Here is a 72,089-nt window from a genome sequence, read left to right as displayed (position 1 = left end):
CAATTGTATGCTGAAAATGCTTGTTTTTTTCTTGATTCTTATTTATTTTTAGTTTTGGAATAGAATGTTCAGGAAAAGTCAAATAATTAATTTCCAATACCTGCGTATATATTTGTTAAAAAATAAGCAACTAAAAACAGGTTTGTTTTAATGCACATTTCTTGTGACACCATTTAATTTTTTAGTTCAGATACTTCATCATGAAAAAGATATATATTGAAAAATATATTTCTTCTCTTTTAATAAAACTGTTCTTCTAGACTTTTTCTTTACAAAATAAATTTATTCGGCTCTTTTTATTTATTTTACTCTTCAATCAAATCATCCAATAAAACAACTTTTTTGTTTTCATCGCAATAAGCTTTCAAATTCAAATAATTCATCCCTTATTTTGAAAAACAATAAAAATAAAATTTTCAATGAAAAAATAAATAAATAAATAAACGTTTCAACGATGCTCTTTTTCTTGAAAAACTCCCATCGATTGTAGAACAAATCTTCCCACAAACTAGATTAGGTAGCGCTTTTTCGGCACGAAAGGAATTCTGGGTAAACACAATCAAGAAGAAGATGTTTCCTAAATGTTAATAATAGGAGAGAAAACTTTGTTTTTTTTCCCCTTCTACTTTTTCTCTACATTTTAAGCCAACGACGGCTTAAAAAGAATAACGGCTGTGAGAGGCGTTCGGCTTTTTGAGGATCTCTTCACCAATTTATCAGTCGTTGTCATAGCAACAGGAACACCTATCAAAATATGGACGCCCACATTAGAAATTTGCCTCTTAAATGTAAAGTTGTATGAAGAGAAGAGTTTTGTTTACTTCTTCCCCCCTAAGTAGCGTTTCTTACCCCCAATCCATTTTTCGACACCCCTGCTCAAAAAAGAAAAAGAAAAAATGTTGAGGAAAGAAAATGCAACAGTTTTTTTTTCCTTCCTCGTCCGTGTAATGAAGACAGATTTAGGAGAATTTTAAGCATAATGAAAGTAAATCTTTTTACTGTCGTTTAAAACTATTGCTTCAGTTTATTTTATTGCTTAAATGCGTAAGACTATAGTTAGTGAAATATTTCAGTTTTCCGGGATTATTTGATAAAAGCTCTAAAGATCAGCATAAAGACTTGATAAAGAATAAAAATTGTTAAAACTGTATCACTTCATAAGATTGTAAGTTTTTTTAGAAATTGAAGTTTTAAGAGCTTCTTATATCTTAGACATTTGATTGTGATGAATTACGACAAATTTTTTCTTTGGAAAAAACATCAGATGAGTCAATAATCAGTATTTCTTTATTTAAAAATTCATTTTCACATGTAAGTAACGGGTTGATGTGTGAAGTAATGTCAAATATATGTTAATTACTTTGAAAGTATACCTTGATAACCCAGTAATTTTTAAGCTTTCTACAAATTTACTTGATTTTCAATACAACATTCACAATGCTTGCCCCTTATTTCCAAGTCCACAGCTTTTACCCAATTGGGAAATATACCATATTGATTTTTGGTTGCCTACAAGTGGCGTCAAGTGTGGGTATCAAACCTGACGGGCTGCTAAATTATTACATATGTTCATACCATGATTCGCTAACATTCAGGTTCGAAGCATACGCATGACGCCACTTGCAGGTACCCAATTAAATCTGATCCAAAAATTGGAGGTAATAAAACAACCCTAAAAGTTGTAACCTTAACATCTTGTTTAGACACAACCAGCTGATTTAAGCAATCTTCTTCTCGAGCTGCAAGTACCAAATTTATAACCTGTAGATGCTGCCAGGTTTGTCATCCCACATTTTTTTTTCTCTACCTCCTATTTATTACCTATTATTCATTTATCACGTTTGCCTCAGATTCTGTGTTAGTTTTGATTTAAAGTTGTAAATTAATTTCTTATTTGTGCCTCTATGCAAGCTGTAAGCTAATTTACTGATTCAGATATCTGGCGGTAGTAAGCTCTTAGTCCTTCTAGAACTTTCTAAATAATATTTTTTCTGTTATGAAACTCACCGCGAATCTCAAAGCTTCAGCATGTACTAGCTGAAAAAGATTGCTACCACTATGAAGTGGCGTCCATGATATTTAAAATTAAGTAATGTTTATTCTTAAGTAAATATATAATTTAATAGAATATATAGAACTTAAGTAATTAATTTATGGACGGAATAAATAGAACAACATTTAGTACGTTTTAACTTCAAAATAGTTAAGAAATTTTGAAACTGAAATAAGATGATGAGGTCCTTATTAACTTTCACGATGCTTTCCTGATTTCAAAGATGCTTTTCTTCTATCTATTAAAGAAACTCTTTAATTCCAATAGTAAACTATACATGATGCATGAATTTAATGCGATAAACTTAATCCTAATCGTTGACGGTCCATTGAGTTGTAATTTACAGATAAACATATTTTACAATAATTACGATTAATCGATAACTTAGAGATATTCTTGTGAAACTAACTTTTAGAGATGATAAGAGTAATTTGAATATATCACAGTCCTAAAATTGTACAACTATAAGAAAAGTTTTGATGTGTGTATAATTCGAAAATTAAGCTTAGGCAATGTTCTAAATTATTACTCATCCACAAAATTTCGCATTTTAAATTTTTTTTTCTGATTTAAACTAGTTTTGATGTAGAAACTTTACTGTGGATGCCCGATTAAATTTATATTCTATTCAGGATAATGAACAGAGTGTTTTAAAAGAACTTTTTTTTCATGTCTGTTATGCACTTTAATTTGTCTCAATTGCATGTGATTTCACAGGCTAAAGTAAAATAGAGAACAATATTTTTCTATAGAATAAGTATATATATATATGAGTCTTATTTATTAGTTTCCTAACTAATTAAGACTTAAATGTATTCTCTTTTTTCTAATGGTAATGTTGAACATGAATCACTTTTTGTCTTGTAATCACCATTATAAATTATTTGGTTATCGAAATATTTTTTTTCTTAATGGATTTTGTTAAAATCTCGTTTCTAATTTAGTCACTGGGTGCCTGCAGGCGACGTTACACGTGAGGATCGAATCTGATTGGTTCGCTTCCTTAATTATTTTTGATAATAATATTTGTTCAGTAAATAATAAAATTTAACATTTCTCTCCAGATCTGCAAGTTATATCACTCGGGAAACTAGTTGATTAGTTCACACCACAAAATTCCAATATCTCACCAAGCTGGGAAATATCGAGTAAAAGCAAACAATGATTAAGTCTAAATGAATGTTAAATAGTGTGATAAAAAAATGCAATATGAAACTTTTAACTTTTATAAGTGAAAAAAAACATTCCCGCAAAAGTCTACTGTGAGTCAAGAGGGTCATGGAGGTTAACGTTATACAATTTCGCGAATAACGGTATGACGTTAACACTGTGGTCAGCATTAGACACAGGCCGCCTTTACTTCCCAGACCAACTGGTACCCATAGTTCTAAAGCTGGGTAGACTTCAAGCTGTCACGGGGGATTGAATCCCAGTTCTTCACAATGCTAGTTCAGTGTCTCAGTACCACTGAACCCATTATTAATAATATTATAAATCTATAAAATGTTAATGAAACATAAATATATGTACTTCAAAGTATAAATGTAAAACTTTTTGCTCACTGTGTATTCAGCTGAATGGGTTTAATACAAATAAAAACCATTGTTGAGGTTGAATTTTAATAATAACAATATCCTGCGTCGAAGTGGGTGTTTGTTTTAATGATAGTCCAAACGGTTTTTTGATATTTTATTGGAGAAAAAACTGTATTGTCAGATTTTAGTTTGGAATGTTTCTATGTTTAGAAAACTAAAATTAAAAAATTTAGATTTAGATACCCTGATTGTAATTTTTAACTGCAACTTCTTTTCTGGAGAGTCGAAGTTCATACGCTTCTAATCCTGCTTATTTTTATCAGATCTGCTGGTTAAGAGTGCATCTTTTTGGAATCTAATAAAAGGTCTTTTCTTCTTATTATTATTACAGTAGATTTTGAAATTAGGTAAATTTATTCGATAGAAACCTCTAATGTAAGTAAAAATAAAGGAACAGATCGTTCTGTTAAATCACTATTTTCTGATAGATTATTAATTATATCAGCTGAAGACTTTTTATATTTTTCATTACTTTTCTGTTTCTATTTCAGAGATAAATTAAACGTCTTTGATTTTATAAAATAAATTTTGCTTTTTTTCCAATTAATTCATGTAAAAAATGAGATTTTTTTAGTGCAGTCTGAATCATTTAAAAAAAATAGATTAAGTTGCAACTGAATACGTAAAGTTCTGTTTAAAGATTGACATTGCTTGCATTTTCACTTAATTGTAGACGTAATATAATAATGCACTCCATTATGCAAACACCAAAGTAAAAATTTTGAGAAATCAAAATTTTTACACTACACGCTTCAGAAAAAAAAAAATTTGTTTCGAAATTGATCAACAGTTTTTTTTTCGAAATATTACAATCAAGATGGAGAAAAAAATTTGGTAAAATTACCGTACTGTGCGGTAATGAAATTTCTGATAAAAGAAACATATTTCTGATGATAAAACCCGAAATATATGGTATTAAAACCATTCATTTGGTAATTTTTCAGTTCATATGGATATGATTTACCAGAAATTATGGTTTTCAAAATTATAGCTTATTACCACACAGTTAGTAAAACATACAAAATTGAAAAGTAAATTTAACCGAATAAATGTTTTTTTTTTGCCATATAGCATGATAAAAATATCAAATTTACAAAATTTTAGTTTTTTTTTATTAATAGTTATCTGTTAAAACCTATCAGAATATTACTCAATTAACATAATTTTTTTCTTTTTTCTTTTAAAAAAAACCCTAGGAAAAAAGATTTTCTTTGATCAAAAACAGATATTTTTTTAACCTTTTTCATTGCAGAATCAATAGATTACGCGTAAGTGGCAAAATATTTTCAATTATAAAAAAAATTAGAAGCGTCAATATTTCAAAGTTTAATGTTTATTAAAATGTCTCAGAAACTTTCCCAGATTGTAGTGTAAGGTTGATTTCAATGTCAGCAACAACCTTTATTATAAAGCTCAACAAGGGCTATAAATGATTAGCAAATAAACCATTCAAGTTCGAAACAATGCTAAATTTAACTGTAATAGTTTACACACTATGAAGTTCCCATTAAGTTTGCATATACTACCCTTTTAAATCAGGATTGAATCTGCTTTTACAAAACGAGGCTAGAAAAACCTTCTGAAATCTAGAAAGAATCATCATTTGCAAATCTGGAATAGAAATCGTATTTCGAACAGAGGATAAATTCACCTTCTCGAGGATTGTTTTAAATTTTATGACCATTACTGAAATAAAATTTATTTGCTCAGGCTTTAATATACTTTCTTTAACCCTTTAAAAGTGAAGGTTGGCCTGATCATTAAGTTTTTAACAAAAACAAAACATTGCATTTGTGAGAATGGACAAAGCTATGTGAAAATGGGTTTATGAAAATGGAATTTATCTATAATGAAAATGGGTTTTTTTTTTGCATGTCTTTATTCAATCTATAAGGAAACAAGCTTGGCATACTAATATTTGTAATAAATTTTAAAAAAAGGAATAATTTTCAAACATTTCTATGTTAACCAAAGAAGAAAATAAATATACAACGTTTTCCTAAGTTTGCTGCTATCTGAGTTTTCCTATGAGAAATATTATTCGCGATCGCAACGAACTATAGGGGGCGTTGTTGTATGAGACAAATTCCTGCGATTTCCATAAGAACAGTCATTCAGTTGCTCTGGAAATGTCTTCAGTGTAGCATCCTTCAGTGTAGTTCCTTCTTTATTGTGGCTTATGAAATTCAAAAAAGAAAAATGTTTGATATTCCTTCTTATGCAAGCAAAAACAAAATGGTATCTCTTTTTTTTAAGAGAATTAACATCCAAAACACATCGGAAAAATATTTGTAAATAAGCAGAAAAAAATCTGTATCTTCTTATTAGAGTTAAAACCTAATGCCTGAGAAATAGTTATACTAAATTTAATGATATAGCATGAAAGACCTATTTAAACTTTACGTTCCATAGTTTTAAGAATCATATTACTTCAAACATTAAAATATGCAAAAAGTATACATAAGCTCATAATTTTATGTAATTTAATTTCGCTAAAGGTTTTTTGACCACAGTTTTTATCAAAAAATTTTAAGTTTCAGTAAAAATCATTATTTAGAAACTAAAAAACGTAAAATAAAGAATGCTTACGAAACAAAAAAAATGATTCTAAGAATTCCTCATATTAAAATAAAAAACTTTCCTGTTTCCTTATGTTTTTTTTATTCATAATCGGGCGTAGAAAACCATTCTATAGAAAATTATCATCAAATAAGAAAAAAAAATTTTTTACAAGTAAAATTTTTTATTTTAAAAATTAAAGCACTAACCTGCTTTATGAATTCGGAGAATTCCAAAATGATATGTCCTTCATTTGAAAACTTTATTCTCAAATAATATACGCATAGATTATCCCTTCATTACTTTAAGATGACATACCACACAATAAAATTTTATAATTGCAAGATCTCGATATGAATTTCAACATGTAACTTGAAAACGGAATAGCTGAATTCTAGTTGAAATTTATCATTCAAAATTAAAAAATACTTACCAAGAAAACGATAAAAATGCATTAATAATCAACATTAATGATATTAATTCAAGTAATTCGGATGATTCTTCATTGTTTTCCGAATTATATAGATTCAGAAATATATAATATCATTCTATAACTATTACAGTTCTGTACATTTTGAAATCATGTTTATCAATTGGAATAAGGTTAGAAATGCTGACTTCACTTTAATTTCTAATGAATTAAAGACAAAAGAAAAAATTGGATTTTACCGTAATACATACATCTGTAACAGTATGGAAGTTAGCGGTTGCAAGTTTGTTGATAATAGAATGGTGAAAATCATTGAGAAATTTCTTCAAATGTTGGGCGCGCTCTGTTTCTGAAAATTTTACCAATGCACTGGGTCGTTTTTTTCAAGTTATTCTGCCTTTTCCTTAGGGAAATTTTGCTTCTTACTTGCTACTAAGAAAATGGCGTCCGACTTTGCCAATGATTATGATAGAACTAAATGCCTGATATTTTCAGGCTCCGCTAGAGGGCGTACTCAAGCATTGCGATCGCGAATTGTATATTACAATGTCTTATTCTATGATATTAGAATATTAAAAAACGCAATAANATCAACATTAATGATATTAATTCAAGTAATTCGGATGATTCTTCATTGTTTTCCGAATTATATAGATTCAGAAATATATAATATCATTCTATAACTATTACAGTTCTGTACATTTTGAAATCATGTTTATCAATTGGAATAAGGTTAGAAATGCTGACTTCACTTTAATTTCTAATGAATTAAAGACAAAAGAAAAAATTGGATTTTACCGTAATACATACATCTGTAACAGTATGGAAGTTAACGGTTGCAAGTTTGTTGATAATAGAATGGTAAAAATCATTGAGAAATTTCTTCAAATGTTGGGCGCGTTCTGTTTCTGAAAGATTTACCAATGCATTGGGTCGTTTTTTTCAAGTTCTTCTGCCTTTTCCTTAGGGAAATTTTGCTTCTTATTTGCTACTAAGAAAATGGCGTCCGACTTTCCCAATGATTATGATAGAACTAAATGCCTGATATTTTTAGGCTCCGCTAGAGGGCGTACTCAAGCGTTGCGATCGCGAATTGTATATTACAATGCTTATTCTATGATATTACAATATTAAAAAACGCAATGATTTTTAAAATTTTCTTCCATATACTCTAAATGCTTTTAAAACTTGAAATATATTTTGAAAAATCTTAATTTTTGTTTGATTTTCTTCGGTAATTTTTCCCAAAACATCATAAATAAAATATTTTATACATAACCATTTATCAGATAAGAAGTGGCTTGTCTAGCTTGATTTAAAGTCTTTTATAATAAACGAGATTTTGAAAACTCTCTTTCAAGCGAATCGCGTTCTTTTAACAAAGAGTCATATTTTTCTGAGAGTTATGTCATGTTTAAAACAAACACAAAACTGTAATTTTGCAAAAATAAAGAACTCCATTCATGGCCCCATTCAAACCATTGCTTTGATTTAAGTAATTACACTGTTCATCACTGTAATGTACGACAGGGGTAAATGAAAGATAAGGATCGAAAGTTGCAGATTAATTACAGGTTTCAAAACTGTCTTCTGTTCATGAAAAGTTGGTGGTAATGCGCTTGGAACAATGAGAGAAACATCATTAGAATGCACGGAGAAAACCGAATTAATAATTTAAACTGTGTAAAGGTTCCAGAAAATGTTTTCCTTCCTGATAAATTGGAAAACTCCATTCACTAAATTTCGTCGAAAAGGCGAAACCCCTGATGCGATAACATCTTTCGAGACCCCGAAAATGGGGTACGCTGTTGCCACACGCTAGAAGATAAACACTTCCATTAACGGCAGAAGGCGGGAAAAACTTTTCTTTTCAAAGCTGGTCCTCTCTTCATTTCACTTCTGAAAGACGAAATGATAAACGGGAGAGCGCAGGGTGTTGATGCCAGAGCAGAAAAAGAAAAGAATAAAAGTAACAAAACTCTGCAAACATTTCGAACAAAACGTCGCTTCGAGATAGCGTAAATGTGTTCAGCAGCGGCATTTTCATGTCCTGTTGCTTTTAAAAGTTCAGAAGCTTTCTAAAAAGACGAGAAGAAAAGAGACAGAAAAAAAAAGAAAGCAAAAAATACACGTTAATGGACTAGAACGAACATTGGGAATGTACTTCCTATTTGCTGTTACAAATGAGTCGCATTTACGAAATATCAATCTCCATACACGTATATTTATTTTAATACTAAGAATAAGAAACGTTTTTTTTTTATCTCAGATTGCTCTGCATTTTCTTTTATTTCCTTTTTTTACTGTTTGTCGAGCATGTTGTCATTTATGTTGATTTTTGTATGTTTATTTTAAGACTCAAGAGAGCGTTATTTTAGGAACCTTTGAATTTATTTAGAGTGACTCGGGCATTAGAGGAAGAGTTGAGATTTGTGTAACTGTGTTCGCATATATTTAACTATAGTTTTCTGAATATGTAAACAGTATATCTAGATATATACATATCTACGTTTAAGCACGTTTAAAGCTCTTATTAACAATTTTAATAATATCATTAATGATAAATCACTTGATGAATAATAATTAGTTAGAAGTTTTCAAATCGTATTTTATTTTATGTTAAGCATTTTATTTTTTGCAAAAGCTCTTCTAAAATAATTTTACTGGAATTATTCAAAAATACTTTGAATTTTCTAAAAAAATTATAAAAATTAGATTTGTTTGTTTACGCGTTTAATTTTCAAAGATTAATAAGTTCATTTTTGTGTTCTGTCGGGTTTTAGAAATTCAAGAAAATTTTGTTTTAAAGAACAAGAATTGAGAAGAAAAAAAAATCACATCAATAAACTTAAATGAATATCAGGAATGTAAGTATTAAAAAATTTTATATTATAGAAAACAAAACTTTTTGTGATAGCAATAAGAATATAATTTTCTTCTAATTGTAGCATTAAATAATATGATTGCAATAGAAATGTAGCTAATATTTAATCACTAAAATATTTGTAAAATGCTTAGATTTCTTTATGAGGTATAAATCTTCCTAAACGTATATTTAATTTGTTTCTGAGTATAATGAACCCTTCTTTTTTACATTCCACATTCTAAATTTTTTTTTGTTATTGTTTGTTGGATATTCTAATGAAAAAAAATTCTTTCACAATTAGGAAGGTATTATTCTTTTCCGAGAAAAAAAATTTAGTTCACAAATGTTAAAATGAAATTCAGGCGTTAATTCCATAAACAAATGAAAAATCATAGCTTAATTTAGTGTGCGGCAACTTTTTTTTATTTCCTTTTTGCCCAGAAAATTTAAAAAAAAAAAATAATTATTGTCTAGCTTNATACTTTCGTTCGGTAATATTATTTAATGTTACTTTGAAATTTCAAACTTTACCAAGCATTGAGGGATTTTTATTTCAAATGCTCAGTGCAAAGTTCTCAAATTTTATGCTCATAAACATTAGACATTTAAATTTAAAAAAATTATTTGATTCAGAAAGTGTATTTAAAAAATGAATAAAATTACTATTTAAAACTGTGAAGCTACACTAAGAAAAAAGTATGGTCAAACAGGAATGTGGTAAAATTTACCGTGTTTCTGACTCTATGGAACAGCTAAGAAGTTCGGTAATTTTTGACGAAGTGCTTTGGTAATGGTTTTGGGAAAATGAAAGATGAAATATGGTTTTATATTATATGATAAAATTCAGCAAACGTTGTAAAAATTGGTATTTTTATCATGATACTTTAGAACATGGTATGAGAACCTTTTATTAGGTAACATTTACTTGTGAGTTTTATTAACTGTGGGGTAATAATATTTATAATTTTGAAAATCTGAATTTCTGGTATACCCTTACCATATAAATGGAAAAATTACAAAATAAATGGTTTGAATACCGTTTACTTTAATTTTTATTACCAAAATTAAGTTACCAAAACTATTACCGAAACTAACTTTCTTTTACCAAAAATGGCATCATTATGAAGTATATAAAAGACAATATATATATATTTAAAGACAAAATGAAAACATCCATCAAAAGAAATGCAACAATTCATATCATTTTGGGGGAAGTGGGGATTAAATGCACAATAAAAATTAAAATAATAAAAATCTCAAATTAAATTATCCTATGCTTGAATTCTTCCCACTCAAATCTATTTTTTATTCAACTCATAAACACAAATTCCGGTTTCTGACTAATTGACAGAAATTCCTCCACCATAAACCCACAATTTCCTGAGGAAAACGGGAGTAAAACTAACTCCCATCTTTCCTCCCCCCCCCCAGTCGACATCTTTTTAAATTTCCGGTCTTAAAAACTCCCCCGCAAGCATGACTGGATATGTTCCGGTTACTTTACCTCTGATCCGTCAAGAACTGAAAAGCAACAGAAAACAGTTCGTTAGGAATAACTTTGTGGTGCTTTGGGGGTCCCCCACGGGACTCGGGATCGTTAACAGGTGGTCCTCACATCTTTAACGAGTCTTCATCCTATTTTTAACTCCCCTCCCCCCCTGCAATACACCCACACCCCGGAAGCTTCATTAAGTAAGGAAGTGAGAAAGGACGCTAATTTCTCTTTACAAGCCGCAAAGAGACCCGGTCGGGGAATTCACGTCACCCTCCACCTCGTATCCAAGAAACAGGAAATTAATGAGATTGAAGGTGTCCTTACCAGTTTTGGTGTCCAATATGGCGGACATAATCAGCTGTGGATGATGAAGGGAAATACGAAAGTTAATAATTTCCTTTCAAAATAGTCCTTCGCTCAGGTAATAAAAGTATTTAAAAAAAAAACAAACTTATAGGTCAAATGTAGCTAAGGAAAAATTTTAATATTTTCTTGATGGAGATCGTTTTCATCAAATTTTGAGAAATTTTTGTTTTAAGTGCTCAAATTTTATATTCATAAGCATTTTGCCTAAGAAATTACAAATATCTCCTAAATTTTTATCAAAATTAAATTCTGATGAAAATGAAGACCAGTTTTAATGTCTGACGGATACATTAAACACCTATCGGTGCAATAAATAAAACAGCTGCTGATGTATAAAGCTGTTATTAGCAGAAAATTTATTAATATTGTTATAATTTTCTTGTATTCTTTTGACTGTATGGAACATTACTTTCAGTAATAATATTTTATGTTATTTTGAAATTTAAATCTTCATCAGGTATTGAGGGATTTTTATTTTAAATGCTCAGTGCAAAGTTCTCAAATTTCATGCTACTGAGCATTAGACATAAAAAATTATTTAAACAGCTCTCGGTACATTAGATATAACAGATGTTGATATGTAAAGCTGTTAGCATAAAACTTATTAATAATGTTATGATTTTCTTATATTCTTTTAACTGTATAGAATAATACTTTCGTTCGGTAATATTATTTAATGTTACTTTGAAATTTCAAACTTTACCAAGCATTGAGGGATTTTTATTTCAAATGCTCAGTGCAAAGTTCTCAAATTTTATGCTCATAAACATTAGACATTTAAATTTAAAAAAATTATTTGATTCAGAAAGTGTATTTAAAAAATGAATAAAATTACTATTTAAAACTGTGAAGCTACACTAAGAAAAAAGTATGGTCAAACAGGAATGTGGTAAAATTTACCGTGTTTCTGACTCTATGGAACAGCTAAGAAGTTCGGTAATTTTTGACGAAGTGCTTTGGTAATGGTTTTGGGAAAATGAAAGATGAAATATGGTTTTATATTATATGATAAAATTCAGCAAACGTTGTAAAAATTGGTATTTTTATCATGATACTTTAGAACATGGTATGAGAACCTTTTATTAGGTAACATTTACTTGTGAGTTTTATTAACTGTGGGGTAATAATATTTATAATTTTGAAAATCTGAATTTCTGGTATACCCTTACCATATAAATGGAAAAATTACAAAATAAATGGTTTGAATACCGTTTACTTTAATTTTTATTACCAAAATTAAGTTACCAAAACTATTACCGAAACTAACTTTCTTTTACCAAAAATGGCATCATTATGAAGTATATAAAAGACAAATTTGTTCATCAAATTGTAATGGAAATCGATAAAAGGATAAGCTCCCAATGAAATATATTTTATCCCGAATAAAATAGAGAACTAAAGTTTGAAAACAAATTTGTATTAATTTTATGTTAAATTTTAAAATCTTTTAATTGAACAAATTTTAATTTTGAAGCATAAATTAGTACATCTTCCAAAGCAAAAATGATTGCGTAGCAATCGGGGAGACTGATGAGTGAATCAAGCAATCTGGAGATCTTCCTGAACTTATCGTGATTAAAAAGAACCTATTTAAGGTATTCTTCGAAGACTTAGTCGTTTTATGAAAGAACTTCAATGTCTAGCAAGTGTGTTTCATGCCATAGTGAAAATAGTACTTAACGTCCTTATGAAAAAAGAGCAAATGTTTCTAAAATTGAAAAGCGCATTTTCAAACTAATTTTTCAATATATGGAATAAAGGCCGAGATAGCCTGGTTGGTAGGGGACTGGGCCCATGTCCAAGAGATCGTGGGTTTGATCCCCACCGGCTGAAGACTCCCCGTGTAGTACATGGTGACTGATGCGTCGGGTCACAAAGTCCTCCATGTTCCAATAACCCTTCATGTTCCTCTAGGGTAACTGATCCAGGAGTTTCCTTGTCTTCTGCGTTGGGTTCAAAATTACAAGGCTATGGAGTTGAACATTAGCAATCGGAAACCCAAAAATGTGTCAGTTGTTCAGCAAAGGTTATAAAAATAAAGATATGTGGAGTAGCTTCAATAGATGGTGTAGCTTTTTTCTTTCTTTTTTTTTTAAAAAAAAAGCTACTCCAACATTGCATACTTTCAGTTCATAAAAAAAGTCTAAAACGAAGGCTTAATTATTGATTTTAAGTACTTACCTCTAAGTTGAAAAATATCACCGAATTCTAGATATCTTTTTATTCATTTTTAAAACCAATTAATTCTAATCAATAAGATATAAATGGTAAATATTTTAAGCTTTTCTTCGGGTTCAAGGCATTCTTAAAGCGAAAGAATTTTGAAAAATTATAAGGTAATAAATGGCATTACCAAAATTTTAAAAAAGGAGTTTCAATAGTTTATAGAATTATCAGAAAAGGAACAAAAGCTCGATCTCCTTAATACAATATTTAATTAATGTAGAGAATAAAACCACTTTTTAAAAAAATTATAGCTCACTTACTCCTCGGCTCTACAGTCAATGAAAGACCTTGGCCTCCTCTACCGCACACCTCCACTTTTTCCGATCCATGATCTTTGTCTTCAAAATTTTAAATCAATCCAATCTTTTTAAATCTAACTCTACCTCATCTAACCACCTTTTTTCTGGTACTTCCGATCTTTTAGCTTTCGTTATAATTACATTGGTTATGGTTAATATAAGTCAAAATTAATTTTAAACAAATTTGCATAATTTTTCAATTGAATAATTCTTTAAATATTTAGGAAATAGGAATAAGAAAAAAAATAATTCATGTAAAATGACACAGTTACGTAGGTTAGATCATATAATGTAAACTAGCTTTATTTCGGTGGAAATAAAAAAAAATACTGTTTGTAATTTGAATTAATGCAAAATAGTTCTTTTTTATTTTTAACTTTAGGAACTATTAGGGACTATTTAGGAACTATTTAACAAATTAGTTGCAAGTTTCAAATTAGTTTGATCGAAATATCTCATTTTTTAAGTTGTATAATATAAATTTCTATAGAAGTAGTATAGTGTAAAGTTATATAATTCTATTACATAATCCATAGCTCTAAAAACTTAACATTTACGCTTCAGGAAAGATAAGAATTTCATACAGTCTCAGAAATATTTCTGAAATATAATCATGAAAGTTAAAAAGTTTCAGCCTTGTATTTAGTTGACGAAAAATGCTTATGGACTGTCATTTTTAAAACTGACTCTTATATGTTATCTTGATAATTGTTTCAGGGTTACATAAAAGGCTTTGAAACATTTCAGAAATATTTTAATAACAGTTGCTGCTGTCTGTTCTGAGTTTCGGGTAATAAAGAAAAATCATTTCTGGTCCTTCTAAAACATTTTTAGACTTAAAACTTGTAAAATTCGTTACTTGTCGGAAATATAACTTCAATAGTAAATCAAACGTTGTTTAAAGCAAAAAATAATTGGAAAAAAAATTATATTTTAAAGTTAAACCAAATATATTTGAATTATTAATATAAGAATAAATCATTTAAAAATATTAATAAGTTTAAAACTACTTCAGTAATGTACTTTTACTAAAAAAGAAAAAAATACTAAACTCAGAGGCGCGACAGTCCATCGAGGGCCAGGGCCTACTGTACCCATCTCAGTTTTCCTGACCTTGGGCCCTGGGGTGCAGGAGCAGATGCTCCGGTCAGGTGGTCAGCCGAACGTGGAACCCCCAGTGTTTAGTTCCCAAGCATGCCTGTTACTAATTTATCGATCCACTGAAGGGATGAAGGGCTGAGTCAATTTTGGACGGCCCGAGGATCGTACCCAGGACCTGGGGTAGGGAGCGCGAAGCGCTACCACTCAGCCACCGGGCTTAAATGTACTTTTACAGCATCTTTAAAATTTTGAGTATATCGGAAAAAGTAAAAAAACTAAATAAATAAATAAAACTTTGACTCCTTCGTCTAAAATATTTCATAAATATCTGAGATGGTGCCATTTATACTCAAAATAAAATTATAATGGTAAGTTTTTTTTATCAAATCATAAATTATTGAGACCTTACTGATAATAAGCATTTAGTAGAAGTAGCGAAATATTATTTCCATATTTCGAGCACAAGTTAGAATTGATATAAAGAGTCCTAAGAGAAACATCTACAGAAGTAAAATACAAACTAAGAACTAAGTAATCAAAATTATGCTTGTGAACGTTATAAAAGATCGGTACAATTAAATTTAGACGATAGAATTAATTTTCGTAACAATTAATTACATTTTACATTAAAACAAAAGGAAAAATTATAAAATGTTCAGTCTGAGTCGAACAAACCTCATTAAAGTATTCTAAAGGTTAATATAATATGATTCTCCCATTATTAATTCTCATAATGGAATCTCATTTTCCATTTCTCATTTTCGACTATTATTAAATAAAATAGTAAAAATTAATAAATATTTTCAAAAAGTTNATCTAAGACCTACGAAAAAATCTTATGCTACAGAAAATAATAATAGTCATAATAATAAAATATTACTCACCACTGTTGCTTAATTATTACAACCATTAATAATAAAAAAATATCAAAATTCTGTATTTTTGATTAAAAATATGTAAACTATGACACGTGTAACATGCAGCTTTTTGCAAGGAAAATAGTTACATTTGGAATAATTAATAGATTAAATAAGATAATATAAACAATGTTAAAACTTAAATTGTTGAGCTTATAGGAAAATTCATACCCTCAGAGTTCCATACAGTATTCAAAATATTTAAAAAAAATGGATGAGAAAGCAAGAATATCATTACGCAAAACAAGTTTCGAATAAATAATAAAATGGTTAAAAATATTTTGAATCAAACATATTAAGTAAAAACATATTGTTATTCCTCTATACTGAATTGAATTCAAGATACACTTCCTAATATTGAATTCAAGATAAATTCCAAATTTAATACCCTAGATTTTTTTTTAAAAGTTAAAATTAGGATTCCTGTTAAAAACTTAATAAAAGAAACCCAACTTTCGATTAAAAATTTTTTGTCATCTTGCTTATTTTACAATTTAATAATTTTTTATCAAAAATTTTTTGCTTAAGAATTAAGCAAAATTAAGTACACATTTAAATAATTTTATTCAAAAATTATGATTAAAAACAAAACTTATGCATTTGATATTAGTATTATTATTGTTTTAATTTATAACTGTCGTTAAACAGCCGAACCAATTTTCGTATTTACAATTATGTAGCTTTGTAATTTTAAACCCAATCCAGATTACAAGGTAACTCCTGGATCGAGTGTTGGGATAAATTTACCTTTGTAGAAGACCTTTTGATGGAACTAACCTGCATTACATGGAAAGGAAGACCACAAACCTCCCACGATTAGCCTGAAGGCAAGGGGACTTTAACCCATGATCCGTCTATCGCTAAGGATATTTCACGTCAGCACTGTGGTCGATGCAAACCGGATGCGGAATTCGTATCGACTGGGATTCGAACCCGGTTCGTTGCATTGGAAGGTGAACGCTTTATCCCCTGAGCCATCGCGTCTCCTAATGTTGGCTATATAGTTTAATGTTGAATATATAGTTGGATATATACCTCTTAATGAATATATAGTTGAATATTTTTATTTATTTATTTGAAAAATGCCACAGATATTTTGCAATCAAATAATGTACTTTACATGCACTAACAAGTGATCCGCGATAGAAACAAAAAACTTTTACTAACATCTCATTAGAAAAAAAAAGTTCCACGCTACTAAAATCAGTTTGAAAATCTTACTTCTAAGGCATTATTTATGCAACCTTCAAAAATAAATACATGCATAAAAATAACTTTCTTTCTGACATTTAACAAAATTTTCAGAAAGCTTAGAGGATTTGGATAGCTGAAAAGGTTCCACAATCTAAATGAAAAATGACAGACTTCTCACGAATATCAGATTATTATTTGAAGAATGATGAACCAAATCGTATATTTTGCAGATACATTTTTCTCGCTAATGGATTTATAAATGAAGGGAAATAGCTGTGTAGTATACCCATTACATATATCGTATCCAACTAGTTATTAAGTTAGAAAATGTCGAAATATTTGAATGCACTTACCGCAGGCAATTTGTTCAGAAAATATTTAAAAGTATGGAATGCTTTGAATAAGAATATGCATATTGAATTAATATCGATATTTATTTTGGAAATTACTTTAAACAGTTTACATGAATTTACATTTAACTATCATTTATCATGCATCACGTGCGTATCATATGCATTTGAGTATTTTTAAGCATTTTAATCCTTTATAAGTTCGTGGGAATAATAATTCTCACTAACTTCCTCAGTTTTTAAATGTTGATAAGAAGCTTTTTTTTTCACCTATAAATTGTGAAACATTCTGCTGATGATTCAGAAAAAACAAGAAAGCAGAAGTGCTTTGTTTAAAGAAATAGGTAAGAGTAAAGGTTGGTGTGGGGTCAGGAAGCGAGACTGACTTTGGTAGGCTAGTTTCCCTTGAGACTTAAGGATTCGTTTGATCATTTCTCACAGAGTTTATTTGTAATTATAAACACAGAATTTATTACTGTTATTATATTCGGTTTAAGTTTATGGCCAATTCCTTAATGTAAATGAAATTTTGAAGATTCTATTCACTTCCTAACAAAGAAAATGGTTTTAAGTATCGAATTAATTTTAGGCAATAGGCTAAATGAATTTTTCTTATAAATAAAACTGAACCCCAGAAATATTTTAAAACATAAAATACTAAAAAAACATAGTCCCATGAGGCCCCCACGGTATATAGATTATTAAATTGGCAACTAAAATGCTACACGTTAAATCAACTAGGAATAAATCATTTGTATGATTTTTTTTTTATTTTTAATATTGTAAATATTAATATTGCAAATTTAAAGATTATGGTTAAATGAATTTTACGTGCAAATCAACCTTATACTATATATTTTACTGAAAAATTGTTTACATCATTAATAATCTTTCTAATGATTAATTTAAAAAGAAATCAGAATAAACTTATTACCCCTAATAAGGAATAAGAAAAATTTTGATAAAAACAGTTCGCTATCGTATCAACCTTTCTCCAGTTCTGTTCAGTGTAAATTGTTCCAACGCTCTAATATAGATATCTACCATTCAAAAAAATAGCTATTTTTTCTGATATTTAAAACGGGTTTTTTTATAAAAAATTTGCGTATATAAATTTACAAATTTATTTTGTTACTGCGTACATTTTAAAACGTAAGCATTAAAGTTCAGAGCATAAATCTATATAACTTGAACTGATAATTAAGTTACCTTTTTCAAAGCTGGTATAAAGTATTTTCGATTCAAAACAATCCGTAATTTTAAACAATCTTGCAATAGTTCATTATATAACTATTTGCTACCCATAACAGCTTTATCTTCCTAAACTTTAAAAATGGGATTTAAATTTTTATAATTCAATACTTTTCATATCTTCTACATATTTTATCCCTAAATATATAGTTTGCATCTGCTCAAATGTAAAGTGAAATTTAAAAAATACTTATCAAATCACTATTAGTGACGTAATGAAAATCTGATGATAATAATAAAGTTTACCTTGCTGTTGGGTATATTTTTATTGGTCTGAAAATCACATGGTAAGATCTTGCTTTTCCACAATTATTTTCATACTTTGCTGATCGCCGTTAGCATAAAATTAAAAAAAAATCAAAATGGTACTGCTTTCCTTTAAAATATGTATGTTATTAACCTGTAATTCATGGTATCTAAATTTAAAGGTATTAACATGCAATATTTTTCCTTATTTTATTCTGCTATTATAACGTTTTTAATTTTGATTATTTTTTAAACGTAGCGATAAGAATAAAACGATTGTTTCTTTATCATAAAGTAATTCTATTATATTACCCTATTATGCAACATTTTAAAATAAACTTATTTTAATCGTTGTGTAAACTTATAGACAGCTTAACAATTATTATTTTTTGGTGTAAATTAAATTAAAAGCTATTATAAAATTTCGTTACAGACATTCGTTTAAAGCTATAAAATTTAACTATAAGCTTCATGCACAATGCCTGATGCATGCACAAATTTTATTTAATATATCAGCATGTTTTTTAAGAGAAAATGTTAAATTATGGTTTTAAACTCCTCAAGTTTGATATAGTAATACTGCTGTGCAATTCAAAAAACAACGTAAGCAACGATATTTTTATATAGTTGTCATCTTTGTATAGTAAACTAACTACATATCGCGTATTTTAGTATTCATAGCATTACCAATAGATGGAAAATTGTTGTCAAGACACTTTTCTCAGAATCAATCGTAAGACACTTACGTCGTTTTTTGAATTACACGACAGCATATGCCTTTAATTTTAAATGTTATTTAAATAAAATACTTACTTAGGAAAATTATTTACGGTCTCTAATAGATTTTAATAGAATCATAAGGGAAATAGATGCATGCGAGATCTTTCTTACTATTTACCAATCAAATTTGACGTGAAATAAACGTTTAATTCAATGAAATGAAAGTTAGACGCGTGGAGGGCGTCACTAGCGTAAGCAAACAAATTTCTTAAAAGTGTATCTATTCTAAGAAAACAATTTTTAATTGCGAATCATTATTAGGGGTTGGTGAGTGGCAGTGAGCAGGGGGCTTAGCCCCAAGTAATTTAAAAAATAATAAAACAATTCAATTTGTTATTTCGAATAGTTCAAAACCCTGGTAGTAAAGTTCAAATCATAAAACTTTCTTTCATACATAGAGCAAAGTTTAGCATAAAAAATACATTTTAAACCCCTTATGTAAGAGAAAGAAAATAAAAATAAACGCACAGGGAAACGAAGAAAAGCGATGATTTGGCGGATGTAATCGTAAATCGGATAATGCATCTTTTCTCAGTGAAAAAAAATTGCTTTTTGTGCAAGTAATAATGCACCAAAAACATTAAATTATTTTCTGAAAATATCTATAAAACGTTCTTTGATATCGGATTTCACTCAGTTCGAGTTTATGAACGGTACATTTACGATGATCCGCCTTTTTATTATATTAAAAGAGTTTTTTTCCGTTATCAATTTTTCCGATTTTTTTTTAAAACAATAAAGATTTTTTTTCGAATTATCAAGAATCGTTTGCAAAAAAAATTGAATGAAATTTTAAATAACTTTCCGTTTTTATTTAATTTAAGCAAATATTTTGTTTCTTGCTATTTTTTATTTTAGTCAAGCAGAATTTAATGACTGCAGTAGCTTTTAAAAATATGACATTGCTTTATGTAATGAGTAAAGATTTTTCAACCAATATAATACAATAAACTGTAAAAGACGATTAATTTTATTAAAAGTAGCTATTTCAATTTAAAATATTAATTTCTCACGAATATAATTTGGATTCTAAAAATAATTTTCTTCTATCTTTTTTTAAATATTTTAATAGTCTCTAATGTACCAAATTTAACTTTTTTCTAAATGAAATTAGAGTTTGGGTAATTATTGTTCATGCAAAATTTCATATTAACCCCAATTAATTTTATATTTTACTAACAAAAAATGCTAAAATAATAAAGTTTTTTTAATTGTATTCTATATATACCAGTCATATAGAATGAAAAAAAGTTTAAATAAGGCCTTGATTTTTTTTTCTTCTTTTAATGAAATCAACTAAACTGAAGCTATTAAGTATTTCTTTAGTCGCAATATTGATATTCATATAGTTAAATAAATATAAAGCACAGGATTTGCATTCACATTTATAGGTATAAAAATGTTAAGCAACTCAGTCCCATTAATTTGACCATCTCGTACTTTCGATGTCAACGTGACATAAACAATCACAGATGGCAGACAGTATCACGTTCCACCGAAACTCATATAAATGGAGCTTGGACAAATCGAAAAACATTGCCATCGTTGGTGTAATCAGAGACGGAACAGTATATCCGATATCCAAAAGGGCATGATCATTGGCTTTCGCAGAAAGGGTAAGCTCACCTCCGAAACGGCAAACTGTTCGTGCGCTGTCGTAATAAAAGGGTACAGTGTATGGCACAATGGCACTGTCCAAAGTTATCGATGTGGCAAATGTGGCGCACCACGGTCTATAGATGAGAGAAATGTACGATGGCTTCATATATACTCTCGGGCGAATAGACATGTAGCAGTTGAGCAACTGACCGTCCAGATGATTCAATAGGCTAGCAACACTAACTCAGCTAACAACGACAATTCAGCTAGCGTTATTGCTGTTCATCGGTAGTGATGAATAGGATTTGCACACTAGTACTGCAACAAGCAGTTCGTTTTCCAATGAATCACGTTACATGTCCTATTGGACACATGGACGTTGGTTTGTACGGCGTTGAATGTCTGAAAGCAAGTACCCTGCAACGATTGCTACAAGGGTCCAAGCTGAAAGAGTAAGCGTTATGGTCTGGGGAATATTTTGTGGCTTTCTCTGGGTGCACTCATCATTGTGGACGATACGATGGATCTACACAAGTAAGTATATGCCCACGTGGACCTTATTCAACCTTAAAAGCTAGTTTTATTTTCTCGGGATGAGGACATTCTCCAATAGAACGATGTGACGTGTCATACAGCCGGCGATTAGAGTGCGCGGTTCCAAAAGCTGCGGGATCAGTTCACCGTACTCTCCAAGGCACTGGAATCCTCATAATAGTATTCTAGTTTGCCGATCGGCCTGTGTTAGGGTCAAGGAACTGGCTTTGCATCAGAAAGGTTCTGGATTCGAATCCCGGGCAAAGAATGGATGTTCTTTCATTCTCTGTACTATCTGATCTCATTGTGGAAGCAACGTTGGCCCACCTAATATGTTGCACCTGAAAAAGTAGTCCAAAAACCTGGGGTAGTCAAAACAATGACCTTTCGTCATACCCCAGGTGGACATTGAAGAAAAAATATTCTAGTTTTTAAGTAAATTATCTGTAACAAATAACACATTTTTTCTTCAAAAGCACTGCAGCCTACTACAGACAAAGGCCATCTCAGTAGGATTCCTCCAACGGAATTCAGCAAAAACCATAGTTCAACAATGATTGACCTTTAATGTCTTACAAGGTCTGCATCTACACAAGTACAAATAGTGCATGTTAATAGTAATAATAAATATAAATATTTAAAATTTAAAATCAATAATTCGCTTTTATAATGCAATTTATTCGATCCCAGCTTTCAGCCCCATCTACATCCACATTATAATGACCGAACACTTTCTCCTTTAAATTTATTTTTTTAGTGCCAGGAAATTAGAAAATAAATTGCCAGACATTAAAATAAGGCTTTTTTTCAAAATAGAAATATACCTTCTCAAGACACCGGAAGCTTCAATTTCAGATAGGAAAATGCGTTCTATAAAAATACTTTTTGAGGTTTAAATTGCACACATGGGAAGTAGAAGAGCTTTTTTAATAGATTTACTCATATTTTGGAGAAAAAATTCTATTTCTGCGTGCCTCCAGTCATAGAAGAAAGTCTTCCTTCAGACGCGAATTCAATAATAAGAGTATCCAAAAATAGAATTCAAAAATGCTTGGATGGTCAAAAATTTATGTTATTTTACGATACGTTTCCTTCCGAACTAGGATACTCTTTTTTTATTAAAAAGATACTTTTTAAGATGGTATTTGCTTACAGATATAAATAGCTTTGAAAATGATTTGGTAGAATAAATAGCATCATGTCTGATTAGTTTCTTTTTAACAATTGCAATTCCTTTCATTTCCTTCCTACAAATAGAAAATCGTAATTCGTATCTTACCTTTGAAATTATTTTCTGTTTATTTTTTATAAATATATTTTATGTTTATTTATTTGGAGCAAGTGAAAATTATTTTTTTATTTCAGATTATGAAAGTTATTGAAGTACACGGAAAAAGTTTTTAAAGAAATTCTAATTTCTGAAATATTTTATATTTTTTCGTAAACTTTATGCTTTGAAAATTGGATTAATTGATATAATATGTTTATTAAAAATTTATTATCACATACATCTTTATGTCCAAACAATTTGAATGAAAAGATATTTCATAAACTCGACGTCTACAAAACGAATCGTCTTCTCTAATCTGCAGGGATTTACAGTGACTCTAACTAACTCATTAAGAAGAGAATTACGACTTGCAACAGACCGCTTCAAAATTCGTCAGATTGAGGCAGTGAAAAAGAAAAATGTCGGACTCTGGTATCATATTTAATGAATAATTTTCATATTTTTTAACAATTTCAATCTTCGTTTTTTTTTAAACTATCGAAGGACATACTAAACTACACTGCAGATCTGCAAATTTAAATCTGGAGGGAAAAAAATGAGTCATTAAATTTGAAGTCGTTGACACGTTGAGTGTTATATCGGGTTGAGTAAAAAGTTTTCCGCCCAGGGGAGATACCTTCGCGTCAACAGCAGCCATGTCCATGGTAGTTAACCTTTCTCCAAACGAGCTTTTGCATTCCAAAGCTGAAAGTTGGAACTACACAACAGAGTAATTTGCTCGTCATAACTTAACTATCTTGTGCACCAAAAAAGTCTTTAAAATGGAGCTGTCACCGAATGAGTTCCGAATCATGAATTCCGAAATATACTCAGTGCAACTGAATGCCACAAAAAAATGTCTAAAAGTTAAGGCTTCAATACTGTTTCTTATGATACAGTAAATGTTTGGTTTCGAAAGTTTAAAGTTGGGAACTTCGACATTGAAGATGAACCACGTTCTGGCCGCCTTATTGAGGTTGATTTTGACCAGTTAAAGCAAATCATTGATCAAGACGGAAATGTTTCAGCACGAACTATCGCGTTAGAGCTTGACGTTTGCAGTTCATTCACAAGACATCATTTCACAAGGTTTTTTTTGGGGGGGGGGTTCGAACATTTTTTACTCAACTCAATATTGTAGAAATGTTTTGTGTATATATTAAAATGTTTGCTCATCTAAGATTGCAACAAAGCTTACCAGGTCAACACTGAGCTTGTTATTCTACACTCAATTTTAACGACCACAGAATGCTCACACTTTCAAATTACCGTCATTTGGGATTACTTTAACCCCGTTTCAATTCCAATATGTACCAATTCAAGAGCATTTATTATAAAGTTGTTGCAACACTTGGATCAACAATAAAACTCCATGTTTGCCTGTGTGAATGTAACGTGTAGTGTAAAAAGCGTCATGGCTAAAAGCATACAAAATTTAAAAAAAAAAACATATAAGTATTACCTCAGTATGAGATAATATTAACCAGTTGTAAGAATTTAAGATGTTTTGAATAAGTGTCCAGAAGTTAATCAATGATTTGATCCAAGGATATGTCACTTCATTGATGTCAAATGAAGTTTCCAAAGACATGTCACTTCCTTGATGCCTAATGAAGTTTTCAAAAATATGTCACTTCCCTGATGCCTAATGAAGTTTTCAAAGATATGTCACTTCCCTGATGCCTAATGAAGTTTCCAAAGATTTGTCATTGCGTTGATGCCTAATGAAGTTAAGCATTAAAACCATTTATTCTGATAAATTTAAATTTCTGTTTTGTATTTTTTACTAAATGTGTGGTAATGAGAACTATAATTTTGAAATCCAGAATTTCCGATAAACCGTTGCCATAGAAACGGAAAAATGATCAAACGAATGATTTACTTACAGTATTTCTTAGTTTTATTAACCATAATAATTTTTTTTAACTATCAGAAATGCCATTATTATACAATGTCGTAATTTTACCATTTTTTTTTCTCTGTGAACAAATAACCATACTAGAGGATTTGCATTGATTTATAAAATATGTCATCATTTCGAGAATATGGAATAATTTGGAGAATGTGTGCTAACTTGAAAAGTTGGAGATAATTTGAAAAATATGTGGTTATCTGGAAAATATGTACTACTTTAGAAATGTAACATTTATAGAGTATACTAAGAGAATCTGTGCCAAATAAGGTAATGAGATAATGCATATCATTTAGAGATCGTATGATAACAGTTTTTAAACTAGTTTAATTAAAAATCCCCCACTCCTTTCATGTGTTAAGGAAAACAAAAATAATTCCAATTAGCAATTCGAAAAATTCAACCTATTCAATTTGACGCGAATTCTTTCCAGGGTTACAAGAAATTATGAACATTCAAACTGCAACGGCCTAATAATAATAAATTACCCCCATAAAACGACGATAAATATTTAAAACATAAATTCGAAACGACTGAAGCGTCGCAAAGCAGCAATTATTTCAAAACTTCATCAAAGTAAAGCGTCAATGGGAGCTTACATTTTTAAAAAAGATAAAAGTGCGGGTTACTTAAAATACAAGATAAAAATCTTTTACCTTACTGACCCTAAAATTAAAGCACTTCCTCTTCACCTTGAGCATCAGTGATTATTATTGTTTCGTCAAGATTTACGCTGGGTAACGCTACAGAAAAGGAAAAAAAAGGAGCTAGCCTTAGGGGTAAAAGTAGTTGTGACAGAAAGAAACAAATGTGCTTTAATTACGAGAAGGGTAGAGGGTGGGGGTGAGAACAGGGCATTACTTTTGTCGCTCCTGAAAGAAAAGTCGTTAAGCGCGGTAGAATAAAGATTAATTGGGAATCTTCTAGAAGAAATTCTTCGGAAAGAATTATTTTATCAATCGACTTGATCCATCCTAGGAGAACTCTCAAACAAACGGAGTTCAGGAGGAACGTAAGAGCTGGGATTTAGAAAACGGAAGACTTTGTTTTGAATTTAAATAAAGGCATAGTCGTTAGGCTTAACTCCCTCGGTGGTGCTTTTTTTTCTCATATTGTTCTTTTTAAATGGTTGTCTGTTTTCTTTTGCACTTTAACTGTGAAAAAGGAATAGTTTAAGTTAATAGTTATTTTTAATTCAACGGAATCTTAATATTGAGACACATGCAGCATGTTACAAAAATACTTTGCCTTACTTTCAGATTTCTCTTTACTACAATGTTTACATATTTGCTTAAAAGCTTCCAAAAACTCTAGAATCCACAACTAGAGACAGTTCTTAGTAATCTTGTATTTTCTAACGCATAATGTATTAAAATAATGCATAATGTATTAATGAAGTGAACTACATGTTAAATTGAATACTGATTTTGCTTTATTGATTTCGCTCTAATTGAAGGCTAATTCTTTGATTAGGCTTCGCTTAAAATTATTGATCGATTTAAAAGCATGAATGACAAATAAACTTTTAATCATGCTTCCCTGTTTTTCCACTGGGTTCTTGTACCCATCCTATGCTGTCGAGGCACTTAATTCAAATTTCCAGGGATCTTGACTTGACCAGCCTGTAGCTTATAGATTTTCGTGCTACTAAATTTTATCGGGTTGACAATTCTTAGTATTTAACAGGCAGTGCCATATAATATAAAACAATAGTTAAAAATATTTTAAAAGCAAAATATATGCTATTAATTTAAATTGATATTTAAAAAAAAGTGTCAACAGCTTTTAAATTAACCGAAAATAAATCTAAAGCAGTAAAATTACCAGACCACACTTTTCTAATCAATTTTTTTCTAAAACAAATTAGCAATGATAGACAACTTGCAAAGCGATCTCTAAATAAAGTTTTTTTAGATCTAAATTAATTAGTTGATCATATTTAAGTGCAAATAAATTTTGATCTTGTTTCTCTGCAACTTAACAATTCTTAACAGTTGAAGCACTGTATCTGAATTTCCTAAAACTAAATGAAATATGTAAATTAGGCATAAATATGCATTAAATATTGATGTATTATGCAAGTACATGATGCAATTACTGATTTGATTTAATCCTTTCAAAACTGGTTTCTAATTTTTCTAAAGTTTTTTTAGGGCAGCACCTTGTTGAACGGGAGCAATAATAAGTTTTAGTACTAAGTTCATATTTAAAGAAAAAAAGAATTCTGGACTCACTTTTTGCAGTTAGGTCCTAGGACATAGATGTTCCATTAGTCTTTTTGAGTTTGACATGCTCGGTCACACCAGTACTCTACGTCAACAGATGATAAAATGATAAACGCTCGAAATCATGTAAATTATTCACAACAACGTAAAAGGATATAAATAATATTTATATTATAACACTCACTTCTTCTTACCTCCATTTTAGCTCTTTTTTCACGAAATGATGCATAAATCTTCACAAACATGTGATTTCTATTATCCTATGCCACCATGACGGTTTTACAAGTGCTGTCAACCATCCAAATAGGAAGTGGGAAATTCAAAAGACTGCCATGTGCAAACCTAATGCTAAAATGGGATCTATTAGCCTTACAATCTATTTGGGGCATATATGTCTCATTTGTTTCGAAAGGGTTAAATGCATGCCCATTTTTGCAGCTCTAGCAAATAAAGATTATTTGATTCTTACCTTTAAAAGTGAGTTTCATTTCTAAAAACAATTTTTTCCCTTTTCTTTGTCGTTATAAGCAATAGTTCTTGATTTTGTATACATCATAATGTAATCTTTGTGTTGTTTTTTCTATACAAATGAACTACAATTAAAGGAATATAATTTTTAAATTTGAAAAGAATTTTTGATAAAGTAACTTCAATGAGAGGCGCAATGAAAATTCACTCTAAAATTCATTGCTAGATTATTGCCAGTGACTGGCAAAAAATTGCATAACCTGACCATAAAAATACTGGTCTGCTCGTAATTTTTATCTCGTAAAATATATGGCCACTAACCGTAAATTAACTTTCTGCTCGGAAACTCAACTCAGTAACGTTACAGCCCATAAAGAGTCAAGATCTACGGTCCTTGGCTCTTCGTGGGCTGTAGCGTAATCACGGTGAACCATGATTACAACTAGGGGGAATAGCGTAGTGCTGCCATCTGTGGAGGAATGAGAGAGTTGGATGTTCATTGTCCACGGTCACCTGAACTTGAGACATTTGTGTCCGTAGCCTTAAATTGTAATCTCCATAAAAGAGACAAAGAAATGGCTTGTAAGAAATTTGCTTTGTAGTCCCACTTTAATGTGGAAAAGAATGCAAAAATAAGCGTTTAAAATGGTAATGATTGAGTATGCTACATAACTAAGCTGATAATGACTCCGACAGTCTATGTTTAATGACTTGAATGAATATTATCCTTGGTCAAAAATCAATTATTGAACAATTTCAAAATAAAATACTATAGAAATTTGCTTTTAATAAACAGTTTAAAGCTTTTTGAAAAAGTTATTACGAATGGGAAAGCTTAAGTAAAAATGAGTTTTTTTTATACTTTAATATATCTTAATTAATGGCTTTCGAATTAACATATTTTGCAAAACGATGATGCATAAAAGAATACCGAATTTAGAAACTGAAGATTATCTAAAGACTATCCATCACAATTTTGATCCGTTGCAAGGAAGATGGCTTCCCCGCTCCCTCGTTTTGATAGCTCTATAACTTTACGCTGGAGCAGTTTAAAGATGACAAGACTCAATCTGACCATAGTGGTCTCAAGTCCGCTCACAGACCACTTCCAACGATGCTTGACACCAGTGTTCTATTGGGAACCAAGTCTTTACCTATTACGCATCAAGGCTGCTCCAACTTCTTAACATGGAAGTGTCGAGATAACGGGTTTGAATCCCACTGCAACCCAGGAAGTATCTATTTATACTTATTTATTTATTTATTTATTGCTTCACATACACAGTCCAGTCACATTAATGTGACCACCTGTCAAAATCCAGAATAACCACCTTTGGCAGAGCGAACCGCTACGAGACGTGCAGGAAGAGAGTCAGTTAGGTGTCTGAAAGTGTTCACTGGGATTTTGAGCCATGCCGACTCCAGTGCCGTGGCCAGCTGCGCTAGATTACGCGGTTGAGGATCCATGGCGCGAACAACCCGTTCGAGGTGGTTCCCCAGATTCTCGATTGGGTTTAAATCCGGTGAGTTTGCTGGCCAGGGGAGTACGGTAAATTCATCCTGGTGTTCTTCGAACCACGCACATGCACTGCGAGCTGTATGACACCTCGCATTGTCCTGGTGGTAGATGTCATCATTCTGAGGAAAAATCATTTGCATGTAGAGGTGGACGTGGTCCGCAAGGACAAATACGTACTTGTACTGATCCATAGTGCCTTCCACAATGATGAGTGCACCCAATGAATGCCAGGAAAACGTTCCCCAAACCATAACGCTCCCTCTGCATAATTGGACCTCCCTGGCCGAGCTATATTCCGCACCAAATGCTATTCGAAATTTGGAGGTAGCTGATTCAAATATCGTTTATCTTGGATTTAGTTTCGAGCTGTCCCTCTCTGTATTGCTCTATCCTCCACTTGACAAAGGTTTATAAGCCTTAATTGAGAACACAAGCCTGCAAATGAATGTGTTGTTATATCAAGTCAAATTACAGACAGTAAGAGAAGATATCACAAACATATATTCAGGGATGCGGTACAAAATTGAACCCGCTACCTTCAAACAACTTTGTTGTGATTTTCTCTAACTCGTGCTATCTATTCTTCAACTAGGCAAGGGCTTATAAAAAGTCGTACTTTGTTATGAGCACACGAGATCACACATGCATGTGTAATAATAAATAAATAGATGATTGGAGTTTTTAATCATTCGTTTCACAAAGGCTTCGCTGGCCAAGATATTCCGCTGAACGTTATGTAAAAGGGAGGTAGAGGGTTTGAATTTCTCTGTAATCCTGAGTGTGTAAAAATAAATAAAATTTCTTTTATATAAATATACAGGCCCGTATGCTTAATTCAAAAGATTGTTTGTCTCTTGTCATTTTGAATCACAGAATAGCACAGAAATGAGAAATACAGCACAGCTCCAACAGTACTGAACCCACTGACTTTACGCTTCAGAGAACTTAGGGAAGGACAATATACCGTAACTACAAAATCCCAATAACGTATGGTTGTTTTGCTTGCAGTATATCCTAGGGTCCTTTCTCCCCATGGTGATATCACTGTACCTCTATGTAGGGATATCGAATCCCACTATATGTATATTCCTGTTGTCTATTTTAAACTTTTGCTAGCTATTTTCAAATTGAAAACAGTTAAGCTATTCTTTGTATTTACAAAGAGCCTCACTTATGCAAGTGGATAAATAAACAAATAACGCTAACACCATGAAAGATGCATACAGCAAACACCATAGCCAGATCAATCCGAGTATAGTATTTATAAAGTACTTGAAAGCATTATTTAAGCCTCTCTTTCCACCTATCGATAACTATATGAAAAATATAGAGAATTAACCATCACCTAACTGTTATCAGGCATTTACACAAACCAAAATAATTTTAAAAAAGACAGAGAAGTGTAAACAGATTATTACCATTCTATTTGATAAGAGGCAATTTGCACATCAAAAGGTTAAAATAAGCAAATAAATGGTAAAATCAGGGAGAGTTCTGAAGAACATTTTGATAATTTTATCATGATACTTTGGAGCACGGTATAAAAACCCTTTATTTGGTCAAATTGACATATTATTTTTGTATTTTTTACTAATTGCGTGGTAATAAGAATCATAAATTTGAAAGCCAGAATTTCCGGTAAACCTACAGGAATCCTATAAATCCTTTTAAACTGTATCCAATATATCAATTATTTATATGAATATACTAAATTTTTATTGTGATATCGATATGCTAAATAATAGCCATCTGTATATCATTATTTTTATAAGTAAGTAGTTCTTCGAATAACGAAAATTGAGAGAACTAATTTTTGAGTTTATTACAACAGTGACGTCTGCAAAATTGCACAGCAATTATAGGACAAAAAAGAAAATCAAAATTAACGTACATAAAAACGGCAGTTTCAATTTAGAATAAAACTAATTCAAATTGAAGCTCATGAAATATGTTCTCTGAAAAGAGAATTAACAACATAAATACTCGAATATTGTAAAACTTAAAACTGTTTGCCATACAAAATATAATTGAACGAAATTTTAAAAGAGTTTTTATTACCTTCTTCGTTTAACCTCCGTTTCTACTTAAATAAACTAATACCGCACTAAATGTTTACAAAGCCGCCATTACCCAAATTGTAGGTACCTTCTTAAGTCTTTCATTTTCTTGCTTTTATTTATGATATTACTTTGCTAGAATAAAGGAAATTTGCATCGTGAATTTAAATCGACAATTTATGAAATTCTTGGGAATTAAATGATTCGGAAATACATTTTCTGAAACGTCGATTCTGGCATCAAATTTAAGAGAATATTTAATAGCGTCTACCTTTCGAACGTTTTCTCTAGTAATGAGAGAAAGTTAAACACGAATTCTGAACTAGTCATTTATATAAGCTCACTTTTAAAGATATTTTTAAATCCCCCTCTAGAACTATTTAAAACATCTTTAGAAAACGAGGCAAAATATTATTTTGAAAAGAATTTAGTGCTTCAAGATTTTAAATGAATAAACTAAGAACACTGATACGTAATGGATTTCATTTAAATTTGTTTTTTTTTTCTTCTTCCGTCTGTTTTATGTTTATTCAATTTTCAAAATTCATGGTTGCTGAATGAATACAAAAGTACGGTAGTTTGTTTTGAATAAAAAAAATTAGATAAAAATTTCAGGCTCATCCTTGCAATAAAACGAAAAATGAATTTGAAACTTGATACACGTTTCTCTTGAAAAATATTTTTCATGTTATTGACTTAAACTCACATCATCAGTAGTATTATATCTAAAAAATAAATATTTAAATTTTTTCTTTTTTGGAATATGTTTCTTTTTAAAATGCGTTTTTTATTTTATTTATTTTTATTTTTTTAAAGAAGCATAAATGTTCATTAACATGGCTACGCATTGCCACACTGTACAAACTGTGGTGTAATATCTATCTGAATTCGATATTGAAAACTCTTATCGAAAACTTTGTTGAAAACTCTAATTATTTTTCATATTATTGATTTGAACTCAAAATATTAGTAGTGTTATACCTAAAAAATAAATATCTAATTTTATTCTTAGTTGGAATATTTTTCTTCTAAAAATACGCTTTTATTTTATACATTTATTTCCTTTTTTTAAAGAAACAAAAATGTTCATTAATATGGCTACGCGCATTAACACACTTTACAAACTGTTTTTAATATCTATCTGAATTTGATATTAAAAACTCTAAAAATTGTGCGAATGATTATTTTAAAATTAACACCGAATCAAGCCCTTTTACCCATTTCAAAGAATGTAGTTAAATCTTATCACCAATAACTGATAAAGCCTAAACCCATCTGCTGTTGGTAAAGAATGCAGTGCAGTGTAGAATACGTAAATTTAACGAATAATTAGTACATATTTAAACTATTTAACTGAATTTTGGTGTAAAATAACATGTGTTTTAAACGAATAACAAAACTTTTCAACCATTATTAGAAGTTCAAAGGCGAAAAATTGTGAAATTTCAAGAATTTCACGATTATAGCCGCGACGATGATAGTTTCTTTACATGAAGTGAACTTTATGTGGGATAAAAAAAATCTGATTGCAGTTGATTATTTGCCATATAACTTTAATCTTCAAGTCGGATTTATTCGAATTAACATTAATATTCTGTCTGTGCTGTATGTATGTTTAATTAACAAACTTGCTTTCTTTTAAGAACTATCGTATATATGCATGCTAAATTTGTGTTTCTTACTTCAGATTGTATCTTGAAAATAACTTTATTGATTCTTATGCGTACTATTCTTTACTGTAATTATAAATTTGAATGTTTCTGGATAATGAATATAGAGGTGCTTAGTTAACACCAATTAGAGTAAAAGAACATTCTAGGTATTTCACTACACCAAGAACTATCCTTGGTTTTGGTGTATTGGAACGCTTAGTGAAGCACAGCTTCCGTGTAAAGTAATTCCCACCATTTTGGTGTTCAGTTATACGAAAAGTTTGGTAAAGTAATTAATTATGGTAAAGTAATTGGTAAAGTAATTCATTAATTTGGTAAAGTAATTAAAAATGGCGGTAAAGTAATTACCACCATTTTGGTGTTCAGATACACGGAAAAAAAATTTTGTGCTGTGTATATTTTAGCTTGCACTCTTATTGTTCGATTAGTTCAAAAGTTTTGACATTATCATAATTGTAACATTTAACTGATTCTTCATATTTGTTTAGTCCGGTAGTGGACTGGTCGTTAAGACACGGTTCCCAGCAGAACACCGAAGTCAAGCATCACTGGCTGTGGTCAGTGTGCTGGTGGGTGATCACTTGGATCAGTCTGCATAGGGACCGAGGCTGTGTGGTATTGGTCCTCGTTAAACTGTTCTACCGTAAAGAGCTCGACTTCGCGTGCAGGTCGACGGGCTACTGAAGTGGGGTTGCCATCCCCTCTGCAGAGGATCAAAATTGTGATGGCATGTCTTCGGATCATCCTCAGGGATGTTTCCCAGACCGTTGCCAATAGCCCATTGTGCAGCTCCAGTGCGACATAAATTAACTACAACAGCATCATATTTGTTAACTTTTTAAGGCCTGGTTTCTTAGGACAGGANCATTGAAAACTAATTTCGTTTTCAGCAAGGTTGGTGGAAAATATAGCCTAAGATTATAATCTACAAAATAGCCGCGAGTAACTATCATTACTCTTTGAGATAAGAAAGTGCGAGAGTTGGAAAGAGTTGCTGTTAAGGACCTCAGCTTCCACAATAGGTGCATTTAATCAGAAAAAATCTTCTTTTTGAGCCACCTTTTTGATGAATGAAGTCGAGATTCAGCCAAAGATACTATCTTAACGATCCGCCAGGGTGCTTTGAGCACGCTAACTGAGCTGTGTGTAATTTCACTACTGGTGGGAGAAATGTTTTTTTTTTCCTTTCTTTCTTTTTTTTTCTTCTTCTTTTTATGTACTGAAAGTAAATATTTCCTTTATGTTTTGATAGTGTAGGATGCGTGGATCAGTCAAAAAAAAAAAGAAGAAGAAGAATTTTTTGAACTTTGATTGAGTTCTTAAGGCAGTGGTTTTCAATTCTTTTTTTAGCTACAGAACCCGAAACGATCTCGTGTGTCATTCTACGAAACCCTAAGCGATCGAACTTCTTTTTGTGGTACCCTGGCTTTTAAAATAAGTTCAACAGCAGATGTGAATGTGCAAACCAGAAAACAAAGGGCAAATTAATTTAGAAACATTTAATTGAGGAATTCATTTTTTAATTAATAATACTCCTAAAATATATATTTTTTATGTTCGGAAAGTAAATATTTTACAAACAAACAAACAAATATAACTTTATTGGGAACAAAAACACATAAATACATAGAATATATTCTTCGTCAAGAGGAAAATCCTGTCCAGGCGACAAAAAAAAGTAATACAATAAATTTAAAATAGAAATTAAAAAATAATAATAATAATAATAATAATAATTCTACGTTAAAGGTAAAAACTTCCAAACACGGCTTATTTACAATCAGTATTTTTTCAAATCTGCACTTATTTACTGTTATTTAGATCTAAGAGAGACAGTCATATTCGTAATTGAAATTTCGTAAATTTACAAAATCAATTATTGATAAATTTCTGATAAATGAAAAACTACTTTTTTTGCATTCTTTATTTTAGTAAAAATATAATGCCGATAATCTAACAGTTTTCTTTAGTAACTATTAGATCATTTAGTATTTAGTAACTAATAGATTATTTGCTGAGGTAGGTTCGTTAGGTTGGAAAAATATTTTCGTTTTTACTTCCTATCTAGGTTCCTGATTCATGGGTGTCAATTGGAATTTAAAAATAAGTCAATGTTAAAAATAAGTCAATATATCAATGTTAAATTTTTGTTATGCTTTTTTATTTCAATTTTTTCCTCAAATTTTAAATTTGCTTCAGACACATACTATATACAATAGTGAAGCAAATTTAATTTGCTCGTTAATACTTTTAAAACTTTATCAAAAGTCTTACAATAGCAAAAAGTGTGAAAATTTTGAATAAAATCCCTTAATTTAATGCAAAATTATGTAAACCAGATACATCCTACTAAGTAATTCATATTTTCAGTTAAAAAGCTCTAAAGTGTCAATACAAAACTGTCCAATTTCCCTACAGCGTTTAAAAAATCCCTGAAAGCTCTCTAGTCACCATAATTAATCATTGTAGAAAATGGATCTTTCGCGGCTCTAAATGGATTCAGTGTAACTCTAGAAACGTCTAGGGAATTTTCGTACATTAAAACGAACAATCCATCCAAACCACAGACACCAGACCTAAAAGGTCAAATATTACCCAAAGACTAAACAAACAAAGAAGAGAACACTTTGAACTAAGGACTGCTGGGAATAGACTCTCAAAAGTGCCCCTTGCTCCATTAAAAGTAGTGTGTCCTTCTTTTTCTTTATATTATTTCATCCGGCAGAATGGCAACGGTGGTGGGAATGGGGGGAAAGAAGAAAAAAAAAAGGAAGCTAAAAATGGCGGAGCTTGAAAATTTCGATTAGGGCGCGCTGTTCCGGACATCGGAATCCGGGGGCTTCATGCCAAGTACAGGCTAGCCTGATAAATGAGGGGTCTGGGGCTTTTGTTCCAGGAGACATGGTTCGGTTGCTGCCTTTCCTGCGGACCGCCCTACTTTTGTGAAAAGGGGCTTGTAAAATATTTTCTGTCGTTTTACTTAAGGTCAGGGCTTTAGAAAGTAATTCAGAAAAATGTTACAAAAAGTTTCAGATAATGTCGTGCCATTACTTTAGCAAACAATACAGAAGCAAGTTGTTTAAATAGTGTCTCTTTTATTCTATAAAAGCCCCTTAGTTGTTAGACGTTGAATGATTAACCTGTTACTATAACCAACATTTTGAAGAACTAATTTCGAACCTATTTAGGAGGGGGGAAATTTCTGAAGAAATTGTGTATAAATGATAGAGGTTGTTTTTTTTAAGTATGCGTTGTATTATTTTTCATCATTAAACGATGTTCAAAACCAATCAAATTTAAAAAGTTCAAGTTTCTTTATTCGTCAAAATTAACTATAGCTGCACATGAAAATTAGATTGAATTACTATTTACTTTGTATTGGGTTTTCTTGATTAGACTTCTCATTAAACTAACAGTTTTTAACTAACGGTATATTTTTGAAGTGAGTGAAGGATTCAATCAAGTACTATCTTACTGCTTCAGCTTCTTCGGATTATTTATCTAAGATTCTATATAATCTATAAAATCTATAATGCACCAATTAACTTTCGTCGCTAGATAATGTAACAGTTGTGAATGAAACCACAAAGAAAAAAAATCAAAGGTGGGATATTTTTAGTGAGAAAATAAAAAAAAATAAAGAAAATTAAGTAAGAAAATTAAGAAAATAAAAAAGAAATAAAAAATACTTTTCACAGTGTGAGGAAGGATAATTTTCTAATTACACTGACATAACTCTAAATTATCTGCCACTATTTAATAACTTGGAATAGATATATCAGATGATTCTATTTGACATGGTTTTCTATTTATAATATTTAAAGTTATTGGTGATTTATATAACGATTTAAAACAAATACAAGTGGAAAATATTACAAATTATGCTAATAAGACACCTTCTAGTTTAATTTTAAGACAATAGCAATAATTGAGGAAATTTTAAAAAACAAATTTACATCTTTTAATATTTTGATAAATAATATTCATAGCAATTACAGTTTACTTTCTTTTAAAATAATTCGTTGGTACAAATGATCAGCAAATGAGATAAAAATTTCTCACCATTATAAGATAAATATCTATGGCATTATCTCTATCTTTCACTTTCAAACCCACGTTGTACTCAGTTTTTTTTACTCAAATTTGCTTAACTGTGGTGACTAGTAAAAAAAAATATTCCGGAAAAAGAATTACGAGACATTCCTAAAAACGGACAAATTGGTATTTTCAAATTGTCACTTAACATTTTTTTTAACAAAGCATCTTGATTCCTTCTTGGTGAAAATATAAGTCGTTGTTTGGAAACTAGAAAGTGTAGCAAATACGTAAATATATTTTGGCAACATTATCTTAAAATAACTATTTCTTGAAGAATTTTTACAAGCAAAATATTCATTTTCTGGTTGTATTGTTTTAAATTTTAATTTGTTACGAAAATGGTTTAAACTGGTCCCACAGTGGACTGATCGTTAAGATTCGGTTCCAAGCAGATCACCGAAGTCAAGCATCACAGATTGCTGTCAGTGTGTGGGTGAGTGACCACTTGGATCAGTCTGCTTAGGGACCGAGGGTGTGCGGTATGGGTCCTCGTTAATCTGTTCTACCATAAAATGCTCGACTTCGCGTGCAGACTACCGAAGCGGGGTTGCCATCCCCTCTGCAGAGGATCCAATTGTGACGACTTGTCTTCGGATCATCCTCAAGGATGCTTCCTAAACCGTCAGCAATAACCCATTGAGCAGCTCTAGTATGACGTAAATAATTTACAACAGCAACTTTAAACTTGGGAAAATACATACATTACAAGAAAATATATACGAATTTATTACAAGACTCTTGGTTCATTAAAACACAGACTCTTATTCAAAATCCACACAGATCCACTATATTTTATTGCAATACTATTCACTATTTTATTAGTTTGATTATATTTTCATGAAAAAATTTTTCCATCTAAGAAATTGTGTCTTTTTTGTACTTTTTAAGCAACCGTATTTTTTTTTCAAATACCTATTTTGTCTACTAACGTTTTTAAAAGTAATTTTAAATTTTAATTTTTAGTTTCTTATGCATGCAAATGAATAGCATTTTGGTTGTTTTACTAAAAGCATAGAAAAAATCGAAGCAACTGAAATTCACTTATCCAAAATATAAATACACCACAAAATGTTTTAAAATACTTTATTCTTCTTTTTTACTGAAACTTAATTCATTTATGTAAAAATAAAAAATAAACTGAATTTGTTATCGTCTACAACTGTAGAAAAAATAACTGTAAATAAAAGTAAAAAGGAAATTTACGTTGACAATTGTAACAGGCCATTCCTTTTCTTTATATAGTATTTTTATTTCGGAAAATATATTCTTTAAAAACTGCGTATGCATTACAGCATCCACTAAAATGCATCTATATGCGCCCTTTTAATCGTGCGAAATATACATATTAAGGTATCAAGAAATGCATTCTATCAAAATTCAAAATTCGAAACAAATTACTTTACAACAGTAATCCTCTCTAAGTAATGTCATCGAGCAAAATGCCAGTCAATAATGCCATAATTAGCTTTTAAAATCCTCCTAAGCCCATTCATCATAATCTAAAACAGAAAGGGAGGTTGACATAAAGAAGAATACTGTCATTTCATTCTTCGCGGGATCATTTAGAAGGGAAGTGTGGCGAATTTTGATCGTCCATTTATTCATCTAATACTGCTCTGGGAAGAAACGCAAAATGTGTATGCACTAATTTGTATTTATTACTTGCGGAGCATCTTATTTGGCCCCTAAATTTAAAGGCCATGGTATTAAACTGTCTTTTGAGGCAAAATGAGATCGCTTTGGGAGAGGACTTTAGAACTTTAGAAAGATGTAAAATGCAGGAAAAAGCATCTCTGTTGCTGTTGCCGTTTTTAATATAAAAACTGTGGTATGATTATCGCCCTCACTATGCAATATGTGTATGTTGCATAAAATACAAAAATAGAAAATTGTGTGAACATTGTGTGAAAGATGGAATTGTTACGTATAAAAACGTAATATTGAGGTTAAATGAATAATCCCAAGAAACAGAAGTAGTAAGATATCAGTTGATTAAAAACTTCATACGCTTCACAAATATACAAATTGGAAACGACAATCGACCCGCTTCTGGCGCTCAAAAACAGGCGCCCATTTTCAAGACTGACTAAACGTGAATGAGAAGAAACGAGAGTGACATGAAATATAAAACGCAAAATTACCAACGAAAAATGAAAAATAAAGGTGAGAAACAAAACTAGAAAAACCACAGGAGCCGTGGGAAAAAAAAAGGTGAAAAAACAGAGCAAGTAAAACAACAGTGACGAAGAGGGGCAAATCAGGGTAAAATGCATTTCCACTAGCTATTGAGAGGTGGTGAAGAACTAATGCCTTTAATAAGGTAATCAACTTTCACTTGAATAAAACATGATTCCCGGGTATCAAGATGGGCTGATGTCCCCTGGAAGAAATAATTTTGGCATTGTAGAAATTTAATTTATGTCCAACATTCCAACAAGGTGCAACAATTGTTTCATGAAAATGGGTCCTGTTTTTAAGCCCTTGAATCATGTCAACTGTTATTTCCAATTTGTATTTAATATTAATGGTTCGATAGGGCTGGCCTCTAATATTCCTGCAGATGAATTCCTACAGGAATAGTCCTGCTATAGTTATATTCCTGCAAGAATTATATTGCTAGTTGATGTTCCTTCCAGATGATATTTTAAAATACAGAATCAAACATAAAAAAGTTTTTCACTCTAAGTAAACATACCTTTTTTATAATGGATTTAGAATTCTGACCCTCAAAATATGGGCTGCCACCGTAATCTGGAAAATAGAGTACCAATAGTTTAAGCAGAAGAGAAGCTGGATGACTGCTCATTTTAATGTTTGTTTCATCTCTTATGAATTTCAGCACATTTTTAAATCTATATTAATAAAATAATTTATGCAATTCAGGCGAGCAACACAAATTTAAACATCATTTTAAACAACATTACGATAAGATTCAAAAATATATCGGAATCGGTCTAAATCTTCTTAAGATATAAAAATTTTAAATGAGGCATTTTTTGAAACTTTCTTTTCTCAAAAGAGAAAGTACATATTTGTGTCTGATGAATAATTTAAAATACCTTCTCCCACGAATACACTAGACTATTTGAAGTAAGATATTTGAACCACACACGCACATGAAGATTTTATCTCAGTACGTTAAAATTGAATCATTAAACAAAACATTGTTAATATTTCCCATACGTTATTTTGCGCACTTTACTTTTTGAATGCTTCATTAATATTGAATACAAAAAAAAATTATGCACATTAAGGTCGAGATTCTGGAAGTAAGTTTGATTATAGAAACTGATTTAGATATTAGACATAGATAGGAGACTATGAAAACAATGAAGTAGAAGGATTTATTTTACTATAGGATAGGAGAAAAATAATGAGCTGTCCACAAAAGTCGAGAAAAATCTGAGAAAATTATATTTTCTTTAAAATTAATCATGAATTTTGATTATTGATTTTGGCGAAAACTACTCGTATTACTAAAAATTAAAAATGAATAAATAAAATAAAAGAAACTTTGCCCTCTTATTTTTGTTTCAAACATAAGAAATTGAACCATTGAGTAACAGTATTGACCATTCACATGGTTTGTCATATACTTATACACAATAATAATTCACAAAAATAACACATTAAGCATATGATAATTCCCTTATGCATTTTCTTAAAACGTAATAAAACCTATAAATAATATTTTTTAGCGATCTCGATTAAGAAATTTTTCTATTCAAGACACATGAAACCATTTTTAACACTTTTAACACTTGTTATGTCTCATATTTTGCTTTTATTTTATTTGCACAAACTTAAAAATTTCCAATTTAAATAACAAAATACGAGTTAGAAACTGCAATCATAAGGAATTTTTAAAATCGGGATAAAAAAACTAAATTTCAAAAAACCCTTTTAAATTCATATAAACAACAAAATTTAACCGAAAAACATAAAACAAAATTTGTTTTTGGACAGTTCAAGTAGAATTTCACATGATTTTATAAGAAACATCTGTGAAGAAAAAATAAAAATAAGTTTAAATCTTTAATCTAAGCGTAAACGTAATACCAGTAGAAAATGAAACTGATATTAAGCATACATTAAACCCATCCTATTTTTTAAACAACTCAATTATTATTGATTTGCAATTACGAGTCAACCAAACTTTAGAACTAAAAAAATCTACGCAGATCAAAGATCCCAATTTATTTTCGTGAATAATAGCAATTATTAAAATCTTTTGAAACCTGTTAAATTATAAACCGTTTAGTACGTTGAATCTCTTCTTCCAATTCTTTTCTACCTCACTTAAAAATGTTCCTGTTGATAGTATCATAATTAATTTCAAAAACTCTCATAAACTCTTAGACAGTGATAAGAAGAATATTCTAATATTGAAGAATATAAAACTTCCGAAAATAGGTTAGGACATTTTTAAAATAAGAAACTAATAGTATGAGTTATTTTTATATTGAATTTAATTTCGAAGAAAGACTACTAATCATTCAATAACCTAATAAAATTTATTCTTTTTTAAATATTTATTATTTTTCAAATACAAGTCAAGTTCTGAAACTTATAAAAGATACATTTTAACCTAAATAAATTTTCATGAATAACGGTAATAAGAAAAATTGTTTAGCCTTTGAAGCAGATGGAACACCGGTGTTCCTTTTATATTTCTTTTTTATGACTCTCTAATTACAAGCAAAATATGTTTCGGTATTTTTTATTTATAAAATTACAGTCTACTAATAGTTAATAAAAGTATCTGTTAAATTATAGGCATTGTATTTGTATTAAAATCCAAAAAAGTAGCTTGAAAAAAAATTTGAATCATATTCAAAAATTTATCGATAATCGATTTTTTAAATTAATGATGTAATTTTAATTTTGTAATTTAATTGGGCTCTCTTAGATTTAAATAACTTCAAATTAGTGTAAGTTTGAAAAAAATTTTGTTTGAAAATGACACGTATTTAGAGGACCTTTGACGTGGAAAAAGAGACCTGTGCTTCAGGCTTAATTTCATAACCATAAATTATTAAAATGCTAAATATAATATTTTTCTCTTAGTTTGGTCTGAATTATTACAAAATATTAAGGAAAGTATGAAAATATGCTTCCTAAAAATTCTTCTCCAAGGGGTTAAAACCGACTAAATTTTGAATTGTTTATCTGAAAAGAGTGTCAATCAATAATACGATTATAGGGACTTAAATATCAGAACTAAACGTACTAATTCAACTTAAATTTTTGGTCACCACAATTTTTACGAAAAAAAGACAATTTTTAAAATATTATCATGTGTAGTATAAAGAACTTTACGGTGCCCAAAACCCTAAAAGAATGAAGAAGCTGAAAAATGGAAACATATTTATTGCAAAGTAATAATATTATTAGCTGAAAATAAGGTTCCCACACAGCGCAATCTGTCAATTGCAGCCTTAGTTTCAAACTCTGTTATTCTATAGTCAAACTCTGTTACACTAGAGTCAAACTCAGCTTCTCACTCGCTAGCTTTAAATATTCGAACGCGCCAGTGATGAACTGGCAAGTGGAAATTTCAGGCCTGTCATTACTAAAATTTTTAACTTTGTGTTATTACCATTCTTTATAATCAGATACAGGAAACTCAACAGAAAACTTTGTTTACTAATGAACATCCTAGCAATGAAGAATATGGGTTAAAATAGGTTTAGAAACTTTCAGAAACTCAAGGAAGATAGTTCAGCTTTGTCATGAGCTGGCTAGGTGGCCGAGAGGTCAGCGTACCTGACTGCGAAGCCAATGGTTGCGGGTTCGAATCCCGCTCTTAGCATTGATGTTTTTCTATGTGTGTTGTTCTCTTTTGTGTGAATGTTAACCACCCTATGAACTGGTACCTGTGGTAGAGTTGCGTGGACAATAAACTACGTCTCCGTAACTTAGGCTAACAGGTGCCCACCGGGTTGCCTCAACGCCTATGATGGTAAACCAGTTTATCAAACCCCTATGAAGATAAACCAGTTTACAAAAGAGTCATGTAATAAAAAATATTGTGAAAATAAGGAAGTGGTAGCAAACATACGTCTAAAAATTCGCTTAATTTATGAATATTATTGGTTTGTCTTATTTACTTGTGAGCCACTACAGATTTAATTCTCAAATATATGTGAAAAATTTCTCTCAATTCCTTTTAAAATAAAATTTGGCTTCATGCGCACAACTGGTTCCCTTTTTAAATAGTCTGCGCCGACAACTTATAAGATACGGTGCGAAAGCTTTCTGATGTAGGAAGTTATGGTTACGTTCAAGAGCAGGCATCTTCCGAGGCAAAAAAGAGTGTTCAGTGCTTACCATTAAGAAGAAATTTTTTGTCATGTACTTACTACCAAAGAATAAAATTCGCATCCCTAACTCGTCAACTAAATCTTTTTTTTTTAATTCCACTATTATTACTTTATAATTACAAGACAATTTGCAAGATGCAAATAGACCCATATCAACCCAAATCCATTTACTTGAATAACACGAACTTAAAATAATCCAAACAATGTTAAGTTTCAAACTGTCTACACTGAGAAAAACGTATGGTCGAACTTTACTTTATGGTGCAGAACTTTATTATATAAGTTTAGAAGTTAATAAAAGGAAACCAGAGTTTCAAACATTGTTGCTTAGATTCAGCAAGAGCAGCGCCGAAGAGCCCTCAATGTCTCACATATATATATGAAAATTTTTTTTAAATTAAAATATTATTACTTTGTAATAACTAGTATACATGATACATTTTATCTAGATACATTTCTACCTAAATGCGTTTTCATGAATTGCAACAATTAAGAAAGAAAACTGTCTTGGAACCTGTTAAGTTACAATCTGTCTCTTAGGGTCAGTCCCTGTTCACTCATTATCGTTTACCATTCCGAAAACAGTGTCAGTCAATAATACCATAATTAACCTTTAAAACTCTCCTAATCCCATTCTTCATAATCTGAAAACAGAAAGGAAGCTGTGATTTCGAAAGAAGAACCCCCCGATCTATTCTTCTTCCTTCTCGGCAGGGGGTGGAGTAGAACCCTCGATACATTAATCTCCCGCCAGGAGAACCTGAAAACAAAAGCAAAGGACAAAATAATCCCCAAAATGGGAAAGTGTACCAAACTACAATGGCTGAAATCTCTGTTCTGTCAGATGTATAAAATGCAAACCCCCTCATCTGTGGAGGGCATGAAAGAAAGAGGAAGAATAAGGGAGAGAAAAAAAAATCAGGAGAATTTCATTAATTATCCTGAAACTAGCCAAATCAGGATAATACAAAAGGAAGGAAAAAGATGAGAACACTGAAGATGTTCGTTATCGTTTTATGGAAAATGAATTTAATTGGGTTTCGCCTCGAAAACCGGTTTTTGGTATATCCTCCAGAATTGAATTAGTTTGTTTTTAATGGTGGCAGTGGATTAAAATAGACAAGATTTTCCTTCTGTTTCTGGTGTCCTTAGGAAAGTAATGATCCATGATAAAAATATGCATTAAATCAGGAAAGACGCGAAAATGAGGTGTTTGTCGCCAAAAAAAAAACCTAAAAAGGTTGTTCTAGCACTTTGTTTTCTATTTAATTAAGCAGAGACGGCTTCGATTAAATAATTCATAATTCGATTATTCCTTTCTTTTATTATCTTCTTCAGAATAACGTTAGTCTTTAAATGAGTTTATCATTTTTAAAAAAAAACGTACCAAAATAACTGCATGTATGTTTGTTTTTTTATGGAGGAGTAGTTTGGCACCTAAGCTAGCTTAATTAATTCTAAAGCATAAATGAGAGGAAAATTTTTTTATTTTATCAAGTTATTTGAACTAGAATAATATTTTTAGCAAATTGTTGTAGCTCCATGATTGTTTTAAGACATTTAAAGCTTATTTCGTCACAATTTTAATTTCGAATATTAAATATTTTTATATCAATTGAAAAAGTATTTCAGTCTGAGCTAATTTTGGTTCAAAAGAATTGAATCATTTCTCACCTTTTTTTAGAATTGTGATGTCACATAGAGTACTTATTTTCTAATTATGAAGTATTTAATATTGCATAAAATATAATATTAGTGTAGCATGATACGGGGATATTTAAAAACTGGATTAAACAAACTATGTAAATTAAAAATGTATTTATACATTTTGGAATGAACCAATTTGGATAAGAATATATTTCTATGTTTAACCGAACTTATTTTATCACCCAATTTACACCTTAGGAAAATTAGAAGCCTATGGTAATCTATGGCAACCTATGGCTACCATAGTAATTTGTATGGCAAGATACCATACGCCTATGGTTACCATGGAGATTTGTATGGCACAACCCCATAAGCCTATGGCTACCACAGAAATTTGTATGGCAGTATACCATAGGCCAATGGTAACCATAAAGGTTTGCATGGCAGTATACCATAGAGAAAAGCTGATCTAGATCTCCACCAACGAAACAACAACTTCTATGGAGTCCTCAAAAACATCTTCTAAAAGAAATAAGTATCCATTATTTCACCCCGAAGCTAATTAAATTCAACATGTAAACCCACAAGGCATTCCTGGTGAGTCTTTTCCGGCCTCCGGGTGGCCAATTTTTCCATTTTTGAGTGTTTAAAATCCGATGTTCCATTGATTTAGGCTTAGTGTATCAGACCGCCATATTAACGTGTCATCCACTACAAGTGGAATCATTCGCTAACTTTGGCTACTTATTTTAATATTTTTTCGATCTCATTCTTGGTCAAAAACATTTTATTGCAAACGCCTATGCAATTATCTATCTGAATTTATTAAGTTTTTTNATTCCTGGTGAGTCTTTTCCGGCTTCCGGGTGGCCAATTTTCCTATTTTTGAGTGTTTGAAATCCGATGTTCCATTCTTTTAGGCTTAGAGTATCAGACCGCCATGTTAACGTGTCATCCACTTCAAGTGGAATCTTTCGCTAACTTTGGCGACTTATTTTAATATTTTTTCAATCTCATTCTTGGTCAAAAACATTTTATTGCAAACGTCTATGCGTTTGCAATAAATGCGTTTGCAATTCTGCTGATGCGTTTGCAATTCTTCTGAATTTATTAAGTTTTTAATTTCCGGCAGTCTGGTACTTTTATTATCTGTATCTTTTTAAAATATGTCGCGATTGGGTATAGGTTTGCGCTATGTTAAATTTTGCTATTTGTTAACGCTGACTTTGTACACTTTAATTAATATCTTGCTGTTTATATTTTTATCTAAAATTTTTATATTTCTTTCTCCCAACTGTTTCTGATTAAACGACATTTTTCTTTCTATTTTATCCCCTCTCTCTGATTTTATATAAATTTTTAAAGTCACAACACTTTTCCATTATTAATGGTGTTCGATTCCCCATAGCAATTTGTAAACAATCTTCATGATGAAAAAAGAAGTTAAGTGCTTATGATCAAGCCATGTCATCATTTCTTTAATAATTAAATTTTTTTAATTCTTTTAACTTGTTCAGTGATAATTTCATTTTATTGCTGTCATATATCAATATCTAAGTCAGTGTTTACATTCTCATTAGTTTTTGATTTTAATTCCACTTAGGTTCTTGCAATGTTTTTTTTTTACGTTATCTTACATACGTTAGGGCTTTATATTTTTATTTTGTGTTTAATTTTTGCTTGCCATTAAATTGTTTTTATCATGTCTCTGTGTTTTACTATCTTATAACTAATATTTCTTAAGTATCCACATATATTTGTACAATGTTCTGTTACATATTTATACATAGCTTAGGGTCATCACTTAACTAGATTTGCTGGATTACTGGTTGACAATTATTTTGCTTCAATATCATCAACGGAACAGTCCCTGGCCATATCACCTGCTGCTGTTACCAAAAATGCTTTTAACAATTTAATCTTTCCTTAAGTTAACAACTTTTTCGTCATAGCGATGCCCTATACCCAATTACTTTTTATTTACTATCCCTGACCAAGTGTCAATTTGTCAATAGCAATTATTAATTTACCAATTTTAATCATGTCTTAAACATGTTTTGTATTTACCAATGTTTCTATATTGCGTTCTCTTTTCTAACTGTGCTTAACACAACTCAACATAAATTTTCTGAGTTCTATATCCCTCACTAGTAGGGGATCAACTAATTTCGCCTGTTTTATATTCTTAGCTTTTCATAGTCTAATACCATCTTTTTTATAGATAAAATTTTGTTCACATGCCACCACTGATTGCACCGTTATATATTCGGCTCTTGTCCCGTTTGGTCTATTTTAAACTAATTCCGCTTCGACCACCGGCCCCACTCTTTATCTTTTGAGTTTTCATAGTATTTTATTGCTTTAGTAGTCTGTTTAATTTTTAGCTTAGTATCACATATCAAAATTTAAAACATTTTCATACTTGCTCCGACCATCGGACCATTATTTTACTTCGCTTTCTTTTAGGTTCCTCTAATATCTGACGCTTATCGAACTAATTATGATACCAATCAATCAAATTAACGTTTTTTATACTCGCTCCGACCTCCGGACCCACTTTTTATTTTCTTGTTTTTTACAGCTTTAACAAATATTGGTTGCCTGTACTCAATATATTTTGTTCCTAATCAACATAACCAATATTTTGCCCACTCGCTCAGACCACTGGACCCAGTTTCTATCGGTTAGTACTAGCTGTTTAAAATTTATGTGAATAAGAACAACATTCAGAAAGGATTCTGCAAGTAAAACAGGGGAAGTTTATCAAAGAAATTTTAAAAAATGCTTTCTGGGTATATATTTATTCTACAATTCTTAAGTTTTTCATTTTTAATATCCATTGCGAAAGATTCTTGTAAGTAATTATTTTTTGATGATTGGTAAAATATCAACGAGAAATGTTGCCATATGCTGTATGGCAAAGGTGTACCATAGCTTATGAAAAAATATTTCTTCATAAACTGTAGCACGTCTTAGTTTTATGGCAAAAATTTGCCATGGGATATTCCTATGGGGTTTTGCCTAAGATAAAATTTTGCCATACACTTTTGCCATACATGTATGGTAAACATTTGCCGTATAAAAAATGCCATAGGATATTCTTATGGGGTTTTGCCTATGGTAAAATTTTGCCATACATGTATGGCAAACCTATGGCAAATTTTCTTAAGGGACAGTATTAAATTTTCTGAATTATATATAATCTTCGGCAAACATCATGCTTAAATAATAAGCAAATGTTAAAATGTAAGCACATTTCTTGGCTCAATGGTTAAGGCACTGAACTGCCATTGTGAAAACCGTGGTTCGATTCTCAGAAGCGGTTTCAAGTTCACTCAGATGCAAATCAATGTGTACCAGCCTGTTTGCGAAGTAAATATGGCCGGTGCATAGCATAGGCATAGGCCTTATCTCACCGTTAGTCACGAAATATCTCAAACTCTATGAAAAATCTTAAACTTCATGGCACCCCTGATCCTCTATTAAGCTGTAGCTTGAACACCTTTTCAACAAATGTATTCAAAGCTGCAATCGACTAAAACACATAAGCAAAGCTAGCTTTTCAAAGAAATTTTTGCTAATTTTGATGAAAACTAATTGACAAATTTCTGGAACAGTTTAAAATTATTTATGTCCCCCAGAGTTACGCCATGGTTTCTTCCCGTTTTGGTTTGCCATGATTTACCATGAAAAATTAAAACAGGATCCTATTTTTCTCTTTTCATGTTTAACATGAAATATAATAATATATTTGATGAATAAATATTTTGCAAATATCTATATATGCCTGAAATATCTTAAATATGCATAAGAATTTATCTTTTTTTTTATATTAATTAAAAGCACTTGTTTAAAATTATAATTCGCAATTTACGGCACCGCTGCTGCTAAATCACTCTATAATATATAAACTATATTTAAGATAATATCAAAACACACTTTGAATTCATGAATGTTTGCCAAAACAACATTCGAAGCAAAAAATTTTTTGAATTTTAATTTAAAACACTAGCATGAAAATCAAGATATATTCATTCCAATAGCAGTAAACTGTGACAAATACTATTACGTCTACCTGTTAATTTCAGAGTATTTTTCAATCTCACATATGAAGAGATGACGGTTTCTGAGAATAGACTTCAAACTGAAGTGAAAATTCGGGGGTAAAGTACAGTGGAATAATTGACTAATTAAATTTCTGTTGTAAATGGTAGCAAGTTAAACATGGCTGTACTTAAGTACTAATACATTTAACAACTATGGCCTATCCCAAATCATCACCAATGCATACAAATGCAACAAGATAAAAATACATGTCTAGAAATAAGGATCAGAAGGGAGAAAATTTACTTATGCAATTTTAATGTTGATTAACTGAATTATCATGATACACTCATTAAAATAAATTGACCATGTGGCACAATAAAATAAAGCAATAGCAAAATAAATCAATATGTGACAATAATATCAATATGTAAACAAAAATAAATCAATATGTGACAAGCAAATTTAGAGTGTTCACTTGAAGAAAAGGAATGAACTGTTAGAATTAGAGTCAAATGAATTATAGTAACTTATCTTTAACATGTGGTTGACTTGGCTTGAAATTACCATGGAAATCAGGTTATTAATCTTCCGGATATATACATATTTTACTTGTTCTGTTCTGCTGCAACAATAATTTTAGGGTTGATGTATATTTTCTTCAGATTTTGTATCAAAACATCTATTTTTCAATAAAATTCATCGGAGCTCTCTGTAGGTCTTATCCCTCAGATCCTCACCTCTGCCTCGCCCCTCTTCTCAGGTTCAAACCCCTTACCCAAAATGTGTCAAACCAGTACTGCTTATTTTATTCACAAAGAGGCTATCTCAAACAGTCAGGGCAGAAATAGGCAGGCTGATACCCATAAACAGGAAACTGTACAATTTGATTTTTATAAATCTAGCAGTGCAGTCAAAGAAAATAAATGTAAAAATAGTAATGTTTTAATAAAAGTCAGGCTATAACAAGAGAGTTGTAGCAACACTACAAAACCGTTAAGGACAAATCGTATAAAAAATAAGCATTATGAATGCATATATATTTGCCAAAGTAACATTTGAAGAAAAAGCACCACAGTTACTTAGATTGAAAACGAAAAAAAAAAATAATCTACTCTTTTTTTTCTTTTTTTTGATTTATAAATGTTTATGAAAAAATATGACTCATAAAAAATGACGTTTTTTGAACTGAAATAAAGTACAATTCTCTAAATTTTAATTTAACAAAAAATAACGTGACAATCTATAGCTAATAATAATTCCAATAATAGTAAGCAATTATTTCATTGAGTATATCATAAAACTACTCGCTACTACCATAGAAGTCTTCTAAACAGGAGTTAGTTTTTGTAAAAAGGCTAAAAGGAGTTAGGGACAAATTGTATAAAATCAATTTATTTTATTTATAAATGTTAATGAAAAAACATATGCCCAATGAAAAATGAAAGTTGTTTTCACCAATATAAAATCAAATTCCCTGAACTTGTTTTTACTGTGCAAAAAATAATGTGACAATCTACAACTAATAACATAATTCCAATAACAGTGAATAGCGACATATATCTTTGAGTATGTTATAAAACTAGTCGCTACTTTCAGAGAAATCTACTAAGCCGGATTTTAAGTCCGAAGAGATGGCAGTTTCAGTAAGAAAATTTGAAAGTTAAGAACAAATTGTATAAAAATATTTTCATTAAAATATGTTTATAAAAAAAACGTATACCCAATAAAAATGACAATTGCTTTAACTAATATGAAATCCAATTCCATGAATCTTAATTTAACAAAAGATTTATGTGACAATCAATTGCTATATATTCCAATAACAGTGACACATATCATTGAGTCTGACATAAAGCACTCGTTACTTCCAAAGAAATCTTCTAGCCCAGAGTTCAATTCCGAAAAGATGACATTTTCTAAAAAAAAAAGAGGCTAAAAGTAGTTTACAAAGAATTGTATAAAAGCTATTCATTACAATACTTTTCTTAATATATGTTCATGAAAAAAAAACATAGGCCCTATAAAAAATGATAGTTGCTTTAGCAAATATAAAATAAAATTCCCTAATTTCTGATTTATTAAAGTATGATGAAACAATCATCAACTATTAATATAATTCCTATAACAGTAGACAGTGACACATATCTATGATTCTATCATAAAATTACTCATTACATTCAGAGAAATGTTCCAGCTCCGGAGTTTGTTTAAAAAGAAGTTGGTTTTCTGTAAAAAAAGACAAAGGAAATTGATAACAAATTGTATGCAGACTTTTTTATTCATAACCGTCAGATGGGGTGACTTTGTGCGAACTGTCATTTTTTCAATTTTTGAATAGTGCCATCTAGGGGTATTTTTTTAAGCTCGGTATCAACTGATTTGTCCTGTCAACATAACGAACTAATGGTTTACAAAGAACTGGCAATGTAAACATCATCGCTCTTGGAAAATTGTGAGCTCAAGTTACAGTTTCGAATTTTTTAACGTCGCAAAATCGGAGACTGGAAAGTCTGCTCGCTTGAAGAAGTTCTAGTTATCCTGGTCAGGAAGGTAGGTAATACTTTAAAAGTCTTATCAATTGAGATAACAAATCATGCATAATTTTTTGTTTTTAATTATTATAATGTTAGCAATTGAAAAAAATGACAGTTTGCACAAAGTCACCCCATCTGACGGAAATGCTCATGAAAAAAAACAAATGCCCAATTAAAAATGACAATCGCTTCAACTAAAATAAAATCCAATCCCACGAATTTTAATTTAACAAAAAAATAACTTGACAATCAGTTATTAATACTATAATTCCAATAACAGTAAACAGTGACACATATCATTGAGTATATCATAAAACTACTTCCAGAGAAATCTTCCAGAGCCCGAAGTTTAAGTCCGAAAGTAGATGGCGGTTTTCTGTAGGAGGACTCGAGGGAGTTTTAGGACAGCCATAAGTGAGAGAACCATTTATGATGGGTGGGAGCAAGATAAGACGGGAAAATTTCGTTTCCCGGGGTCGTATTCTGGAAGGACGAAGATTGGTAGCGAGTGTGAGTAACGAGGCGTGTGACGAACGACTCCCCCGAGACTCGTTCCAAACTGGCACCTGATGCAGTAGCAGTTATCACTCCACGAAAACGTGGATACGCGTACTTGCTCTGAATCATATCCAAGAGACGGGTTTTATGATTCTCTTGAGTTATTCATCAGGTTTTGTTAATTGGCAAAAGCCATCATAGTCTCATTTTGAGGAAACTACCCAACGAATTACTCAATGAGTTCTTAATGGTTCAAGAGATGTAAGATTCATATAAACACCGCTCGTTTCGAATTACGAATATTTAAATATGTGTTATTAAAAACGTGAGTAAAGTACATAGCGAATTTAAAGTAATGCGTATTCAATCCTAAACGTATTTAATTATATTCTTCAGATGAATGATTATAGCACGTATTCTTATATAAAATAAGCAACGAACGTTAAACAATATAAATTGTAATAATTAAAAATATAAACATTTTGTGAAGGAAATGCACTACCACTTATTAATTCTAATAAACACTTTGTTTATTTACGGTTTTTTTTAAAGTTTTTTTAAACAACAAAGAAAATAATAAACTATAAATAATTGAGTTTAAAATTTCATTCAGGGATAAATTAACTCACTTTTAAGGAGACTTCACGCCACATACTCCGAGTTTTATGTTGGGAGTGGTCTATTTATTCAAAATTTTTGGCTCCAATGTTATTCTGATTGCGTTGAATCTGCTCCATCATATGGTTTCAGTTTGGTGCATTCATATCTCTGATGCACTTATCTAAATACATCGTGTACTTGTCTAAATATTAATGATACATCGTGTGTATTTTGTATAATGCGTCTCAGTGATCAAAACTTAGCTCTAAAATTATCTTTTTCGAACGAAATGTCAATTAATCTTATCCTTCCTTACGTTCAACGTTTAAGACAGAAATGAATGAGAGCTGTTTCACAAACAACAGTTACATCGAAGTACTTAACATTGAGGGCTTCTAAAGGGAAAAAATCGACGTGATGGCTGAACTATTATGAAGATGAATTTTTTTATTTGCTCACCACCTAAACATTAGTTACATTACATTTAGTTTGATTTAAGAGGAATTAGAGATTGAATTTAATTTTTTTTAAAAATACTTATCAATTTTTTTCCAGTACCCAAATGGGGAATAACCGTACGTCATATAGACATCTGAAGGGAAGAAGTGTTGGCCACTCTTTTAGGGGCACTATTTTAGGGGGACCAACTTTGCTCCCACAGTAAGGAAAGATAGTACGGAGAATGAAAGAGCATTCATGACTTGCCCAGGATTGAACCCAGAACCTTTCTGGTGCAAGGCCAGCTCCCTGACCCCCTACACAGGCCGGTCGGCATATGTATAAAAATCAGTTTGGCCTTTCTGTTCCACGGCTCCAAAATCGGTTTTTACCTTTTACAGGTAGACTTGTTCTACGTCCTCATGATCTTTAGTTATTTTTCTTTTTATAGGGCTTGCTTCCTCCTTCTCTTCTTTCATTTTTTTCATTATTCATAGTTTATAGCACCGATTGATTTTCGTACATTGAGTTAGTAATAATGCTTACATTTCTGCGGTTGGGTCATTTCTGGCTGTAGTACCATTGACCCCACTCTTAATTCAAGACTATATTTGATTGTGGAAAACAATATCTAGATTTAATTCATACAACTGTTTAATTCATACAACAATGCATGGTACATTTTGCAATGTTGCTGTTGACAGATTTAGATTATGGTACATTTTGTAATGTGGTTTGAAATCAGTTCAGTGATTGGAAAAAGTAAGTCAATCAATATTTCAACCAGTTATTTAAAAAGAGAACTACGCATTTAGCGGAAGACAAAGCCAATAATGTTTAATTAACAGGGAAAAATGCTGATGCGATTTTTATTATTTTTAGGATTATACATTCGTTTATATCTATTTTCAATTTTAAAAATCAGATTTAAATAACCAGTGTCAACTTAAACATAATAATAAAAAGTTTGCATTACAAACTCGTTTTTTATTTACTTTGATTCACGCTTGTTTTTTAAACTATAAATTCTATGTATTTTATAAATCCACAGTGCTCAAAGTAAGAAACGAACCACCCTGAATGACTTTTGATCTAATGATCGGATCTTCACGTTCTAGGTCTCATTGTTAGTGGCTGAAAAGGGTGACCTCTTATATGCTAAGCAATAAATGCAGACGATATTTTAAGTTACGAAATCAGACACAAAATCGCACTTTATCTAAATAAATATAATTTTTTTTCGATGGATTCCAGTTTCTGACCTCCTAAATATAGGAGGTAGCCGCAATCTGGCAAATAAGGTCCCCATAATTGGATAAGGAAAGCGCTCGAAAGTTTGGGCCCTTTAATGTTAATTTTACTTTTTGCGTATTTCTCTATAGCTCGAGAACTTTTTAAGCGAATTGAAACATTTTTGCACACAACTATAAAACTTGTTTATTCAAAGATAATTCAATTCAAAAAATAACTTAACATAAATATTTATTATTTAATTTGATAATGGCCGAAAAAATGTTGAATTGTAACGTATACGAATTTTTACATCATTTCAAAGAATATAATGGTGAATGGCCAAGTACGAAGTTTGACCAAAATCGGTCAAATAGTTCCTGAGAAATCAAAATTTTAAATATCTGACTTCTTCGAAATTCAAATTCTCAGGAACTATTCAATTGATTTTGCTCAAATTTTCTATTTTGCCATGTAGAATTATATTCCTTTAAAATGAAACAAAAAACTGCATACCTTTCAATTCAAAATTTTTTCAGACCATAATTAAATAAAACACTAAAAAATAATGAATATTTTTTTAAAGTTGTTTTCGTATGGAATTATCTTTGAAAAAACGAACTTTATAATTGTGTGCAAAAAGAGTTTTCGAGTTATAGTGAAATCTCTTAAAAATAAAGTTAACATAAGTAAAATTAACATAATTAACATTAACACAAACTTTGGAACGTTTTCCTGACCGAACTACCGGGACCATATTTCCCAGATTGCGGCTACTTCTATACTTTGGGACCAAAAATCTGAATCCGATTAAACAGAGGTGTATTTCTTCAAAGAAAAATTTCGTGTTTGTGTCTGATTTCGTAATTTAAAATACTGCCTGAACTCATTAATTAGCATATTTGAGCTCACCCCCTCTAGGTATTAAGAATGAGTCCTAGAACATGAAGATCCAATCATTAAATCAAAAGTTATTCAGAGTGGTCCGTTTTTTTTTGGCACACTGTACACTGTTTTTATTTTCTTCTAATTTACATCCTTTAAATGTGTGTATTTTAACATAATTTATAAATCCTAAAAAAAAGTTAATCAACTCGTTCACACAAAATGGTTTCTTTTTCGTAGGAAAAAAGTAAATCGTTATCATGGATTTTTCAGACGTTTTTCGTCTTTCTTGTTTAACTCATGGACATCAACAGAAGTAATATCTTAATCGAAATCTCTAGTAAGCTGCTTCATGTCCCTAGTTTTTCCCTCTCCTTGGGGATTTTGATGTTTCCCAAGATCCCTTGCTCCATCTTACTTCTTTCATCCTATTCCGTACTGCTGCATACTCATTCATATATGTCACTCAGACCTTATTGGAAATTCGCGGCCACAAGTTTTTCAAACAATTCCGCTTTTGGTCAAACCCTTTTTTTTTTTCCTTGAGAAATTTTTTGGCAAAGATATAAATCATGATGAATGATCTTGCTTTCTGAAATATTCATTTATCATATTTACTTTAATTTTTTTATTTAAGTAATATCGAATTTTTCGCCATGAAAGAGCAATAACTTTCAAATGTCTGCAGTTAATAAGAAAAAGCTCTCAATGCTAGGAAATATCTGTTAATGATTGTTTATAAGTAAAAATGCATAGCGTAGCTACCACTACAATTATTCAATTCCTATTCACTAGTATATAAGACATGTTACTTCGATTCTATCTTGAGGCACCTTTTGATAGATGACTGGTGACATTGTTTGCAGCCTATCTCCACATTGGTAACTCTCGGAGGTGATCTGAACACGCCTACATCAATAGAAAACATCCACTTCAATACGAACACGCGCAATTTGATGGATGATACGCAGTGAACAGTTGGCTTACTATTTGTGACTGCGATATTGTCCTGCTCCCACTGTTGCCACACAGTTTCGATCGCATGCAACGGGGACCTGTGCACACTCGACTACTAATAGCAACATATTTGAGACCACGCTCATAACCGTGATCTTAATGCAGCTCTCACCACCAGCTCTCAAAGTCCGGTGATCTTAATATAGATCTCCCGGCGTCTCACGAAACATCAATGAATCAACTAGTGATAACCATTCATCGAATTTTATCCCAGATAAAATTCTGCTGGGGAGCATTATAGCGTAGATACGACTACAATTTTTCAATTCCAATTCACTAGTATATAAGGAATGTTAACTCAATTCTATCTGGAGGTACCTTTAGACAGATGAAGGTTACAATTTTCAATAACATACTCCATCCCACAGATGTACTGAGTAACCGGCCTACCCGGTTATATTTATATCAAACACAGCAACTGGACACAGCTAAAAAATTTACTATCTGGTACTGGGAACCGCTTTTTAGCCTCAAGGCTCGTTAAGGGGAACCCGGATTCAGTCAGTTTTACCGCGTAAATTTTATACAAGTTCTGCATAATCGTATGCAAGATTGTAGTAACCTTAAAATTATTAATGTACGTAGCTTTGGTAATTCATATATTTCATCCGTTTCTTAAGAAGGAACAACGTAGCAGAAGCCTTTAAAAAAATTTCTTTTTGATGAATTTTGCACTGATTGGAATTACCTAACTTAATACATATTTTTTAACTTATTGTACACATTTTAATCCTCATTTTGCTGTGTTACAAAAACAAAAATTTTTAAAAAATTAATGCTGGGATAACACACTATTTATAAATTATTTCTTAAATTATCCATCACTTGTTGTACTCAGAAGTTAAAAAAATCATACAAATTTGATTCCATTTTGATTTTTTTAAACTACTTTAATGTGTTTTTCGTTGCACGAAACATTTTTAAGAAATATTTTTTTTCACAAACTAGCAATGTTAAGAAAAAAAATTTATGTAAAATTAGTTACAATTGCGCCGATTTCTGTAAACCAGTCAACCCAATCAAAAAAAAAAAACTTACGTGCAACAGAAACTATATTTAATTTGAACATTGTGTCTAAATTTGAAGTAAATAAGTTGAATATTGTGACTAGTTAAAAATGCAGCAATAAGAGGAAAATAGTTTCATCCAAATTGCGCTTAAAGTTTTGTGATAAATAAGCTATATAAATTTTACAACTAACTATAATGTATCAGATCCATAATATGCTTCTTCTCGATCATCTTCAGCAGTCTCAAGTGCTGTTCTATCTCTTTTTCTTGTCCATCTACCCTCTTGTGACCTCTCATATGCTTTTAGAGTAGAAGCCGAAATTCTGCTGTCATCTCTTCATTTTGGGCATATTATTTTACTGTTGAACCTACATTTATTTTTAACTGATCCACAACTGACAATAATCCTTTACAACCTTCATTAAAAATTGCAATTATATTGAAAGTATCATTGAATCTTTTTCTTACACAATAAAAATAAATTATCATTTAAACAGAATAGTTAAAATAATAGTATTTTACTCAAAATTTTGAACTAGGAGTGAGAAAAATCCATTAATTAACTGTGTGGTGTCGTTATCGCTGAGGATACTTATAGCTGCAAAGTCCCAGATATTTGTCCGGTCTTCACTGCAGAAGCTGCTGCCATCCTTTTGGAATTGCGGCTGAGTTCTTCGAGCTCTGAGCGAAAATATTTAATATACTCCGACAGTAAGAGCATTTTGAATCAATTACAAAATTGTTTGCAGTGATACCCATTCAATTTTGTGCTTCATTAATCATTTGTTAATCGCTCTTCACAAGAAGGGATTTGATATTTCATTTGGCTGGATACCGAGTCACGTCGGTATACCAGGGAATGAATTGGCTGATTCTGCAGCTACTGCCTTAACAATATTTGCACCATTCTCAGACATTAAACTACATATTTGGCAGATTATCGCTTCTCTTTGGCAACAGCATTGGAACCCTTAAACTCAAAATAAACTTTATAGCATCAAACCAGATCTAGACTATTGTGTCTACTTAAGGCAGATGTAAAACTTAATCGTCTTAGAATTGGCCACACTCGACTCACCCATCTTCATCTGTTAATTGGAGAAACTCCTCCCAAATGCGACACTTATGGCGTTTTACTTACGCTTCATCACATTTTATACATCTTCATCACATACAACATCGTATTACCTTTTTTAATAGCACTATTTTACGTAGTTAGGTGAAATCCATCAATTTCGCATTTCTGTGAGTTATTGGTATTCCATATTGTATATAGCTGGTTTTATCTGATTTTATTCATTCTTGTTTATTAACCATGCATCGTTTTACCTGTTTCATGTATTTTATATGACTACGTCTCTTATCGGGTTTTACTGACTTTTAAATACATTCGTCTCGTTATTAACCGCTTTATTACCTTCATGCATTTTATAAAAATAAAATTTCAGCATGCATCTTACATTTCGATCTACATTAACGTACTGTTTGGTGCAGAACATCCTCTTCTGGATCACTACATTCAATTCAACTCAACCCATTAATTTTAACTAAGCGTACAAGTTCACGTGATCATACAAGTCTCACATGATCATGACGTTCACATGATCAACATGTCTCCGCGTAATCTGCGTCACATGCTGTGCACTACATATTGTGCTGTAAATTTTACATTTTTACGAAAATCAATCCAATAGTTTTATTTCATTTTTTGAAAATTTTACTGTATTGATTCTCTTAATAATCGAAGCTGAAATAGCTGGTTTGGGCATGACATATTTTATTATAGTACAAAATTTTAATTCATGGAAACGAAACATTAGTAAAGTGTAGGACTGGAAACTATATTTTCTACAGAAAGATGCTCGTTTCGTAAGAAGAAAAAAAAAGCAAAAAATCTTCTGTTCGCTGACGCACCCCAACTCCCAAAGAATGCTATGCACTCTTTCATTATTTGTTTCGCTAACCGTGATCGCTTCACACGCTATTTAAGTTAAGCTAATTTGAAATATGTTCTCGTGTAAAATCTTAATTTAATTCATTTATTAAAATCCTTAAAACTAATTATATTTCTTCCTAGATTCATGGAACTTTTTCACTGTTTCTCAAGTTTCCATGTTCTGCAATTTATTCTCCTCAAGGGAATGTTTCAAAACATATGGCAAGTTTTCAGAATTATATAATTTAACACCCACTATCTGTAAATTCTGAAACACTTAATGCGTTTCTTAATAGGTTTATGTACATAGATTTGAGTGGAAAAATATAGAATGTACTTAATATATTTTCATTTAGTTGAGTATTGCCATAGCAACTACTATAACAGATGATGCTTGTATATAGGGAGTGAATAAATATCAAGAAATAGAACAAAAATCGGGGAGAGAGAATGGTTGAGTGAATCAGAGTATCGGCATATTAGTGACTTGGCTAATCAATCAATAAATAAGATGTTAATCACTAAATAAATAAGATAAATAAGATCTATTACCGATGCGATTTCATTTTTCACGTTTTAAAGGAAATTTTAAGAAGTTCGCTAGGTTTCCTAGTATTCTTTTATGCTTCTATAAGAATTACAGAAGTAGTTTCTGGAAAAATATTTTAAATGAAAATTCTAAAACAACAACTGAACTCGAAGGAAACATGATTCGAACATCCATTAAATTTATTAAAATATACATAAAATTCCGAAAACTGTATCCTCTTTAATTACTAAACAAACTCGGTTTTCTTTTAATTATAATTACGACTAAAAGATATTGGTTTCGGTGGCAATGATAGCTTAGGAATGCTGAATTTACAGCATCCTCTTTTAAAATAACAATTTACGAACAATAAATAAATACTCCCACGAGCTCTACCCCTTAGCTTAAACTGCTTTTCCCTCATCAACTCAGAATTCGCAGCCTCCCTTTTCAAGGTGCTTTCTTAGAATATTTCTTCGCTAAGCCTAACGATAACGTTCTATCGTTGCCACCCGGAATCCACTAAATCTGTCAATAAGAAATTAAAGGCCGCTTCTAGGACTAATTTAGAGCTGCTTTGCGAATTCATCGGCCTCGTATTTTCTCTCCGTTATCTCACACGCAAACGATAACCGTAGCGGTAGGTAACGGAGCACTTCCGTTTCGCGCCTTCTCACCTCCTTCCCTTTCATTTATTTTCTCACATCTTTTCGAGAACAAAGTACTTGTAGGCAGGAAAATGAGAACGGTGAAAACGATATTTTTCTCTTTCAATGGTGTAAAGTTAGTTTTTTCAAAAAATTCCTTTTTTAAACAAAGGGTGGAAATTCGTGGCTGTTTAAGAGTTTCGTGACGGCCATTGTTCCGCATTTTCATTCCCTTTTAATCAGAAAGTGACTTTTGAATATGGGAAGAGAATTTTCTTCTTGAGATTAGGAATGCTCTTCTGGATTCACTTCTTGCTTGATGGAAAAATGATTGTAAATCTTTTGATTGCATAACGCAATAGGTTTCAAGGATCGTTTGAAACATATTTTTAATATTCAACAAACATATCATAAATTTCTATTTAAACTTTTTTTCTAGCGTTTCATCTACGAAATCGACAAAAAAATAAATGCACAGTTTAGTCGCATTAAGGTGACCATCAACACCTGACTTCAACTTCAACATGAAATAAACAATCACAGGAAGCAAATGGCCGTATATTCGGTGCATATAAATTTTGTCAGAAGGAATCGGAAAATGTAGCAAACGTGATGGCGTGATGCAAAAATGGCGCAATTTATCCGGCGTTCAAAAGGGGATTATCATCGACTTTTAAGCCAAGGAGGGAAGCATTTACGATACGGCTAATTTTGTAAACTCCTCACGTGCTGTTGTAGTAAAAGTTTACCGTGCGTTGCAAAATGAAAGTATCCAATATCAGCGACGCGGTGAATGTGGTGCACACAAGCCACAGGTGGCAGAGATGGACCGCAGATGCGTTCGGGGGAATAAACGTGCAACCATTGAGCAACTGAACACCCAAATGAACCTATGATACCGAAACTGTCTCCTCATCGGTGGTTCAGGGAACGTTGCTCCGTATGGGCCTCCGCTACCTATACTGACAGCCATTTATCGGCTGGAATTTGCATTCCAGTACTGCTACTGGATGCCCGCTAAGTGGCGACAGGCTATTTTTTCTAAAGAATCACCATCGGACAGATGTACATTGGAGTATACGACGTGAAACGTCTGAAACCTAACACCCTGTAACAATTGTCTGTAAGGTCCAATTTGGAGAAGAGAGCATAATAGTCTGAGGAATGTTTTCGTAGCATTCTTTGGGTGCACTCGTCATTGCGGAAGTAACACCATACCAACACAAGTACGCATCTGTCCTTACTGACCATTTCCATCCCTTGATGCTAATATTTCTCCTCGGAATGATGACATCTACTAGCAATACAATTTGACTAGTCGTACAGCTTGAAGTGTACGTGCGTGGTTTGAAAATCAGCAGGATGTGATTATCAAACTTCTCTGGCCTTCAAAATCCCCAGATTTAACCCTATTGAGAATCTGTGAGACTACTTCGATGAAATTGTTCGCGCCATTAATCCGCAACTGCATAACCTAGCTCAGTTGACCATGGCGATCAAGCCATCTTCGTAAACCCAATTGGCACTCTTCCTGCACGACGCGTAACGGTTCGCCATGAGAAAGATATTTATACTATGGCCTTTGACTGGAAATCACATTAATGAGACTGGACTGTGTAGTTAAATAAATATCAAAACTTTTAGATGGTGTTTCATGCAAATCTGGGTCACTCCTAAAATTTTGCTTTTTAGTTTGTTCGTTTTGCCAGAGATCTTACTTTCTCGAAAAAAGCTCTTTTGCAAAGAAACTCCGTAAAACACTCTAATGAATAGTGACAATAATCCTATAAATATGGTATGGTCCCAAAAACCAATACTCACATCACTGCAAAAAGAGTTTTAATGTTAAAATATCCAATATAGAGATTTACGAGATAACGATAAAATTACTTTAGCAGCACTTATTTAATTTAACCGAAAAATATTCATTTAATAATGTTTAAATTGTTCTTTAAATAAATAACTTATTTTGACAGTTAATAAATAAATGGACAAGTACAATACCTTCAACATCTTAGCATTTAAGACAATTAAAATTGCATTGTTTGTGAGATGATTCATATATGTAAATTAAAGGTTTAAAAATGATTGGAGTGGGGATGAACCTTTTCACTTTTTAAGGCGATTGAAACGTTTCGATGAAAATTAATGACATATTTGTACGTTCAAATGCTGACTATTTTTAGCTATTTAGTATTGTGTTATATTTTTCTTCAACTATTTTTATTTTGCTTTGGCATATGTCCTAAAATTAACAAGAATTTTACTTTACCACTACTTTTTTTTCAAAAATATTCTAAAACTATTTATAAAATTTCAAAATTGTTTGGAAAAATTTATCTGTAGAAATAATTATGTTTGCTCACTTGTACTCATACATAATTATAAAAATTTAGTCTAGGATTGTCGAGTGAAATATGGAAGCAATTACAGTTATTGGAATAGTTATAATTGCTTCCAATTATTATATAAATTTAAATTTTAATATAAGTTTAAATTTAAAATTTGCATAAATGTTTGCATTGACATTCTCAATTGTAAACTTTCACAAAGACTGTCATTTTATGGAGAAAATAGATTCAATCGAAAATATTAATACTTAATGAATTTATTAAATTTAATTTAAATAAAATAAAATAAATTAAATTAAAGAAATTATTTAAATTAAATTAATTTAAACTAAATTGAATTTAATGATCATCATTTGTAAGTTTTGTGTAATTTTAATTGTTTCAAGAACCCTGTGTTTCGCAAAATAATTGAAATTTAAATAAAGAAATAATAATTATTTGACAAAAAGAACGACGAAAAGAAATTATTGAACGTAATAAAGCAAGCAAGTTTATTTTAAAATAACGCTTAAAGCTACTGCAAACATTTAAATAATGGTAGTGTATGGGAAAGAATTCCATTTGTAAAAATAAAGTCATGTCTATTGTCTTTTCTGTTCTCAGAAAGAACAATCTTAATTTATATATGACCCCTCTACAGATCAATGACCATTTCACACACGGCGGCTACCGATTCCAAAGTTGGCAGAACTCGAGATGAAGACGAGCAGCTGCTGACCAGTGGGCAGTTGCCATAAATGCTTTCCCCTCCACTTGATATGATGTCCACGTTCCCAGATTTCGAAAATAACGCCGTGATTGGTTTGGTAAAACTGTAACCATACCGGCCTACTTCTTTTTTCTTTATTTTTGTTTTCCTTTTTATAAAAGTCGACATTATAGACACCTTCATCCGTTGACGCTGATGGAATTTAAAGCAGACGATAGCTGTTTTCCACGCATCTGGCAACACTGTTATTATGCTGCAGGGATTTGATAAAGTATTTCTTTGTTTGCTCCAGCTTGTCACGTGTGCAAACATATTAAGCTGAGATCATTAGAAAGAAGAACACGTAAAATATGTTGTTGTTTTTTTTTTCCTTTTTTTTTTACTAAACGAATTTATTGCAAAATTTTAGAATTTTTTTTTTTGAAAAACTCCCTTGTTTAGCAAACTTATTATTACGTAGTTGTTGTTTTCTTTGAAAATTTTGTAACGTCTAGTCTGCGCTCTCTTGTTTCGACGGAAATTTAAGAAACAAGTTAAAATCATTGTTTGTATACTGTGATGAAAAATATTGCAACAAAATTTTCTTATTTTATTTTGCATTTTTAAAAAGAAAAGATAATACTAGAATGTAATAAGTACTTTAAATAGTTATAAACGTTTATTTGATAAAAAAGGCAATTTAGCGATAAAAAAGATATATTTTGCCTTTTTCCCCTTGGTCAGAAACTTTTTTAATGCCCAATAATACCCAACATAATTAATATAAATATGTTCAGTTGCTTGTATCTGCACATTGCGCATGTTCTTCCAGCAGTTAATGCAATTTTGCGTAATAAATAAAATTTCACATCAGAAACTTTATTTCCTATGTTAACTAACTTAGAATTATCTAAACGCATTATTCTTGTTAATACTTAACTAATTCACATTTTTGTTTTATTAAAAGTGTTCTTTTGAATCTATTTACCAAATTTTACATTTTAAGTATTTTTAAATTTATTTTCATTTTAAACTATAATAACGAAGTTGAAAATGTTTCAATAAATATAACAAGAAATATAGTAAATTTCGGTAGATATGTTCAATAAAACACATTTCAATGGATAAAATTAAATAAAATGTATTGCAAAATATAATTAGCTACTTTTAAATAAATAAAAAAGCACAGATAGGAAAACACAGATATGCAGAAGAAAATCTCAAACAAATTACAATAAGAGAAATCGTCTGGCCAATAAGATAAGAGGAACAAGATGGAAAAGACTAAGCGGAAGATTCTTTATCATAGAACCGTGACTATAGTATATATCTTTGTGTTGTATTATTTTTGCTCTTTTCCAGTTGCTTAGCTTGATTCATATTTTGCAGAAAGTTAACTATTTCTTTATTTAACTTCGTGATTTGATCCTCGATGAGCAAAAAAGTTTCATAACTTCAGTTATCATAGGAACGAAATTTGAAAAAAAGTCACTATTTCTTATTTTCGATTACTTTTAGTAGTAAAATTAAAAACGCAACATTGAAAGAGGTATTTAAACATTTGCTAAGTAATACTATATTTATCTTTTAACAAATCTTACTTAAATGTTTGTCCCAAGTTCTAAAATACTTCCAAAAATTCTAATGTCATTGTGAGAAAATGAAACAGGTGAAAGCCAACTGTTCTCTAAGTTTAAAAAAAATTATAAAAAAAACAAAATAATAATTTCTAAAAATGAGAAAATAACAAATATGTAAATATGAAAAAAATCGAATATTTTTTAAAAGATTTAAAATGTATCAAAATATAAATTATCACAAATTTTACAATTTTAATAATTATCATTATTTTTTAAGTAATTTTAAACACTTTTTGGGGGACAAAACAACGTTCTTTTTAAAGTTAAATTTTTTTTTCTCTGAGAAATAATACTCCAATTATAAATTTCCATGTTTTGCCTGACGTATTTTTAACTAGAATATAATTTTTAGCACGGGGTAAAAAAATAATTAAAAAAAATTCTACATTAATCCACATTCAAAATCATACACAAAACTTAAAATCATAGACTATTACAATTAATAAAGTTAAAATAAATAAAATACCATTACTTGCTACCTTATCCGGTGACTTTACGTTTTTATAATAAGCAAAATGCGTTAAAAGTTCATCATAGCAAATTAAGGACTAATTAAATTCAGAGACATTTGACTTGTTGCTGTTACTCTTGATGCAAAATTATGTTTGTCAAAATTTACAACAATCAAACAACTTTTTCAGATACTTTTGGAGCCCTAAAAAATCCTATTACCACAGTACCAATAGTAATATATTTGGCAACTGTTAAAATAGCACTTATTTCCACAATTCCTCTTGCCCCTATTATCAAAATTAATTAAGAATCATTAACATTAAAATCGCTATAGTAAAACATTTTCCTCATTAATTTTACTCTTTAAAAATGCAGCTTAATTTTTTCTTATCCTAATTACTGTTGATTTTGAATTACACAGTTTTCTAGAAACATGTTTCAAAAACAATACGGCAAACAAAATAAAAAAAGTCTGGTTTCAAGTATTTTTGGAAATATTTATTCGATATTGTTGCCCTCCTATATCATCCACGTTGATCCCGAAGCTTGCCTGACATATCAAATTGAAAAAAATATTTAAGAACATGAAATAAACTTTCTTTTTTTTTTTATTCATTCGACCTCTGATATAGCAAGCATCACTAATGTAATCTTTTAAATATTTGAAGATAAAAAACAAAATCGTCTAACATTTACAACAATGCTTAATGGTAAAACTATGAGATAAAATTATGTTTATAAGTTTCTCCCGAAGGAACTAACTAAAATTTTAAAAAAAAAAACTTTTTTGGGCCAGGGGGCTAAAATTTGCCTGTTGCACCCGCAATCCAAGCTTAAACGACTCTGCATGCACGAAAGAGATGCACACTCAGACAAATGCCACAATCTTTTCCTTTTATTATAATAGATATAAGGACCTCTTAAAACCAAGAAATAACCTTTTTATTTCACGAAATTATAAGCTTCGCTGCCTGCATTTTTGAGTATTTAATTTTATGCGGCATTTTGCTTTGCTTTGTAAAAACTATATGATTTAGTAACTTGAAAATATGCAAGGGCATAAAAAACTGTACAAGAAGTAGGATAGAATAAAAAAAATTAACATCCGATAATTAATTCCAGAATTATTTACTGTTGAACATATAGGGGAAAAATAGCACGCGAGATGCTTTGCAGGCCTTAGAAATACAAATACTGAGTTAAAATTTAACATGCTGAAAAGATCATTTTTATTTCAGAACTTACGACAAGTTGTTTTCAAAACATAGCACTTTTAAGTGATTCTTCATTCTTTTTTTCGCTTTAATTAATGACTATTTACCAATCATTGTAGGAAAATTTATTTACCTCTCTTGAGACCTTGATTTTATAAGCTCATACTTGAGTTGATGTCGAAAGTAACGAAAAAGTGCAAAAGAGGGAGGGGGAGAGAGATTAGATTTTGCCAAATATGAATCTTAGCATTTAAAATGAAATTTTACAAAGTATAAAAACTAAATAAAGAAAGAATAAGCAAGAAAGATAACCGTCTCCAATTTAAACTGTTATGACATAACAGTCTCGTTATCGAATAAAATTATTTATTTCTCCTTATTGAGACTCGCACTCTGCATTTCTAAGTTTAAATTAATTTTCAAGAATAGTTGACTATTTTTCAAATCCCCTGCGACTAACGTGTGGACAAAATATTCTTACATTAAATTATAACTCTATATTTTAATAACAAAAATTTTTTTTGATAATAATATCAACTTATAAGGAAAAAATTGCTAAACAAAATCTCGGGAGTTAGTAGGCGGAGCCTTTTACGTCTTCCATGCCGTAAGAAATTTCGGATCAAATTACTGTAAAAAGTACCTGTACTGTGGGTGCATCATCCGTAAAATCCACTTTTTTAACGCAAAATATTGCTGTATAAATGACAGTATATCAATTTTTTCCGTAACATCTTCCGGTAAAATTAGATTTTACGGTGAAAAATAGTGATATTCGAGTGCCGGTACGTTTGGCCGTAATTTTATTCGGAATATTCTACAGTTTAATATTATAAAAATGAATTAGGCACGGCGAAAATAAAAATGAAGCAGAGTATATAAATAACTCATTTTTTTTCCAAATGCCTCCCCCCCCCCCTCGATTGAAACTCATTTCAGTAGGATTGAAACTCATTCCGGTATCAGTAGGGCAAATTTGTTGACCACTCTTTCAGATGCATCCTATTATGTGGCCCAACGTTGCTTCCACAGTACGGACGCATAGTACAGAAAATGTGAGAACATCCATGCGTTGCTCGGGATTCAAACCCAGGACTTTTTTGACTTAAGATCAGCTCCCATAAATGATTCATACACTAACAGTTTTTCATGCATATAAAAAATTGGCAAATTTTCACTATTTAATTCATCCTTGACTATTTTAACTAAATTTTACTATCCTAATAGACATTGAATGCAATCAACTAAAGGACTGTTAAAAAAAAATCAAAACTTTAAATCAATATTTATCTCGAAAAAATTTTGATCCAAAAACAGTATACAGTGTTATTGTGCGAGAAAAGGAAATAATTATTCAGATCCAATATTTCCCCAACTTTTTTTCTCAAGGAATAGTAACTTAAATGATGAATCCTCACATACTTCACTAAACACTCATATTTTTAACACAACAATAACCTCTAAGAACCAAGAAGTAATTTCATGAAATTGAATCAGGTGCCACTGCAATAAAAAAAAAAGGAATGAAACAAAATAAATAAATATCTCAAACCCTGGCAGTATTTAATACATTCAAGAGAATGTGAAAGTTTTCACCATTCATTTCGTCCTTAACTGTTCGAATGAAATTGCGACATCCCAAGTATTGTCGTTAAATGTGATCAATTCACGCGATAAGGAAAAAAAGTGGAAAGTCAGTTTGATACCACAAACCAAGCGGAGTGTTGCCATTCCGCTTTTCCTAAAATCAATTATAAAAACCACGCATTGCGAGGACACAGTCTCGAAATAGCTTTACTTTTCTAAAGCCCATTCCGGGTTAATGGATTTCATTGGGTCCCCTTCTCCCACACTTTTTATCGCTCCCTGTATTTTCAGCTTTCTTTATATCTGGAAGTAAAAATGTAAAACGACAGAAAAAGAAGAAAAGGTACGGCACTTTTTTCCGTACTTTTTTTTTTCTTCTTTTTTTTCCCCTCACCATTTTCATTACGGAAACAGTTTTGAGGGTGGAGTGACGCTGCCGTTCTGGAAAATAGCGTTCTAAAAGCGGAGAAAAAAAATTGAGGAGTGGAGGAAAGTTTCTCTTTTTTCTAGAATACGGAACAGCAATTGTGGGCGTACACGTTTATGCGTTTTTGAAGATAGCAACAAAAAAAAAGTCATTTAATCAATACTTATATGGATTTAAATAGCCTCTCCTACCCTTGCATGACTCTGCCATGGATAAAGTAACTTCTTGGCCCAAGGTTCTTAAAGATCTATACATACATAGAAATCGTAGCTTGAAATAATTAATCGTAATTAAACCCAAGTTTCTCAGAAATATTTTGAGTTAATATGTAGTTCAGAAAGTGTTTCATCATATATCAAGACAATACCAAGACATTTAGCAGATTTTTGAAATTGTTGAGGGTTAATATAAGAAAAAGCACCTAAGTCATATAAAATATTGCTTAGAAGCATTTCAGTAAGACTTTATAAAAATTCTAATTTATAATTTGTGTTCGTATTTAAAATTTTTTACCGTCAACGTCTATAGCCGGACAGCAAAGAGTGGGCAAAGATTTTTCCTTGAAGAAATTTTCGTGCAATTCCATAGGTTACAAAAAAATATTTCTAGTTCTTTTGTCTTGACATTATAAAATCTCTTATTTGCGTTTATATACACTGTAAAAAATTCCGGATCAATTACGGTATAAAGTACCGGGACTTTAGGTATATCTTCCGTAAATTCCATTTAAACGTAAATATTATACCATGATTTTTATGAGTGTGATTCGGTGATTTTAAATTAATTATTGCTGTTAAGATAACGGTGTATTAAATTATTTTATTTTGTAATTTTTCCTGTAAAAATGGATTTTACGGTAAAAAGTATAGGCTAGTACTAAAAGTACGTAAGTGCAGGTACTTATTACCGTAATTTGATCTGGAATTTTTTCGTGCATTCCGAATTGGGACGTCCTCTTTCTTTTCCTTCCTACTTAGCCACAACTATGTATTGAAACCAAGGTACTAAACTGCTTGATGGAAAATAAATATGCTCAAACAAGACAGTAAATTAAAAAAATTAACTTTAAATTTAATTCTAATTTTAAAGCATTTTGATAACATTCCTATTTTGTGTCACGGGGGCTCAGGAGGTAGAGCATTCACCTTCCAATGAGGTGAACGAACTGGTTTCAAATCCCAGAGATGGCTGGTCGATACGAATTCCGCATCGGGATTGCACCGACCACAGTGCTGGCGTGAAATATCATCAGTAGTAGATGGATCATGGGTTAGAGGCATTTTTCTGTTAGGCTAACCGTGGGAGGTTCTCATGGTTTCCCTCTCCATACAACGCAAATGCGGGTTAGTTCCATGAAAAAGAGCTCCACGATGGCAAATTTCTCCCAATACTTAATTCGGGAGTACCCTTGTCTTCTGAATTGAGTTCAAAACTACAAGGCTACGGAGTTTAACATTGGTAGTCGTAAACCCAAAAGTTGGGTCGGCTGTTTAACGACGGTTATAAGCATTCCTATTTTGCATTTTAATTAAAATATTTGCAGTTTCATTACATTGCACACATACAATAAGAATACGCGCCCCAGATTACCTTCTGTTAATGTGCATTTGATTATTCAAAATATCGATCTCCGAAATAAATAATAAATACATTTTGGTACAACAAATTGAGAGATTGTGCAAGATCTAAAAGATTGAGCAATGTTTTAAAAAAATATCATAATTTTGTAACAAGCGCAAGGAATTTTGGCTTTAAAATGGCTGTGGTAGAAATCAATTTGCCATTTAGTACAAACTGTTCAGTAAATATCATTTCTTCACATGTTATTCTTTACAATTATGATGATAATAATTTATTCATTCATATTTTTTGAAGTTCCTTAAGGTAACGAAATTCCATAGCAATTTATTAGTTTCGAAATTGGAAAAATTTTACAAAAACATTAAACAAACCATTATACGTTGAAGATTTTTTATTGGGATTTGAACTGCGATAAATGCTTTTCATCTGCTCTGATCTTTATTAATATTAATTTTTTATTATTGAAAATTAAGTAAGTTTGCATACATCACCATCTAGTTGTAGTGTCTTATCAAGGCCTAAATACAATGTACACAAAAAAATTTAAAAGTTAAAGTTAAATTTCGTACTCCATTATTTTGTTTGTTACGTAGTTTAATCTTACACCCGTTATATTTTTTTTTGTTGTAAATAAATAATAAAATTACAAAATTGTTTGATAAAAATTAACTAACTACTCGTGAACATGTTAAATTTAAAACTGCAGAAAAATTATATTGCTTTTGTAGAAAAATTATTATCGATATTATATAATCGATTCGATATATATAACAATTAAAAGTAATAATTAAAATTTATATGAAAATTAATTATTGGTATTTCTATTTAATTTGATAATTGATGTAATATAAAAATAAAAACTGATATTTACATAATTTTTTTTCTTCTTTGTTCAATTTTAAAAATAAAAAAAATTTTACCTTTGAGTTAAAAAAAAATTTAATAATAATTTAACTGTTAGAAGGTAATTTATTATACGTTTTTTTTAATTTTAAACTACTTATAAGGAAGCTTTTAAATTTTAAACAATTATTTAATTCCTTAATAACATCAGTAAAATCCTTGAAAAAGATTTCCCTTTAAATTCTTTTCATCATTTTCAGAATGATTTCTTTAAATGTATGTTAATAATACTCGTACATAAGATCTCAAAACAATACTTTTAATCTTTTTTGATCTTCAAAAAATAAACAAGAAGCCTTGACGAAAGATTCATAATTACCAATTAATATATCATTTCAAAAAACGAAAGTATTTCAAAGATATAATTAAATTACCGTTCAAAAAATTCTAGCTGCATTTATAAAATTCTTTATTTATTTTTTAAAATAAAAAAAAGAAGTAATAAAATTAATATAAAGAAAGGAAAATGTAATCTTGTATCTCTTTTATTCGAGAAACTTTAATATTTTCATAAGAGTTTTGTTTAAAAATCTCTTGAAAAAAAGACATCTTTTGAAAATACTTAAACATGAATTATTTATTTGGCGAACTAGACTTTAAAATCGAAGCCATAAAAGTACTACACTCGGTCGCATCATTTTTATTTTGCTGGAAAAAAAAATAAACAAAAAAACTGATAATAACACTTTTAATATACAAAAAGAATAGAAACGATATTATTGGAAAAATTCCGGAGGGCATCCCGTTTTTTTTTTCCTGGAGTACCATGTTCCAGAAATTGCTTACTTTTCTCCCGTCACCAACAAGGCACTTGTTTAAGT

The sequence above is a fragment of the Parasteatoda tepidariorum genome, chromosome 8 (assembly GCF_043381705.1).
Source record: "Parasteatoda tepidariorum isolate YZ-2023 chromosome 8, CAS_Ptep_4.0, whole genome shotgun sequence".
NCBI classification, from domain to species: Eukaryota; Metazoa; Arthropoda; class Arachnida; order Araneae; family Theridiidae; genus Parasteatoda; species Parasteatoda tepidariorum.
Note: the sequence above shows the minus strand (reverse complement) of the source record.